This window comes from Mobula birostris, chromosome 19 (genome assembly GCF_030028105.1).
Source record: "Mobula birostris isolate sMobBir1 chromosome 19, sMobBir1.hap1, whole genome shotgun sequence".
NCBI classification, from domain to species: Eukaryota; Metazoa; Chordata; class Chondrichthyes; order Myliobatiformes; family Myliobatidae; genus Mobula; species Mobula birostris.
In genome coordinates, this window is record NC_092388.1 from 18,580,110 (window position 1) to 18,652,198 (window position 72,089).

Here is a 72,089-nt window from a genome sequence, read left to right on the forward strand (position 1 = left end):
TGAAGCTATTCATTACTCAGCTGACAGCAGGTTAGAGTTCAACCATTACTTGCACATATGGCAAAAATCTGTGTTAACTTATTTTCTGTAAGCTGGTCAGTTGAGAACATGAGTTATAGAAATGATAGTGTGAAATGTGTTTTCGTGTGTAAATTTTAGTTTTATATGCTCTATGTTTAATAATAGTAATAAATACTTTATTGATCCCAAGTGGGAAATTATGTTGTTGTAGCAGCCATATTTAAAAACACACTTAGCAATAATAATTAATAATAGTAATAAATAAATTTAAACAATTAACTTAATTAATTACAGAATAATTTATTTAAATAATTGTTTAAAACTTTATTATTGTCCCTATTTGACTAAAAAGATAGATACTATTAATATTTGATAAGTGTCTTATTATTATCACAGTGTAATTTTCTAAGAAATAAAAATTAAGGTACTTTTATCTATTTGGATGTTTTATTGTGAGACCTGGGATAAGTGAATCATAATTCCAACTGCAATTAATAAGGCTTTGCTTACCACAACAAATTGTTACATTATGTACTTATATTTTGAAATATTTATTTTCTCTCCAACACCACCCTGAGTTATGTTATTTGATTTCAGGACCACTGGAAATAGAAATACTAGTTTGTTAGGATTGTCCTAAAGGACAGTTTTAATTGTTGTTATTTGAGAAAAGTGATTACGAGGGATGTCTTAATTAGCCCTAGGGATCAATAGTGTCAACAGACTAGGAGATATGCAGGTTTGGAATGCAGCTTGTGAGGGCAAGCTTTGGGTACTAAAGCTGTGGTGTCAGCTGACTACATCGTAGGTGTACTGTTTGTCATGTGCTGCACCCAAGGGAGTATTGTGGTGAGAACATCCTGATTGAGTTGTTGGTCCATGGATGTTATACCAACGCTCCACTGCCCACAGCAATGATATAAATTGCTGTGTAGAATATACGGGGAATGTGCAAATCAGAGAACTTGTAATTAAGCTAACCTTCGTACAAATGTTGCAGTTACTGAACACAGGATTTGACTGCACAATCATGATGTGATGGAGGTTGTTTGCTATAATAGCAATTATATGTGAGATCACTCCATCAGGATTTTAAAAAGAAGCGATTATAACATATCAAACCAAGCCTAATTATTTAAACTGTAACAGCCTTAATTCAGCTCATCATGGTTCAGGGCAATGACGAAAACAATCCCTTCTCAAGAACTTGCATAGAACATCGCCGTATACAGTATAAGCCAGGATAAGTACTAATGATTATATGTAACAACAGCAAAGCTGGCTATTGTCAAACGAGGGTTTGATCCTCTGTAGAATAACAGTGTGGTATATTAAACAGTTAAATATTCTACACCAGTTTGAACAAGTGACTCACTATTCCTTGTTGTTATTATTATGATCTATTAATCTGTTTCACCATAAGAGTTTTTCAGAAATATGCGAAGCGTTGTCAAGTCAGAATCAGAGCCAGAATCAGGTTTAATATCACTGGCATATGTCATTGCAGTACATTGCAATACATAGTAATAAAAACTATAAATTACGATAAGAAGGATATATAAAAAAGACAATTAAAATAAGTAAGTAGTGAAAAAGAAAGGGGAAAAATACTGAGGTACTGTCCATGTGTTCATTGTCCACTCAGAAATCTGATGGCAGAGGGGAGGAAGCTGTTTCTGAAATGTTGAGTATGTGGCTCCAGGCTCCTGTACCACCTCCTCGATGGTAGAAATGAGAAGAGGCATGTCCTCAATGATGGGGGCCCTTAATGATGGGTGCCACCGTTTTGATTCATCGCCTTTCGAAGATGTCCTGGAAGCTGGTGCTCATGGTGGAGCTGGCTGAGTTTGCAACTTTCTGCAGCTTTTTCTGATCTTGTGCAGCGGCTCCTCCATACCAGACAGTGACGTAACCAGTCAGAATGCTCTCCACTGTTCAGCTGGAAGTTAGAATGCTCTCCATGGTATATCTTTTTTTTTGCATTCCATTTATGTTGTAAAGTAAAGGTAATGCCAGCAGGACAACAGAGCTGTTGGACTTAATATTTTGAATAGTATTTTTGTCTAGAAACCAACAACTGCTATTTTATATTTCTTGTTTTTTTTTGAATCTGCTATTTTCTTCACAGTATAACTTACTCTTATGTAGGCCAAATGGAAGGATAAGCCAGGAAATGTTACTGTATAGTGCACATGTTTGTATGTATGTATGCATATCTAACATGTGATTGTGTGTATATACATACACATATCTATCCTGATATTACTCTGAGCTTGTGAATCTGTGTCTTTGTTCATCCTTTGTTTTTCAATGTAATTATAAGATTTTCTTGCTCTGCACTTTTAATCTTGTATTACTAATTTTGTATCTACAAGTGAACATTAAATAATTTCTCTAAATTTCCAACGGTAGACTCACTGTCCAGATTTCCACAACTCAAGTTCTCGGTATTATTTTTTCTTCATTTTAACTTTTTATTATTTGCATGATTTGTCTTCTTTTACACATTTTTGTTTATGTATAGTTTTTCATAAATTCTATTGTATTTCTTTATTTTCCTGTGAATGCTTGCAAGAAAATTAATTTCAGGGTAGTATATCATGACATATAACCATATAACCATATAATAGGTACATTGATAATACATTTACCTGAAATATACTTTAATAAATAAATGATGTCCCCCATAATGATCAATTGATACAGAATGGTGTTGCTTCTTTATTTGATTTAATATAACAATGACTAAAATTCCATATGCAGATGGAATGACCTGTTTTAAATAAACTCCAGCCTGCTTTTTAATTTTTTGACTATATGATACCCACCATATATACAGCACAAACATTTACTGCATTTGACTGGCCAGCAGAGATTCTGCAGCTAAAGGTTTTTCTGTTTCGATATTTGCAGAATTAAATTCTTCTGTATATTTGACAAATTGAAAACATGAAATGGATCACACTGCACATTTCTAGATTAAATTACATATTCTGACTTTTTTTAAGTACTAAAGCCTCCTTTCATGGAGATTTATTCCACATCGACTAGAAAATTATATTCTTAAAATCATTCAAGTTTATACTAAGCTAAATTTAATGTCTAAAGTATTAAAGCTTTCAATAAAATATGTATTTAGTGGAAATGTGTGAAGAAAAAATGACCCCGAGGTCAATGAGCATCCGTTGCTTAGACTGTGTCAGCAGGACAGAAAACAGGGTCTTTCGCGCAGTGTAGTCGTAATTTTGAAGGGAGAATAAAAATCCTGGAATTAGCAATTACTGAGTGGCAGCACAACCACCGTATGACTCCTTTGCATATATGCACTCTGCTACTCACTACAGCTTACAGGGAGCATACTCAACCTGTCACACGGCGGTAGCAACACCAGTGATGGCAAGACAGCCATATATACAGTACATACATTAACATTTATATGACCGGCCAGCAGAGCTTCTGCGGCTAAAGATTTTTCCGTCTCAATTTTTGCAGAATTATACCTATTGCTGATAATTGTGATATAGATTTATTCGTGTCTACAAACAAGTAGTTCCATAAAATTCACTTTAGAATGCATTTTACATATCCAACTTAGTATCTCATTAATTGTCCTGATAACTAAGTCTAGCCAGAAAAGAAGAAAAAAAATAGATGAAAACTATCAGAAAAACAAAGTCGCCTGCCAATGATAATCCAATCATTTTATTGATTAATGATAATTACTTAAACATAATTCAAAGCTTCAGCACAAATTTATCTTCTAGTTGACATTTTTAAAGAGTTTTTTTAGATGTATTCTCCGCAAACTCGTTTTAATGATTAAACTGCTGACGGCTCTGACAGTTATGAGAAACATTATTGACAGGATTGGTCCGAAGGTAAACGCCGGCGCTGTTTGAATCATGGATTAATAGCTTGACTATATTGTATTGATCTGCCTTGTCTAAATGTCGTTGTTTCTGTCATGAATACCAAGAAAGGAGCCATTGCCGCAATTCCGTTTAACAAGTACGAGACGCACTGGTGTTTGGGCTCATGGGAGTCTGGAAGGGGGAAACGAGAATCCCACAAAGTTTCTCGTCTAGTTTTGCTACTCTGGTCAAGAAAAAAAAATAATTCTAGTGACCCTGCAGCTCTTTTGAAGGACCGGCTATGTAGGAGCATAGTTTCAATCCAGAATGTGGATTTTTTTTGAGATGGGTGAATGTTATTAAAAGGGCAATCGTGCCTCATATTCGGATCATAGGTGCTCCTCCAAAGGGATTACTTTAAGGAGAGTCAGCCAAGGAGTTGTGCTGCTCCTGTACGTCACGCTTTGACTGGAGTGTTTGTGGAGCTCGGGGCTTCAAACATTTCCCCAACTGTGAAACAGAAAGAGAGTGGGGAATGCCTATATCAGCTCTCCCTTTCTCCTGCTGCAGACACCACCGATAAGATCCGAAGACTTTGTAGGGGCCCTAACGACAACTCAATTTGCCTCCTGAAGGTGCAAGAATGCCAGTGGAAACGTACGATCTCTAAACTCTGAGGAGGGACAGGTAATCATAAACACACAACAAGCAGCCATTTATCTTGTGGCTATGCATGACTGTTCGCTGGTGTTTTTGTAAATAAGATTATTTTGCAATTAAATATCCTTAAAACTTTTCAATGTAAAAGATATTTTGCAAAACATTGTATATTTCGGGAGGAGTGTAATAATGGTTAAAATGGCATTCATAAAAATTGGATAATCCCTTTCAGTCTTGGGAGATTGTGAAATAAAATGAATGATATTTATCCTGTGTTTTTTCAGGTGCGTTCTTTTGTACCTGCATTCTGAGCTTTTTATTTGTCAAGGTAAGATATTCGTCCATCAGTGCCATTCAGCGGGTGAATTCTACATTATCAATGTCATTAAGCCTGGATTTGAGGAACGTCATCCATTTAAACAAGAATTGAGTTACAAGTAACAGAAGTTTGAATTGTGTTCGCAGGTGGTATATCAGCTTTGCAATGAATAGAGTCCGCTACCGTGCGGAACTCCTCGATTAAGGGATGCTCACCATGACGGGAAAGGAACTGAAACTGAAAAAAAAATTAAAACTGTATTAAGAGTTGTTTGTTTGTAGTGGTGTTTCAACAGAAGTGCGCTGGTGTTGAATCAAGGCTATTTAAGTTTTAAAAATCATACTGGCTTAGCTAAATCTGCGCTCAAAATGTGCAAGTTCCGTTATTTAAATGTTCCGCGTGGTTTTAAGTGGCATTATTACTCGAATGCATTTCTACTTTAGCCCGTATTGGTTACCACGCCGTGAGTAACTTAGTTCCTTCGCTCATCCCTTTGGAAAGGGGTTGTGCAATAGGCAAAAGATATCCTAGACAGGGAAAGAGTGAACGGGTGGGGATGGACACTGACGGTTCGCTTTTGCGTTCAGCTCTGTGATGCAGCCCTAAATGAACAACATGTACAGCTCACTTTACTTGTCAGCAAATGTCACATTTGCTTTAAATCTTTAACACGAGCAATGCCGACTCAATTTCAGTGGGCTCTTGCTACTCCTCTTATAGTGTAAAGACATACACTAATGTAACTAAATCTTTCATAAACCAGCCAACAACGCAATGCAAGGGGATTCAGAAAGTGTACGAGCACTTCCTCAAGTTATCTGGATGTAAGAATGTTAGGGCATCTAAACTTTTGCTTATGCATTGAATACATTTTCTTCTAGCTTGATACATTTACCTGAAATTATGCCTGGTAGTCGACCTAAAGTGGTGATTTTTTTAAAGAGTTTTTCCTCTCTTATTCGGTGTTCTGCTACAGACATGTTAATATTACAAGCAGGAGGATGTGGGAGCAATTTTCTATTTTTAATAGCAGTAAAAACCTTGACTTTCTACAGTAAACAAAAAGTTGTAAAATGTTATATATAGCTGGTAGTTGTTTAAACTTGTCCTTTAATGCATATTCAGCGTCATAAAATATCGTCCAACTCGATTTCAGAGTCGACAGTTTACAAGCATTATGGTTTTTTTGTATTAGAGTTATTCTCCTTTTATGTAGGGAGGTGTCACTAAATCCCGCCAACCCACTAATACAGTTTGATATGAAACCACTTGACACGGGTGACCTGCGCTCTGAAATGTGTGCGTGTTCCATTATCAGGATCTCGCTTGCTCATTCGTGCATTGCTAATAGATATTTAATAGGTTTGCGCGAAGTTTAGTAGCCGATCGTATCTTGGAATCTTCGCGTTTAAAGAGGCAGAGGGATATATACAAGCGGTGTGTGCTTGCAATTGCTCTTTCCATCTCGTCTCTCTCTGTCTGTCTACTTCAGAGCCTTAATGGGTGGTCTTTAACTAGGAGGAAAATCAGTCCCATCACAATTTTAATAAGCACTGATTTTGCTTTTCAAATAATATATAATCTGATCCCAGAGTGTTTGCGTTGTAATATTACCCCGCGTACAGTATTGGCAATTCCCTGCAGATATATTGGGAGGTAAAATCAACATAAAGCCTATCCAGAGCCACCAACTGCACCCTTCTGTCCCGCAACTCCCTCAGATTGAGGAGAATTCTCAAAAGCCTTGAGATGAGCACCAAGACGCCCTAATTTCACCCTACCCCAGCCCCGTCTTAACATCTGCCATGAGGAGTTGCATTCCTTTGTTAGAAGTTTGACCATTCCAATACACTCCTGTCCTGCTTGCCGAATTCTGCCTTTACTAAACCTGGGGCCGAGCATATTCTGCTGCCTAATTCCTACCTGTCCACCCATCATCACCCTGCCCTCTGGTTCCCGCTTCAGCAAAGCCTCAATTTTGAAATGATGGCTTTTGCCTCCTCGCATGGCATCCACCCCATCGCCACAATTTCCCCAAACCTCTAACCCTGCCGGGTATTAATGTTCCTCCAATCCTGGTATTTTCATCATTACTTCCGCCATTCTCTGCGTTACCTTCCGCTGCCAAGCTCTGGTATTCCTTACCGAAACCTATCAGCCTTCACAACCCCATTTTCCTTCACCAAGACCCCTTAAGACCTCTCATTGATCTAGTCTTTGCTTACCAGTACTAATAACCTCTTTAAGCAGCGTGGGGTCATATGTTACTCTGATGAACCCCGTGGCTTTGGTTTTACAACACTGGGCCACAAAATCTATAATAGTGTTGTTTCATATTATACAATTAGAATACACAGTATAAGTGGCTTATATCTAGTCACAACTATCTGGAAGAGACTTTGATGGCGAAATTCATTAAACAAACATTTAAGGAGTGTGTGTGTGTGTGTGTGTGTGTGTGTGTGTGTGTGTGTGTGTTCCCTCACATGCAATTTTACAATCCTCTGTCGACTCTAATCGTATGTAGAGTATGGGCTGAGGATATAAGATATAGGGTAATTATGTGTATACGCAAGCTGTTAATCTATCCTGTAAACATCATAAACAAGTGTGTATCTGTAGAAATATGTCCTAGTAATGAAGCAATTAAGGCATGAGAACATTAGGCTGGAGTTATGGTTTCCAAGTATGAAAGAAACTTTCCATGCACATATTTAATATTTCTTTAATTGGCTGCTTTAAGAAACTGTCATTTGCTGATTAATTTGCCTAAAGGAGAACGCTATTCTGAAAGTTTTTTAAAAAAATAATCTTCTCAGTTTCTTATAGATCACATATATCTAACTGGAAGATACGACTGTTTCAACTATTCATCCGCATGATCCTTCATACAGCATAACGGTCACGGTTTTGCCTGGATATTTTAAATGCTGGTAATTTTCATTATTTTTAAACAGTAAGATAAATATGTCACAATAGTGTTTTACAAAGAGTAACTCAATTTGAGAACACGTACTTTCATCTGTAAATAGAAGCAATTATGCAGAAGATATTATATTATGTAGACTATGGTCTCTGGATAGTCATCAATCACCCACTATCGAGCTGTCAAAGCAGGCAGATTCGTTTCTTGGAGGCAGTCTTCCAGCTGGGGAGAATACTAGAACATCATCATTAATTAGAGTGTGACCCCGCGGCTATTCACGTGTCTGAACTCATGAACATTCGAGCAAGTCTACACACCATGGGTTTGTACAGAAATCTACTACAGTACCACCAAAGCAAGACACGGTTTAAGGTGGAGGACACCTTCGTCACATTCCCCTCCAGCGGGATGGCGGGCATGTGTCTGTCCATCTGCGCTCCTAGATGCGGTCGGATAGAGAGAAAAAAAAATCCGAAGCGAGATTTAAGAGAAGATTCGCAGTTGAAGCCGAAATTTTTACAAGATAATAATGTTATAGTGTTCCAGGTATCGACAAAATCAGAATAATGTCTTGAGTTTTCTAGTGTTTATTCGCCGACTTACCACTTATACACACAGGGTAACTTTTACTTTTAATTCCGATAAAGGGGGACGTTTGGTGTTTCATAAATCACTGGCATGACAGTGTTTTGTAAAATTGTATAAATATGCCCGGTTATTTAAAGTTTCCCATAAATCTTGTGCTTCCAAAGCGATCATTTCTATTAGAGGACAGGACAGATCTTACCTATTGCAATTTTATGCTTCGATACACGTTTGAAACCTAACGCTTTACATATAAACACATGTGTGCTACGTAATATATCAAGAATTGATCTCTTCGCTTCCAGGATATCAGTCTAACTGATTAGGTACTGAGTAGCGAATGCATATAGACGGAAATACTGTGAAGCTCGCTTATGTTTGCCTGCCGACTTTCATATCCCCTGTAAATGCACTGCAATGGGGAGGAGCAGAATCTGCAGCTGATCAATAATATATTTCTAATCACATTTGTCTCTTTGCCTAACGACCAAGAACAATTATTAATCCACTAATGTTGTCCGTAATCTGAGTATCTGTTTGCACGCAGTGTTACGCGATAATAACCGTGGTTATCACTAAAACTGCTCAGTACCATACTGTGCTCAATTGATCCATTAAAAGCAACGGTATTCGCATAGAGGTTATGTTAAACTCAGGGTCCCGTTCTGATGCTCTTAAACTTGAAGCATTTGTGTTCATTTTCACACCGTGGAGTTAGACGGGGTGGGGGATCTTTTTTTAAACTGTCTTAATCTGACGTCATGCCTACTGATATTAACTAAGTTCACTCGCAGAACACTTTGTATCAGTCTTCGTATCTTGAGTGGCTATTCCGCGTTGCAAAATGATTCACTTTTCGAGACAAGTGTAACATTCAGTAGTCGTGCAGCAACGAGATACACAAATTAGTATCTAAAAGAAAAGTTTTAAGCTGTATGTAAATAAATTGAAGTGCCGTCCTGTTTCGTCCTATCAAGCATCTAGGATCCTCTGCGCTTGCCAATCAATTGGTACCGTGGAACGGAACAAGGCTGCAATAGCGTGAAGATCAGTCCTCTCTCTTTCTCTCTCTCTCTCTCTCTCTCTCTATCTATCTCTATCTCTCTCTCTCTCTTCCCCCTCTCTCCCCCTCCCTACTCCCTATCTCCCCCTTTCCCCTCCCTCTCTCTCTCCCGCCCTCTCTCTTTCCCTCCCCTTTCTCCTTCCTATCGCCCCCATTCTCTTTCACCCCTCTCTCCCTCCTCACCTTCTCTCTCCCTCCCCTCCCCCTCCTCCCTCCCTCCCTCTCTCTCTCTCTCTCTCTCTCTCTCTCTCTCTCTCTCTCTCTCTCTCTCTCTCTCTCTCTCTCTCTCTCTCTCTCTCTCTCTCTCTCTTCTGAATGTTGGGAGCCCTGGACAATGTCGTACCCGCAGTTCGGATATCCCTACACATCTGCACCTCAGGTATGTCATATCGATCCTTCAATTGCTTTAATCGCAGTCAAGGGGCTAATTGATTACTGGCGATCGTCCCAGCTTTTCAGCACCGCCTCGCCCACAGCGTGATCTTTAACTCACTTCAATACAGATAAATATGGCATGCCTTAACTTTACGGTGCGGTAATAAATGCATGCTTAATTGTATGAAGCGAAGTTATTCTGTAAAAAAAACAAAACATGCTTACAGTTTAGTAAAAAGAGAATATCCTCATTGGAAGAATATTAAGGAGTCTCAGCGCAATCCCAATCTATATATTTTATTATTATTTGTCTTTTTTAATGTATATAGTTTCTGATGACCACCAACCCCCTGACTACGTGCTGTGAGTCAAGTGGCAGAACACTGACGGATTCGGGGGCTGCAGCCTCCGCACAAACCCCTGTCTATTGTCCCGTGTACGAGAGCAGGCTGCTGGCCACGGCCAGGCATGAGCTGAACTCAGCGGCTGCCCTCGGAATGTACGGGAGCCCGTATGCCACCAGCCAGGGATATGGCAACTATGTCACCTATGGGGCAGACCCTTCAGCTTTTTATTCACTGGTAAGCACTCCTCTGATCGTTATTTTCTTGTCTGCAATTAGGGCTGGACAGATAAATCACCCTCGGTTCAACGCTAAAAGGTGTTAGTATCAGGTCAGCGTGGACTTAAGTTTCAAGGGAAATGAGTATTCGACCAAAATTCGTAAATTACAGTTAACAGTTCCGCATTAAAACATTATGGCAGAGCTAAAGTCAAGAACTTGACAAAAGTAAATTTGAGAATTCCGGAGAATCACCTTGTTTCATTTACTGTCAAGCAACATTGCCCTCTGTCACGCAATATACCATATTCACCTTACCAAAGAGGTTCAAATGTTCTAATTAATACATTTTTTCTCCATTAATATCATCAATTCCAAAATGTATGTGAGTGTGAAACCTTAGGTGATTATATCTGTGAACGTCCAGTTCGATCTTCCTAATTGAAGGGCCTATTCTTCACTAACAATGCTATGAACCTTTAAATATATATATACAGCATAAAATACACACAGTTAAGCTCGCTTTGCAACCTGGAAACCATCGTGTTCAATGTAGTTTATTCAAATTATTTTGGCAAGCAGTTTCTACAAACTTATAAATCTATCCACTTAGTAAAGCAGTTCGATTATGTGAATACAAATGCCAGATGTTGCTGGTTTATAACTGGACTAAAATAGTTCGATTTTATGTTGGGCCATTTCCCCAATACAAGAGCTCTTCTGCCATACTCAGCATTTAAACAATTTGCTTAAAGTTTCGCTGAAGTCCTAAACCAAATTGCATTATGAGAATCTGAAAGAGGCTGCTTTCCTTTTTTATTTTTCAGTATTTGGGACGTCTTGCTAAGCTTGGAATTTATTAAAATGAACGCTCGATTTATCTATGCATACATGCCAAATAACCATATTTTATGGTCACCCTCTGTGTGCAGTTATTCATATTAAATGTTCTGTGATCGAGAAGATTAGCATAAAGTTTTCAATTAAATAAGCGTGCAGGTAATAAAGTCAAAATGTGCCAACATGTCTCTTACAGAGTCCATTTGACACCAAGGATGCGGCGGGATCTGCGCATGCGGGAATCGCCCAGGCTACCGCCTATTACCCATATGATCCTAGCTTGGGACAGTATCAGTATGACAGGTGCGCAAATAGATTGCTTCTTGGTCCTTACGTCCTATCAAAGTATTTGCACTCATTATAATAATAATTTATAAATCTCTGCTGAAAATATATAGCGAATAGTTTTGTTTCTGGGGAGCTGTGCGTTTTCTGAAATTACATAACTTTTAGATACTTCACCTGTACAACATTAAATGATAACCAGATTTCTTTTTTTTCTGTGAAACTGGATAGGAAATGCATCAAAGCACGAAACTATGCCCCGTGAAACTTCGCTTGTGTTTATTTTTAATGACTTGCGACCACTGATAAATTGACTTGATAAAATGCCGCCGCACGGCGCGTGCACGTTTCCAGCGATCGTGTTCCTTATATGGAAATGGCGCATTAAGCTGTTGTTAGTTTCAAAATTGTCAAAAAAAAAAACACATTTCAGTCACGCTGGCTGGGATTGGCCTTTTACGGCTGAATTGCATAAGATATGGAAATGGATCTGAATGTCTTATTTCAACGTAACATTCTGTTCTTGCTCAGCAGGCAAGGGTTATGATTGTACAGTGAACTGTATCCAGCTAATGTGTTGCTACATTACTGAGTAGAGTAAACAGGAGCCTGATTTAGATTTAGGGAAAGTTAGACCTCGAGAAATCTAACTAAAAGAGACGATGACATAATCGTAGCCACCTTCACTTCCTTATTTACGCTCCTTGGCGTTTCCCCTTCAGCTCTGGAACACTCATTTCCCCAGATTTTTCTCAGCGGCCCTTAATATTCTATCTTCTTCATTCAATTTAGCCAGCGCCCGTTCAATCCTTTATTTTATCACATCGGGGATCAATATTATATTCCAAACATCTTTACTCCCCTGCAGTTATCGGACCTAAAGGAATTGGGGTAGTGATCTGAAAGCAAATGTGTAGTACGTAAGATATTTGCAAGTGTCATGCGAATTGCTTCAAACTCCTTGAAATTATAGGTGATGAAATATACCATTTTATAAACACGGAATAAAGGCAATATGATGACAGCGATAATGCTCCAACCAAAGCAAAAAGCCTTGGTTTACAGAGGGGGGAAAAGGTCCACACTGGTGGTACAGAGAGAAAAAAAAGATGCGCACGGTTGGTGCGTTTTGTCGTGTGTTTTAATATCTTGACCATATTTATATTTGTAGAACGAATTTCCCACCATATGCTATGTTTGTGACGTGGCAGTTCCCAGTGCAAAGCACTATGGCAATTCAAGGACTTCAAAGTTCAGAATCCATGTTAGAACCGAATCACTGAATATGGTCAGCACGTTGCCACCTTTCCTATTAATTTGGAATTATTTTAACAAATTTAGGTATGGGGCGGTGGATCCAGGAGCCAGGCGCAAAAATGCGACTCGAGAAACCACCAGCACACTGAAAGCTTGGTTGCAGGAGCACAGGAAGAACCCCTACCCCACCAAAGGGGAGAAGATCATGCTGGCCATCATCACCAAGATGACCCTGACCCAGGTCTCCACTTGGTTCGCCAACGCCAGGAGGAGGCTCAAGAAGGAGAACAAGATGACCTGGTCGCCGAGGAATAAATGCGCCGATGACAAAAAACCCTATGACGAGGAAGAAGATGGAAGTCCAAGCCGTAAGAGCCCGGAAGATAAGCACAATGATGGTTCGCTATCACTGTTTTCTCTCCGGGTAGACAAATCAGTAGACCAGGCATGAGGTGGATCTAAGAGTAACTTGCCATGTTAATTATTTGTCACTAAATTGAAAAGCCGACATTTTGGGGTGAAAAGTAAAGAACCATTTAAGAAAATGCGCAACCACTTAATGTAAAATATAGTTGCCAATAATAAAGTCACGATTAATCTGTTATGCTTAAGGGACGAATATAATACGCTAATTCAGGTCAGTTAGTACACTCTCCTAAACATTCCGTCGCATTATCTTCTCATTCCTCTAACTGTATTTCTGACAGATACCACATGCAAAGAAGACAAAGAGCTGCAGCTCAGTGACCTCGATGACTTTGATGGAATCGAGACAGAAAGTGACGAGTGCGAGCTGAAAGGCCCGTTTCAACAGATGGACAACGGTCAGATCAAGGTTTCAGAATGTCCGGCCGACCAGTGCAAGAAGGTCGCCTTAAAGATACCCTTGCCCGCACCGGGAGATGGCTATTCAGAAAAGGTCAAGAACTGTCTCAAGCGAGTGATGACAAACTCCGAGCAAGATCTAATGGCTGGAGGACAGCGGGGATGTGAATCCAAGTTTTGCTTCCAGCAGCATCAACAACACAGGCAGCAGATGCTGGACAGCAAACCCCGGATCTGGTCCCTAGCTCAGACGGCTACTTCGCTGAGCCAAGCCGAGTATCCATCTTGCATGCTGAAACGGCATCAGCAGGCTATCTCATCCTCGCCCCCTTTGGCCTCTATGCCTGCCGGCGTGGTGGACAGGCAAGATTCCCCGGTGACCACCCTAAGGAATTGGGTGGACGGGGTTTTCCACGACCCCCTATTCAGACACAGCACTTTAAATCAGGCACTTACCAACACCACCGTTTCTTGGGCTACCACCAAAGGCACTATCTTGGATACAGAGGCAATGGGGCGCTCTTTGGGAACTCCTACAAATACCATTAAAGGACAGATCCCAGGTTTACCCCAGCAAGAAAATAGTAAGGACATCACAACGTTTCCTAAAACAGGGAACAAAATGTTCTGTTCATAACAAACCAAATAATATGGACTCTTACTCCGGATCCTTGTGATGCACTAGGAAGAGGCGAGACGTTCTATTCACAATCCCAGCCCATCTTTTACTAGACTTTATATATTTCATCACTGTTTAAAACTTTTCACAAAACGGCTGAAGTTATCTTAGGCGCTCTTTAACTCGATAGTGCTGTGTAATTTATTCAAGTCCGTGTTGGAAAACTCGTCTAAACGAAATTATAGACATATCGGTAAGGTTTACAAATGCCAGCGTTTACAGAAATGGGTAGCTTAGGTTGGAATTCGCAGTCTGCTTGAAAGCATGCAAATATAATTTCCCGAAAATTTCATTTTTGCAAAGAATATTTATGCTATTACCGAGCTCTGCCAATGGATCACTTGCAACACTTGTTAGAACTTTACACCGTTGCACAGTTCTTTAGCTTTAAGAAATACAAGGATATATGTTAAACATATATGCACTGAAATAAATGTGCTCTCTTAGAGGTATCTAACGAGTGTTGTCTGGTTACATTGTGGATGGATAGAATGATTGAATAATGAGTTCAAACAATTTTCCATTTTAAAGTTATAATTCATCAGATAAAACTATATTATTCACTTTATCTATTTTTAGATACGATACTGTTGAAGTTTTCTTTAACTTTTACTTGATAGAACAGCATGCACTTACTTCACATTAAAAAAATATTTTCCAAAAATACTCCCTGCTTCTTTCCTGGGCAATTAGTTCTTAACGTTCCATAATTCCCTTTCGTCCCACTCTCGGGACGTTTCTTCGTTATACACTCGTTTGTTAGAATAATTGCATTTTGCCAGCAGGTCAACTATCTTCAAATCTAAAGTAAGAAGTATATCTTCATCGACTCTGCAAGATTGGTTTAAATCAAATATTCGTCAGTATTTATGACATGGTTCCGATTGTCAGAACTAATCAAAGTTTGAACCTCTATGTTATGAGTTCAGGTGTAGAGATCAATATGCCAGACATTTTGTTCATTCTTCTTAGTGAACCATGCTTTTTTCTCCAATTCGGAAAGGAATATTTCAAAAGAAACTCGACTTTTATGCCATAGATCTAACCTGGTGGAAGAAACATGCATGGTTTGCTATTTCAAAAAGCGTGGCAATGTTGTCCCAATGACATTAAACAATGCATAAATTTATCGTATAATTCAAAACACTTCAAGATCTACTCCACGTTTAAGCAAAAGCTATAGAACTTTTCATGTATTCAGGTGATTGTATTCAATTAATTGTAGTTTGCAGTCAATACGTGCATCTCAATACTTGGAACTAAGAGAATGCTGAACAGGAATCATTTTCTATTTTTTTTCAGGGAAAAAAACTTGCGAAATGAATTAACAAAACAAGACAGTACAATGATTTGCACCAACCCTTGATAAGTGTCGTTCTTCGTGTTCAGCAGCAGTCCTAAACCCATGCCACAATACCTCTGTAATTTCCAGTTAAATGGTATATAGAATCTGTAATTTTATAAACAAACTGAAATTTTCATTACGACTGCGAACTCTGTTGTATCAAATCTTAAGTGGTTCGTTTTGAAATTACGACTTAAGAAATGGTCTTTTATTTCTCTCTTAAATTTCAAACTTGCCGAATGTAAATATGGTACATCTGGTATTAAAAAACAGAGCGGACATTATGCACATTCTCCTTAATAAGGAAATAAATTGAATTTGGCTACTGTATTTTTAATTGTTGTTCATTGAAGTACAAGAGAGGAATGATTTGAAGCATATTGCAAATCTATTTAGTCTTCTGTAAACACCAGCTATTATATCATCTTCGGCACAAATAGTACACTGTAGAAGAAAACTCAATGCATCATTCCATAGTTATGGCGAGTGTAAACAATGTCTTTTACATATATCATGAAGCAGATCTACTACAAAAAAAAAGGTTTATGCAGTCACATCGTTGTCACTGCATTAAGCTTCGCTGCTCTCTGATGATATTGTCGAGATCACAAATGTTGCTATTTGCTAGACCCACTTGTCAAAGTCTCTGACAAGAGCCCTGGTTGCCAAAATGTGCAACAGCCAAGATAATTTGAAGTGAAATTTTCATTTTGACACTAACCCCTCAATTTCCAGAGGCTCTACGCCCTGTGATCTCCAAGGCAGGCTAAGCTTTACGGTGAGCCACGTCTTCGCTGAAAAGGGCAAAATAACTTGAATTAGTTGTAATAGATAAAAGGGCAAAAAAAAAGAGTCAAGGGTACTTGACAGTAATAGCGAAAGTCTATTCTCCAGGGGAAAGTGTACAGCTAGAGGCTGAAGTATGATGAATTTTAATGTAGCCTGGGCCAGCCAGAGCCTTTAACTGAAACCTTAGACAAATAAATAATTTTCAAATATAATGCAACTGACAAAGTCTGGATAATGTAGCCATTAGACGGCGGAGGTGGAGAGATGCAATTGTGTTGAAATTGGAATAGAAAGGTAGATTGTGCTGAGGGTGAAAAAAAAGAATCACTTTTCGCTGGGTACTCTAAATCATTCAGCCGTGGCAAATTCAAACACACAGAGGAGGGGATGCTAAATTAACAGCGCTTTTTACATAGAGCCCAAATAAAACTGTAATCACCGACGCGTTACTTTTCATTAACCGAGTTTGACAGCAGCATATTCAGCCTCGACAAGGGAACATAAGCGAGGAAATAACCGCTCTCAAACAGAGAGTCATAAGATAATTCCTTAAGCTCCATTAACAACTCTTAGCCGCAGGAAATGGGCTCCCTGAAAACATCTCAAAATCTAAAAGCTTTATCGACCTCTCAAACCCGTGCTGATGGTTCTATTTTTTAACTTAGAGGAAGATGTCCAGCCGAAGTAATAGAGTCTGACACTACACCTTCTCGTTTGTAAAAGGAGTCTTAAATGATATTTGAAAATCAACCAATTAAGTTTTTAAAATTATTGACTCGGGAGAATATTTGTGATTTACGACACTTTGATTTAATTAGTTTCAACCATTAATGTTATTGACACAGCAACAGTTAAAACAATGCATATTATACATTTTAAAAGGTAATATGGTCTAGGCAGTACAAACATGTTGGAAGATTTATGTATTGCAACAGGCCGCATGGAGCCCTCTCAAGAACAATGAAGCAAAAAGATGGCTAGCTTGCCACGAAAATGTGTCAGCTGAATACATGAATTTTCCATTTTCTACTCATCTTCCTGCGTTTTTTAAAGAACGAAGAGCAACTTTAAAACATTTTAAAGAGCAGTCAGTATTACAAAACGATTTGGTTTATTAAGTTCCTTGCATACAAATACCTACTCAAAAATGTTAAGGTGTAAACCCTTAAGATCAAGAGTAGTGAAATTCATGAGTGTGCAAGTCCTCTTCAGACTTTTTTTTGGCAAAAGCAATTATTCAACAAGCGTTGCTTTGTTCTAGTTTTAGTACTGGTGAAATCTAGTTACAGTGTGAATATGTATTGAACCATTCAGATCCACCAAGTATGGAGGCTACTTTATTTAAGACATGCCTAAATCAGTTAAAAAATCGTTTTAAGATTTAAAAAACATTTTTTCAGGATTTCTTTACTTTGTCTTTGTGTCATTAAATGCCTGTCAAAAACAAGCTGCCTGTTTCTAAACATTAGTTTTGATTTGCAGTGCACTTCAGTGATCTGAAGTGGCCTTTCACCCCTTTATTGGACTGCATCATTAATCCTCTATTAATAACACAAAGCCATCTAACAAAAGCCACACAATGTGATTATTGAAATTCTTTGTTTTTATTCTTACTTTTTAGAAACTGTACTAGACATAGAATGAGATAAGTCTACAATGTACTACAATATAGAGGGGGTAGGAGTGGACTTATTTACATGAATTGTTCCATGAAGGTATTCTGATTTTGAGGTCTTTATTCATGCAAAAAAAAAGTATAACTCTGCTCAAAATACTCAATAGTTACTGAGAAATCAAGAACGTTATATAAAATACAGATTCTTCCTCTGAGTTCACAGGCCACAAGACCTGAAATAAGAATTCCTTACATCTACCTTGGCATACTGCTGGAGTTTAACTACAGGATAATGATAAGCTTCCAATTCTTGTGTATAAGACTCCACTCACCTCTAGGATATTGTTGTGCAGAGTTACCTACATACAAATAGAGAAAGGAGTCTCAAGTATCAGTGACAGGTCCAGTCATTTCCACGTGTCTTTAGTGAGTCATAAATCTGGGTGATGATCTACAGTGCTTTGCTCTAATAACAGCTCAGAAATATAATATGAAACCTCCCCTTCTGAACGCTACATTTTAAGCAGAATATTATTGCTACAATAAGCATTTTCATCCAGAGGAAACTTACACAATGATTCCTACATTGTTCAAATCTCTAGAAGTGGATTTTGTGTTTCTAAACCTACCATTGTTTATCAAACCACACCATGCCATGATTACATAATGGCCGGAGAAGGAAAGACCCAAATTGATTTGATATTTGTTAATGAAAAGACATCTGTCATTTTCTATAAATCGAGGCAAAACTCTATGTTCTTTTCTTGCGCATATTTTTCATGTGATAAGTAAATTTTTCAGTGGTTATTCCAAAGTTTAGAAACTTTAGAATTGAAGAACATGAAATTATTCCAGCCTAAAATTTACAAAGATTAGGAATTCTCTGAACAAGCCATTCACACAATAAAAGTTAAATATTTTATCCGTGAAGCAGAAAAATAACAGCAAATTTTTATGGAGTATCTTATCCCTTACTGTTCCTTATTATGAGCTTAGATCATAGCAATATGTATATATTAATATTCATCTTCCACTACATATAATATAAGCCACAGATGTCATCCGAAGATATGTAGGAAATATAGTAGCATTAAATGCCATTCCTTTCAAAGGAGCACGAGAAAAAAATGTGCTAAAGAAAATTGAAATTTAACACAATATCATCAAGTTTTAACTCCTCCATGGATAGTCCCAAACCCGGCCACAAAAGGAGGAAAATTGGGCCTGGGGGTAGTAACCTCATTCTGTAACACTCAGAACTACAGAAACTCAAAAGCCCTCACCCCTGGGAGAGGAAGGCCCTTTGAAGATGGGCTATACCTGGGGTCATCTTGAAAGACTAGTGAGGACTCTGGTGAGATTCTGTCAGCAGCCTATGCCCCAGTAAAGGTGATGGGCTTAAGAAGATTAGTAAGTTTTATTACTCTTTACATTGAAGCACACAGTGTAATGTACTTTGAATGTAAAATCACCCAAAATGTATTTAGAGAGACATCATAATGTTTCTTCCATAACTAGTCTTACATTATTTCAATTTTAGATAGTTGACTATTATTATGATGAGAATAATTTTCACAGAAAATTTTAACTTTATTTTTATCTTTTTTCATGTTATCAAAGCACACAGTCCAGCAACCTCTTGGATCCTAAATTTTAACAGACATGCATATACTTGTGAAAATCGCTCTACACTTACTCAGATAAGGGCAATGCATGCGGCTCTGATTTCCTTAAGTGGCACAATGGTATAACTCAGTTCTGAGACCACACACACTTCTCAAGGAAAGCCATTCTAATTTTGTACACATGACAAAACAGCTTTCTCATAATGGCAGAAGGTGAGTAATATTAAGTTAAAAAAAATTAATGTACCTATATGCATGCAATGTACAGTGTATGAAGCATCCTCATTATAGACTCAAAAATTATTTTAGAAACGATTCTATTTTTAAATCCTTATATTAATTCTTTGCAGTCATTTTATCAAATTCGGGAGCACCTCAGTTTAGAAACCTGTAGAACAATTAAACGAAAGATTAATGAAAGCAAAATATATTGTGGAAAATCCAGCCAGGATGACTTTGTTTTAAATTATTGCCCTTCAATTCACATTCACGTGCCTAAAAGTTCAAAGACTAAACATCAATTGTACTTCTGAAATACAATTGAGTGACTTGTAGAATATAGTAAATACAGCAGCCATTTTGTGCAGATTAAATTCCCACTGAGTTTTTTGTGGTAAAACCAAGTAAGCTGCCTTCTTTCAGTAATGTTGATCAAGGATAAAATAATGATTCCTATCTACATTCAAAATAGTGCTCTATTTTATTTTTGATATCCATGAGTTGTTCATGTATCTGTTGAGCAACTTATCCAAAAGGCCACAATTTCAATAGTGTGGTCTTCCTTCAATACTGCACTGCATCTCCGGCCTACGTTATTGCATTCATGATTACTTGACCAAGTCTTGAACTAGCAGAGATTCAGGCTCAGAACAGGAAGTTTTCAGGAGATGGGGATGAAACAATGCCAATACTGTCACTTTAGAAGATTGACAGGAAAGCTGACTGACAGAAGAATATGTTTGTTGATAAATAGAACATTTTTGTTAATTATTATAACAAAATTAAATAGTTGTGCACAATATTAGAATAAACCAGGCTGATTGATCATTCAATTAAGCACTTTTACTGAAGTTAATGCATGACTACTCCACTGCATCACTTCCCATTCTACACAACTTAAGTATTTAGAAATTAATATGGATTGTTTTAAGGTGCAGAGTTGATAAATAATTGCTGCAATTTAAAATGATCTCCAATGCTGTATTTCCTTCTTAATCTATAATAACTCATATCTAATTTTGTGTCAAGGAATCAATTTTGAAAATCAATGTTTATAAAAAGTAATTAATTGTTTTAGTGGTTTTTTTTATAGTGAATCAAAAATTAGATTGGATGTTTGTGAAAGAGGAAGAAAAGATGGAGAGATGTGTTAAACCGTAAGTATGTTTCAACAAACTTCCTGCACATCTGGTCTGCTGGATTTGGGCATGGGTTTCTGGTCCGACTGAGCCCTTGCTGATAAATTGTTTGCACACCTTGGATGATAGATTGCTTCTCCTTCTGGACTGTTGGATTTCCTATATTGGCTGCCAGATTGCCTGTTCTGGAGTGCATTGCCTGTGTCTGGATTTCTATGCTGTCTGTGTAAGTAATCTAACCAGGCATCTAGTATGATTGTTCTGGCACGTATATGATTCTGGGAGTTCTTTGTAATTAGGAATTTTGCTCTTTTGTGAGTCTGAACTCTTCAATAACACTCGCTGCTATATTTGAGCTGAGCTACCTGTGTAACCAAACACGCAATTTTCTATGAATCTTGGAGAAACCAATTGGCTCAGAAATACATTTTTTTTCAGTTTCTGTAACTAATTGGCTCCTAGATGTTTTAGTTAAGCTGCGTGACAATATTACTCATCTGCATGCTTTATTGTTTGTTCCAAATACTTTGAACCCTTATATCTATAGGCCCATGGATTCCTTAATGTTACAGGCTAATCTCTGAACTGTTTATGTTCTTTACACAACCATGATTCTAGACTTGGGCATCTGTAGTGATTTTGTACTAAGATCATTAAATTGGCTGCTTTGCAGGATAGTGTTTCTCCATCCTCGAAACGTGTTAGTGTATCTTTTGAAATATTTAGAAGATTCCACCTGCTTTCCTGTCATTTTACTGATGGCATTTATTTTAGGACTGTAGTTCTCAAAATACCATGGTCTGGTGCAATTTCAGATGTGCTAATTACTGCTCCTACAATTATTCTACCACGCATTTCCATGTTAATGATATTTCATAGCTTGTTTCTATTTTGGAATGTGGATGCTTGGAAGGTCTGCCCATCTGGAGTGTTGAATTTACTTCAGTATTGGATATTGTCTGAATATTTGGGAGGCTGTATATCTTATACTCTAGGCCTGCCTATGTGTATCAATAATTCTATTGCCTGTTGAGCTATGATGTTGAATTGACTCACATCAGGAATATGGCATCTATATATCTATTGATGTCTAGCTGTATTCTAGATTCCCTTTACATTTATAATGCTGGGTGTCTAAATTTGAGGTGAATCCAGAATATTAACTGAATTGCTGTGTATATAGAATTCCAGATACACAGCCAGTTCAACATCCCCGATATGCAAGATCATATGTACTGGACTGACTGTTTCACTGGAATAGCAAATAATATGATTACCTGGAAAGCCAGCTTGTTTTTCTGTCTTGTTACTACTTTATACTTATACATTCAGTGGCCAATTTATTAGGTACGCCTGTACACCTATTCATTAATGCAAATATCAAATCAGCCAATCATGTGGCAGCAACTCAATATACAAAAGCCTGGAGACATGGTCAAGATGTTCAGTTGCTGGTCAGACTAAACATCAGAATGGAGGAAATGTGAACTAAGTTACTTTGACTGTGGAATGATTGTTGGTGCCAGATGGGGTGGTTTGAGTATCTCAGAAACTGCTGAACTACTGGGATTTTCATACACATTCTAAAATTTACAGAGAATGGTGTAAAAACACACCCAGTGAGTGGCAGTTCTGTGGCTGAAAATGCCTTGTAAGCGGAACAAGTGCTACACCTGCCCTTACACTTCCTCCCTCACCACTATTCAGGGCCCCAGACAGTCCTTCCAGGTGAGGCGACACTTCACCTGTGAGTCAGCTGGTGTGATATACTGTGTCCAGTGCTTGCGGAGTGGCCTTCTATATATTGGTGAGACCCGACACAGATTGGGAGAGCACTTTGCTGAATACCTACGCTCTGTCCGCCAGAGGAAGCAGGATCCCCCAGTGGCCACACATTTTAATTCCATGTCCCATTCCCATTCCTATATGTCAATCCATGGCCTCCTCTACTGTCAAGATGAAGCCACACTCAGGTTGGAGGAACAACACCTTATATTCCGTCAAGGGTAGCCTCCAACCTGATGGCATGAACATTGACTTCTCAAACTTCCGTTAATGCCCCTCCTCCCCTTCTTACCCCATAATTTTTATTTTTTTTCTCTCTCTCTTTCCCTTTCACAATAACCCCTTGCCTGCTCTCCATCTTCCTCTGGTGCTCCCCTCCTCCTTTCTTTCTCCCTAGGCCTTCCGTCCTATGATCCTCTCCTTTCTCCAACCTTGTATCCCTTTTGCCAATCAACTGTCCAGCTCTTGGCTCCATCCCTTCCCCTCCCGTCTTCTCCTATCATTTCGGGTCTCCCCCTTCCCCTCCCACTTTCAAATCTTTTACTATCTCTTCTTTCAGTCAGTCCTGACGAAGGGCCTCGACCCGAAACGTCGACTGTACCTCTTCCGAGAGATGCTGCCTGGCCTGCTGCGATCAACAGCATTTTGTGTGTGTTGCTTGAATTTCGGGCTTCTGCAAATTTTCTCGTGTTTACGAAATACACTCAGTGCCACTTCATTAGATACAGCAGGTAGCTACTAACGTGGCCTCTGAGTGTATGCCGGAATGACTTGTCTCCCTGTAGTTGCAGGTTACGTAATTATCTGGAAAGCCAGCTTGCTTGTTTGTCTTGTTACTACATTGCATTCGAATGTGGAAAGCTGGGTCGCCTGTGGACGTGGGATACTGGGTTGTCTGCGTACGGGATATTAGATTGATTGTGTCCAGTTTGAGGGACTGCCTCGGGAGGCCCTGGACCACCTGTGTGTCTGGTCTATGCCTTGTCCCTGTGTCCGTGACGCTGGATTAAGTGTGTGATTGATTGTCTCTGCCTTGGATTTGATCCAACTGTACCCATTTCCCCGCGGCGGAAAGTCCTCTGTGTGCAACATCGCCATAGAATTTTGCTTCTCATTCTGTGTTCTTCCAGATCAAACAGTAAAAAGAAATTTTGATTGCTTTTGATTTTTTAAGTCCCTTGATATATCTTTCATGATATTTTACACGGACAAATATCTAGCTTGCAGAACAGAAATTTAGTTCATAAATTCGCCTGGCAAACACCACTGCTGCTTATTATACAGAAACTATAATGTTATTTCACCACTGTCACTTGTTAAAAAGGTTGGTTTCAAATATACTCTTATATTATATACCCAAGCCTGGTAAATTGGGAGACGCATATTCTGTACATGACCTCTGGAGCTATTTGCTGTGATAAAACAGCTTTACCAAGAGACAGTCATTTTAAGTATTCATCATTTTGGAGAATCTGTGAGAAGTTTGTATGGTCTTAAATATGCCTGACTTGAATAATGAAAAACAATGAGGCATGAGCTCAACTGAGATTTTATTTTATTTTTATCCCATATTATAAATAAGTAAAAGATTGAATAATAAATAATAATGACAATTTGCGTCTTACTTTTCATTGTTAATCTTAGAGCAGTGAATCAAAGGCATATTTCCGGAAAACACGGGGCGCCTCTGGAGTAAGTAAATTCACGTGCAACTCAACTTGCTTACTGTATTCTGCGTAAACATCCTCATTCGTAGACGAGGGATGGGGTCTACACAGGGTCATGGGTAGTGCTGAATGTGGGCTGTTTTTACCTGGCTATTCTTCCAGTTTATTTAATAGAATGCAGTGTTTCCCTGTCTCTTTTAAGGAGGCAAAAGAATACATATGAAGTTAAATATTTGAGATTTTCTGTAACCTAAAGCAGTTCTGCCTCTATTTTCTGTTTCTTCTCCTCAGAATTACTTCAGGTTATGTATTGATATCAGGACTGTAGACTTAAAGCCCAACCCTATCTCAATTCTAGCCGAGGGGAAAGACTAAGTAAGAAATGTATGCTATGAATAATCATGGGTATTCAATTTCAGCAGGAGATCATTTTTATGCTGGAATCTGAGAACACAAGAATTAAAAATTCTAACAGTGTTTACGTTTGACAAGTTATGTCGAAAGTTAAAAGCTATACCACATTAAAAAGCATATCAACTTTTAAAACACTTGCTTTTCTTACCTTTACATGGTTTGTTTTTATTGTGGGCAATCACCTTCTCAGAATATATTTTAATAATGCAGCAAATGCATAATTAAAGCGTCCGAAGAAACATTAAGGATGTCCTTTTCGAACAAAGATGAGGAGAAATGTATTTAGCAAGAGGGTGGTGAATGTGTAGAATTCATTTCCATGGACGACTATGGAGGCCAAGTCGTTGGGTAGGCTTAAAGCGGAGGTTGATAGGTGTTTTATTAATCAGGGCGTCAAAGGTTACGTGGAGAAGGCAAAAGAATGGAGTTGAGTGGGATAATAAATCAGTCATGATGGAATGGCGGAACAGACTCTATGGACCGAATGGCCTAATTCTGCTCCTATTTCTAGTGTGGAGTATTCAGGCAAATTCACGTAAGTAAAAAGAAAACTTTATTGTCGAAGTTAGTAAAACATTGCACTTTCCCTTCTGCCGCCATACATTATATTCAATTCAATATTTATTCAGTATTTTCTAAAGCGTGCGTTTGCATTCAATGAAAGTTACCTGTTTTGAATGAAGTATAATTGATTTTCATGATAAGGTTCTTGGAGTGAGTCTCTTACTACCAGTGAATAATTCCTATAAACATATCCGGTTTGAAGAGGCGGATGCCGAATTCTATTTCAGATTAAAGTACAAGTTATGTCTGTACTCTGGCGTGCCGCAACTTCGTGTCGAACCGGTTGATACTTTTGGATCTTCCAAATTTATATGGGCTTATGATTAATGTGATCTCCCCAGCACAGTATTTGAAGCAACAGCGGATTCAGTTAGTGGAGGTAGCTGATTTTGATTATGTGACATTTTCCAGGCATCCTGACTGATCCTGGCATCAAGTGCACAAGTTTGGCAGCAATTGAAACTTTTCGCGCCCTTGAACGATGGCTGCGATATTGGAACTTCGTGCAAGGTCCAAGAAAATATAACATTATCCGACCCGCATCGTCCATTCGTGAAAATCAAGTACAATGGGAAATCATACGGCATGCTGTTAAAGAGAAAATAAAGCTGTAAGCTAACTTTCTTCTGCGTTAGCATTCGTAACTTTTAAATGTGAATGATTATGTTGGTGCAGATAAATCATTCTTTTTTTTCAACAAACTGAAATCCAATTCATCACGAAAACATTAAGTAGGAACGTGAACAACTGCTTTCCTTTAACACACCGTACGGCAAAAAGCTTGGCGTCACCTCTAATCCATGTTGCATTTTATAATGTAGCTGGGAAATCAATGGAATAATGCAAGTAATTAAAATAGGCAACCCGCAAATTTCATGGATAGAACACGAAATGTATTTCCCATTAAATCTGCTTTTATTTGGATTGTCATCCCCAAATAATTATATTTGACAGACGACGTGTAGTTATTGTGGGGCCCAATTGTCCAAACTTCTAACATCAATTTGACTCTCCTCCTGAATAAAGGTACTGTACCAGTCTGAGAGGATTAAATTGCATTCCTCGAAACATGGTTTCTCGTACGTTTACAACTTTCATGCCATTTTACACAGTGTAATTTTGGAGATTCAAGTCTAGGAGCTGGAAATCTGTCTTCATCACTTCGTATCAATGTGCCTCTCGGCACCAGAGTACGTTTTATCAGTTCTCTTCCGTGTAAACGTAGAAACAAATGAACTTAAGGGTGTCACGTGGGTTATCGAACATTCCTCGTGTTGCCCGATATAGATTCATTAAAAAAAAATATGGTCCGTATCTTGCTGACAAAAGTAGCAAGTCGGTTTTCCGGAACTTCCCAACCATCAAGAAGTGACGGGAGTTCACCGCTGCGTTGATCTGACGGAGACTAGTGTGGAAAGTAAATCTGCTCTATCTTCACGAAGTTCTTGCTGTGACACTCTCTCACCGCTAGATGGCTCTCTGCCTGCGATGACCTCCAAGATGCATTTGAGTGTCAAAGCAGTGCCACAAAATTCTCCACAAAGGTCATATGAAGAAAACTCCCAGAGCTTTTGGCTAGTCCCCAAATACTAAGTACTAAGATTCTTGTTTTTAATCTACTTTGGTTTGCATGCCAACTTCCTCAAACATATTCGAAGTGTTTATGATAAAGGGTGTAAAGTACAAACATAGTCACAGATTTTGTAATTCATGCAACGCACTGTTTCTGTTTCTAATCGCACTTTAAAAATGCTGTTTTTTTCCCCTCTCAAAGTGCTCCGACGTAATAACTTTGCCATTATCTTATCTCGAGGTGATAATAGCACCTAATGCATCCGGATGCAGTGAGCTGACTAGGAATTATTGATTAGATAGAGTGCAGTCCTCCTCTAGGAGTGAAATTTACAGAATCCTTCCGAATCCTTCTGCGTAGAATTTCATCCAAGCAACGGATTATTATTACAACCCAGCTTTCTTGCGAAAATTGGTTGAGATCTAATTCCGTCATCTTGTCTCGAACCAGCAGATACCGTGATGGGGAAATGCGTGTAATATTGTGCCAACGTACCAATATAATCGTGAATGCCTGACATTAAAATCGTTGAAAAGAAATAGTGTACTTGTTTTTCAAAAGTTTATTTCACTAATGAAATATTAGTTAATGTTTTAACACTGATTCGGTTATGCGTAAGCAGCGAAGCTGTACTAAACTGAAATATTGAGTGAATGCATTGTCACAATCCAACGGCCATTGATGAGCAGTTAGAAGGACTAAGCGTGATGGTTTATCTAGATATTTAATACTAAATGCTCCGAATGTGTGATTTTGCCGTGATTGTGTGGCGGGGGTTAGACGCAATGTTCATTTGTAAAAGTTTAACATTGTACTAGTCCAGATAATGTGCAAGAGAGTGAAGGGGACGAGCAGATGACCAGTTGCATTCCTCTGGCGCGCAACCCGTATTTTAACCCTTTGTGGAGTCCTTAACTGTTCAATCACCCTTATAATTCCACACGTTAAACCACGAACGAGGAGCGTGTGAGTGAAGGTGGATATTCTAAAGATAAACAAGACTGTAAGCAAGACGGTAGATAAGCCTGTTAAAACTGCAAGTAAAACTAAAAGACACTCATATAAGATTAATAATTCTTAATTCATTTGTGGTGAGCAAACATTTTTGGAGTATATATACATAAGGAGGTGAGCCCTGTAAAACAAAAACACGAGAAACTCGGCATGTACTGGAAATCCAAAGCAACACACACAAAATTCTGGAGGAACTCAGCAAGTCAGGCAGCACCTCTGGAGTCATTATATACCACTTTGAGATTCGTTTTCTTGCAGGCATTTACAAAGAAACTAAGAATTACAATAGAATTTAGGAAAAGCTATACATAACAAAGACAGACAAATTACTTTGTAATTGGAGCTGGAGGGTTATAGGGAGATGGCAGGAGATTGGGACTGAGAGGGAAATGGATCAGCTGTGATGAAATGACAGAGCAGACTCGATGGGCCAAACGGCCTAATTTTGCTTCTATACCTTATGGTCTTATATGTATATATTTAGAGATACAGCATGGAATAGGCCCTCCCTGCCCTTTAAGCCACACTGCCAGGAACCCACCAATTTAATGCAAACTTAGTCACAGGTCAATTTACAATGACCAATTAACTTACTAACTTTTACATCTTTGGACTGTGGGAGGAAACTGGGGTGCCCGGATGAAACCATATGTATAATATTATATATAAAAATCTTAATGGTTAATGAATATATTAAAACATGGTTACAAATAAGGCCAAAAGTCATGAATGAATAATAAAAATGGTGATTGAGTGGAATTTCTGAGATACATAAATATAATACCGGGAAAGTGTAGGATATCATTTCAGTTTTTTTCACTTTGTCAGTAAGAATCTTAGAAGGAAAATACTAACGAAAATCAGCTGAAGAGATTCCAAAACAAACAGTAGATGAAAAAAAAACTTGACAAGTCAAAAGGCATTTCAGGCTCACTACAACATTACAGCACAAAAGGTGGAGAATGCCATCCAAATTATCCATCCAATTGCACGAAAGCACACTTAAAAGGAAATCCATCAAATGAGCAAAAGAAATAAAAAGTCAATCAAACTTCGGAGAAATGTCCTCATTTACAATACTTCTTCCATGTGTTATGGAATTTTGGATAGCCAACTCAACTCTTCATCAACGTGTGTCATGTTTTGCATATTTTACTACAGGAAAATTAGAAGAGGTACTTGCACTGCAGATTTTATACATTTTAACTTTGGAACATCAATTTCACTGTGCTTCATTCTAACAATTTGTAAACACCAAGAATCCAAAAATGTCAAAGAGCTGTTTTCGTCCACCTGCTGACACAGATTCACAGAGACCCGTATAAAAAACTTGGATGCTCAGATGCAATTTGTTTTCCATCAAAATGACTTATTTTTAAGTTGGATTTTTTTCATCTCACAGTTTCCGAGACCAACCTTAACTTGACCCAGACTATTCCAAAGAGAAACGTTAATCTATGTCAAACTGTTTAATTACTTTGGTTCAGTGCCTTCGGATATCTGTAAAACAGAAACATTTCAATTAAAAATAAATAAATGTTGCAAACTTGGCAGCTTCCTAATCTAAAATGGTTTTGAAGTTATAGCTAGGCTTTCAAAATAGACAAAATTGCAAGGCAGGACTGCAGTTGATCTCTCAACATAGCAAAACCGACATTTCAGAAAGTTAGGTGACCATCTTCATTCTTTTCAAAATCGGATTAACCTAATTCATTCTGCCCAAGGTACCACACTCCTGCAAAATGGGAAGTACAACCAGGTCTTTTAATATAATTCATTGACTTCTTCATTTTTTTTCCTGAATAAAAAAAAAGAGCCTTCTACTCATTCAGAAGTTAAAGTTCTGCAGACACTGTCACTGAAATAGGTATCCTATCATAATTCACCTAAAGTGAAAAGGATTACAACTACTTCCATCCACTGTCACCAATATACAGGGACCCACACCTTAAAAAATGACTAAATTATTTCTAAAACCCACATGCATAGCAATATTACAAATACAAGATGCTTCCTGGCCTGCTGAGTTCCTCCAGCACTTTGTGTATGATGCATAGCAGTAGGCTCTTTGCATCCTAGAATGAAACCAACATTTATTGTTACAGAAAGTAGCAAAATCCTAAGAAGGGGCAAGCTTCGTCCCTTTCCCATTAAAACTAACAGTACCCAACTGCCAATCTCTCACAGAGGAACACAATGCAAACATATACAATTGATCATATAGGCCAGTCCTGGTGAAGGGTCTCAAGCCTGAAACATCAACTCTTTATTTATTTCCATAGTCCGGGGTTCCCAATTTTTTTTATGCCATGGACCCCTACCATTAACCAAGTGGCCCATGGGCCCAAGGTTGGGGACCCCTGCCCAAGATGTTGCCTGGCCTGTTGATTTCCTCCAGAAGTGTGTGTGTGTGTGTGTGTGTGTGTGTGTGTGTGTGTGTCTGGATTTCCAGCATCTGCAGAATCGCTTGTGTTTATTTTATAGAATTGAATATGCCTTGCATTAAATTATATGTATAGATGTCATAGACTGACTTGTTTTGGAATGGGCTTTGGAACTTGATACTGAGCACATTAGAGGCAGGCTATTCAGCTGTGAAATCAGAAAGCACTTCTCCTCACAAAAGGTAATGGAACACTGGATTTACACTCACGCATTCCTACCCACACCCTCCTCCTCCATCCCCCACACACACTCACACCTGAACTCACACCCAAAAAGGCTTTTAATAATCTTTCAATCTCTTTAAAAGAAAAGATTTTTTTGACAGATTGACAATAGTAGAGACTATGGAAGAAATATTGCCGCACACAGACTAGCTACAGGTCAGCTATGGCCTAATTGAATGACAGACTTGAAGGACCAAATGGCCCATGGTGGCATATGAATATTGGACAGAAAGGTTATCTTTGCTGGAAATGAAAGGGGATGCAGGTAGTTTGTATGAACGCACAATGTAAGGCCTCCAAAGAACACAAACAGTGGTGTGATGGATTTGAACACTTTTCAAATAATCAAAACTTTTGCATTCTATTTTTGATTAAAAGGCTTTTTAAAATGCCTCAAATGTTAAATCTGCACCTTGTGTTTAGAGTTCATATGGGAAATATTTACACTCGGACTTAATGCTTTCTGCACATGTTGAAAGGTAAGAAAAAATGAAATATCACCTGACTACAACTCACCTAAAATTAAAAAGGAGCCAATATTGCAGTTGAACTCAATTCCATGCTGCCTGTAACACAAACAGTTTCATTAACATTTGAGACGCTTTTAGCTTTTGGAAAGTAATAAATGCAAGAATGTTTAATTATATGAAAAGTATTCAAATCAATGACATTACCGTTAGGGACATACATAGTGCTTTCTAACCAATTACCTGCATTTCCACCAACTTATTGCAAATGTGACCTTTCTTTCCAATTTGATTGCAAGTTCTGGGTGTGTATGCTATCTCTGTGTCTTGGAGCTGGTCATTCTCTTCCCATGTGATGGCTGCTATTAATGTTAATACACTCTGACGGTTGGAGCCTAAATAAGTGTTTCTGACATAATACAGAAGCTTTTGGAGGTGGATAAACGGGCAGACGGTTTAATGAGACGAGTTCAGCCAGCCGAGGCCAAGCGCCTGACAGCCAGGCAACTTCACTCAAAAGGATTGCACTAACACCGTGAGATCCCTCATCTTTTGTAGCCACATACATCATTGAATGAGATTAGAAAGCCGAAATGATTATTCAAAAACAGTTTATAGTGATATATTGCTGAATGTTAATGCAATTTAGGAACTTAAACCTTATGTTTAATTCACACAAGATAGATGCATCTTAATTTTTTTGGGAACAGGAATAAAAATGTTCAAAGTTTAAAATGCTTCTCATTGGTGTCAACATGTAGCTTGCAATAATCTGCAACCCGCCTGTTGTCTTGAAGCACATCCATCAGTTATTTCTTTAAACTGGTAAATCCATATACAGTATATATTGCATGTAAATGATTGGATTTCCCTACTCCTGCAGGGTGATGGAATTCCTCCACAGCTACACTACCCACTCCTCAACCAGGCGGAAGCTGCACAAATGCAACACATCAACTTAGATTAACATATGAAACAGAGGTGTTGGAAATAATGCTGTGCATCAGAGTTTGCTCCTGAATAATTACTTACAGAAGCAAGATGGTGAATTTCTAGATTTCAGTAAAATAAATATCTCCTAAAAGAATAAACTGCATTTATTGAAACCTACCTCAAGTAACTCATAAGGGAAATGCATTCCACTACTGCCTTTAAGCCAGTAATATAATTTATTATTCTATTTCTGGCATCATCCCCTTTCCTTTTCAGTCCTGTAGAAAGGTCTCAGCCCAAAGCGTCGACTGTTTATTCATTTCCATGGATGCTGCCTGGCCTGCTGAGTTCCTCCAGCATTTTGTGAGTGTTGCCTTGGATTTCTAGCATCTGCAGATTTTCTCCTGTAATAGAATTTATTTCTCATTTGTTGTACATGATTTACATTTTTACAATAATATATTTTTTTGTAAATTCTTCAAATTCAACTAAAAGCCAGCGTCCCACGACTACACTGCTTCACGGGCTTTCAAAGCTTTATTTTACAATTTCGTAATTTTAGATACGCCATAAGCAAATAATTAATCTAAACTGAGAGGTGGCTTTTGTAGATTGTGTAATTAATAAATGTGATTTTTTTTTTGCTCTGTTCAATTTTGCAAGTAGATGAGAAAGAGACGCAGATACGTGTGGAGGAAATATATTTTGTTAGCACAGCCAACAATGTGACTTCGTGATATCTGAGAGCTAGAAAATAAGTCACTAATAATTAATCGTTTACTTATAAAACTGAAATTTACATAAGCACGATTATACGGGATCCATTTAATGACATGTAAAACACGTCATTACATCTTTTATCTCAAAGCTGTTCATCTAAAGAAAACAACTAATTGAGGGCTTTGGAATAGCTGCGTTTCCATCTATGGTATATTCAGGCATCCTAACACAACTAATAACCAGACTGCCAAAACAAAGGATCCACCGCGTGTATCGAAATGTACATCCCGACATGAGCAAAATATTTAGAGGAAAGGTTCCTAAGGATAACCGGCAACAGATACAGGCGGAGAGGCAAGTAGGTAGATTTAAAAAGTCGGCAGACCAGGAATCCGATAAGTAGGTTTTAAAACAACATTGAAGAATTACTAATTCTTAAACTCAAGGAGCCATAGCTACGTTTCCTAGGCCAAGAGCGCCCTCTGTCTGCCACGGCGTTTTCTTTTACGCCAAAGAGGCTACGAAAGGGTTTTTCGGTTTGTACGTGCAGTGGTTGCTGGGTGAGAATTTGCAAGTTGTGCGGCGTTCCTGGAAATTCAAAGCATGATGCGCGATTTTGACAAATAACTAAAGAAATAAATTTTAAAAAGCGGCCCTTTTTAATCAATGTTAATCCTAATCCACCCCTCTGCTTGCGGTTTCGTTCTCTTCTGTTCCCCCGTTTACAACTGAACCCGTGGGCTTGGTCGGTTAGTATTTGACGGGGGGAAACCGGGGCGCTGCACTCACTGGCCATTACCAGGAAGGGGTTGGTCATCGATCAAGATTGGCACGAAGTTCCTGGACGAACATGTTGAATATATGAATATGAATACATAACACAAATCTACCTATTAGACATGCACTTGTCCACAGCATCACTGATAGCTGTCCATAGTATGATGGTTGTCGAAGGTTAAGCATTGCTGCCCTAGGCATGCTTAACGAGACATGGCTTTTTGAACGATCTATCATAATGTCGGATGTTAACTGGTAATCACAGAATGCACAATTGGATCGCAACTTCTCAGGAAATGTACTATTCCATGTAGTATTCCACTAAGGACAGTATTCGTCCACAGGGGTAAGAAACAGTCACATCACACAATTGCCATCTCCTTGTGGACTCATAATGACATTAAGATCAGTAAACAGCTCACCAACAGTTTGGGGGAGGCGTAACAATTGACCTGAAACTAAACTGTACCCGTATATAAATCATATTCTTCATAGGCGAATCCTTGTGGTCCAGAGTGACTCGCTTCCACTCAAGCTCCGTAGATTGCGAATGATGAATGTGGGATTCTCTCTGACATGGACCGGGCAGAAGTACTTAAGACAAGAGCATGCTGTATGTAGGAGCAGGAGGTCATTTGAATCCTGGACTTACTCTGACTTTCAGCAGGGTTATGGGTGATCTTCTACTCGCACTGCATTTTCCTGCTCTATCCTAATATCTCAAGCCCTTTAAGATCTAGAAATTAATCACCATTTGAATTGGATTGAATTCATTTCTTACATCCTTCACATACATGAGTAAAAATTCTTGTTACATCTCCATCTAAATATGCAACGTGTAATTTATAATAAATAGTATGTACAACAGGACAGTCAATATAGAAATACAATTGCCTCGGCGTGATGGCATGGAGCCCGTTGGTGCTGGCTTTTATGCTGCGGTAGCGTTTCCCGGGTGGTAGTAGCTGCAACAGTTTGTGGTTGGGGTGATTCGGGTCCCCAGTGATCCTTCAGGCCCTTTTTATGCACCAGTCTCTGTTATTGTCCTGAATCATGGGAAGTTCACATCTACAGATGCGCTGGGCAGTCCGCACCACTCTCTGCAGAGTCCTGCGATTGAGGGAAGTACCATTCTTAAAATGGAATCAATTACTAAGTCTTCAAAGTACTTACTAGAGAATTACAAAGAATGCTTTGAATGAATAATTTTTGAATCACCTTTTGAATTAATAATTTTATTGCAGTCCTAAATAAACTCTCCTTCTGGTGAATGCCACAATTTTAGACTCTTTAGCCAAGTTAAATATCTTCCCCACATCTACTCTATCAAATATTCAAAGCTCCAGAAACTTGAATAAAACCACAAAATGCCTGAAATTTAAATAGGCATCTCACTTATTTAATACTTCCTCAAATCAGACTCCCCATATCAAGAACACAAGAAAATCTGCAGATGCTGGAAATCCAAGGCAAAACACATAAAATGCCGGAGGAACTCAGCAGGTCAGGCAGCATCTATGGAATGAATAAGCAGTCGACATTTCGGGCCGAGACCCTTCACAAGGACTCACCACCATATCGAGAACCAATCTGGTAAAGCATCATTGCTCTTCTTCTTGGGTAAGGAGACCAAGATTGTACACAATACTACAGGTGTGGAATCCATTGCACATTCTTAAAGAAATATTCCTCGTAAGTGTCATGACATCGCATTCTTTATTGATTCCAAAACTTCCCCACTATAATGTCAACATCAGATGAATTTTATTTTGGTAATTCCCAGCTTTCTCTCTCCCTCCATTGGGGGGGGGGGGGAGGGAGTCACACTTGCTTTCGTCCAATGTGCAGGAAAAAAAGATCAAGAAAATTTAAGAATGTGGAATATCATAACCAGAACAACCACTGACCCTTAAGTATTTCTTTTGGAACACTAAGGAATACCTCATCAGGTCTCTGACGTTACAACAAGTCTCCCAAACTTCCACCACAAAGGACCAAGATAGCAGGTGCATGGTCACATGACCACCTGCAGGCACCAATCTGACCTGTTAGCAAATTGCACTTCCTTCATTGCAGATGCGTCTAAATCTAATAGCTTCACCAACAGGGCTAAATCAATTCAAAACAGCTCACCACCACTTCCTCAAAGACAGGCAGAGATGGGGATTAAAGGCTGGCCTTCCAACAATACCCCATTTTATAAAAATATTATTTTCAATAGCAAGAAAGGTATTGATAACACAATATCAGTATTATTATAGGTCAGTTATTTCCTATTATTATAGGAAATTACAAGCCAGTTAGCCTAACCTCAGTGGTGGGGGAAGTGTTGGGAGTCATCATTAAGGAGGAGGTTTCGGGGTACTTGGAGACGAATGGCAAAATAAGTCAAAGTCAGCATGGTTTCCTTAAAGGGAAATCTTGCCTGACAAATCAGTTAGGAGTTCTTCGAGGAAGTAACAAGCAAGGTGGGCAAAGGAGAGGCAGTGGATGTCATTTACTAGGATTTTCAAAAGGCATTTGATAATGTGCCACACGAGGCTGCTTAACAAGATAAAATCCTGTGGCGTTACAGGAAAGATACTGGCATGGATAATGGAATGGCTGACAGGCCAGTGTCAGTGAGTGAAAATAAAAGGGGCCTTTTCTGGTTGGCTGCCGGTGACTGGTGGTGTTTCTCAGTGGCCAGTATTGGGACCGCTACTTTTTACATTGTTTGTCAATGATTTGCGTAATGGAATTGATGACTTTGTGGCAAAGTTTGCAGATGATAGAAAGATAGGTGGAGGGGTAGTGCTGAGGAAGCAATGCAATTGTGGCAGGACTTAAACCATTGGGAGAACGGGCAAAAATGTGGCAGATGGAATAGTGTTGGGAAATGTGTGATAATGCATTTTTGGTAAAAGGAAAAATAGTTCCACTATTATCTAAATGAGGAGAAGGGTCAAACATCAGAGGTGCAGAGGGAAGACCCCCAGAGGGTTAATTTACAGGTTGAGTGTGTGGTAAAGGCAAATGCAATATTGGCATTTATTTCATGGGGAATAGAATATAGAGGAGATAATGCTAAGCCTTTATAAGACACTAGTCAGACCACACGGAGTATTGTCAACAGTATTGGGCCCCATATCTCAGAAAAGACGTGTTGTCATTGGAGTCTAGAGGAGGTTCATGAGGATGATTCTGGGAATGAAGGGGTTAACACAAGAGGAGCATTTGACAGCTTCGGGTGGGGTAGGTTTGACGGCAGAATCATGCTGAAGATGCAGAGAATGATGTGCTGCATGCAGAGACTCATGGGGGGTAGGGAAGGATAAGAGGAACTCTCCCCGTTAAGGCAGCGGGAAGATGCGGTGAGGGTAGATGCTTGGGAAATGCAGAAGATGCAGCTGAGGGTAACATCAGTGGTGGAGGAAGGGAAACCCTGTTCCTGGAAGAAGAAACCGAGAAGAAGGAATGGCATCTTACAAGAGATAGGGTGGGAAATGGTATTGCCTAAATAGTTGTGGTTGTCGGTAGATTTATTATGGCTATCGGTACCCAGTTTGTGGATTCAGCACCTGGAGAATCTCTTGTGTTTATTATTGTTAAGGTAGCCACTTCAGTGAAATGGAAATACAAACATTGAACATTCCAGTAATCAAGTAAATATTCACATTTCTTTTTAGATTAGGATCCTTGAATCAGTTTTAGACAATCTAGATGTTTCACATGAAGGTAAGCTGCTATATAATACTAACACCTAGAAGTTTAAAACCATCATCAATGGGCCAGATCTTACTGGCACAATTCCCCACTGGAAATTGTATTCTGGTGTCCTGTGCATCTGTACATACCCTATCTGGATGCAAGGACACCAACTCAGCAGTCATCCACATGTAGAGTCCAGTGGCAAAGCTTCAAGTGCAGTAGGTGAGTTTTATTTAAAATCATACCATTGACAACTTCTGACATACAGCAAAGCCCCATCCACACTTCAAAATAAAAATACTATAGATACTGGCTGGAAAAGGATGAAAATAATTTGAAGTTTTAACAAATAATGTGCATTAACAATGTAGAAATTATGCAAAAGCAGTAAGAGACAGTAAATGCAAAGTACTTATTTAATATCTTTATTGCATCCCATATGCTTACCACATAACACTTCCCAAAGTTAATGAGGTTTGGATCCAGATTCAAGTATATCTGGTGCAGAATCAAATGAAACATTCCTCACAATTCTAGCAAAACTAGGTTCTGCTGCTTGTTTTCATGGCAGTCTAGTCCAATAGCAAAGAGGCCTAACCTACTTTCAACATCAGTAAGCCTCAGTCTTCTGCATTTGATCACTGATGACCACCTTGTATTGCAGTTACAATGACTAAAAGCTGGTATTTGCAAACAGAACATCTGGCAATTACTACAAATAAAGCTTCCACTGTTTTAAACATTTCAGCTGAAGCTTGAATTTAAATATTCTGATTGCTCAGGGTAATTACAAAGCATAAAGGACTTTGGAAAAGACTGAAGATTACCAGAATAATGTTGTATCAACGAATATCATGGATATTTAGTTGAATTCACCATAGTCAATATTCATCAGAAGAACGTGGGGAATTTAGACCCTTCAATGAAAATTATATATTTAATATTTCTGTGTCAATAAAGTATAACAACATTATTTTTACCTTAACCTGCACAAAATCAAAAATATTAAGGGTGAGATAGAATGATCCCCATAGAATAGTTCCAAGATAACAGCAACTCTGACGTCTTTTACATGTCCTCTCATAAACGTGGAAGAAACATGTAGCCACATTCTATCTCTTGTCAGGATAGGTTCTGCAATCCAAAAATCGTGCAATCAACTGCTCTTAAAGTGAAAAATACTTTTTCAGCTTCAGTGTAATTCTATCAAATGTGAAATAAAGGCAAAATGTGAAAAACAAAGACAATATAAAACTCATTATGTACATGTAAAAATAAAAAACATTTAAAACAATAAATGACATGTTTCCCCTGTACATTAAACACTATAAGAAAATGTTAGACTTTTAAACGTGAAATATCAATGGTAAGGTGTAATCGTGTTACTTGTAAGCTAGAAAGTGCATCAGACTGTTCCAGCCTGATTGTTTTAACACCAATCATAATTATTTTAAGATACAGGAGATCTTTAGTCTCATTAAATCTATGCTGACTTTCAGAGCCATACCATTAATTCTATTCCTTCTCTTCCCCCCGCCGCCCCCAAGAACTATGACATTTCACAGCCGCTAACCAAATTCACACAAACAGCATCAAAGTATAGGATTGAATCTGAATTCCTGGAGCTATGAGTCAGCAACAATACCTGCTATGTTAGTATGTTATCCATTATTTAGCGAAAAAAACTTACATTCCTTCATTCTTGTCCAGAATTTACTCTATGGACATTTAAAAGTGTTTGCAATTATTAAAGCAGCAATTCTGCCCCCATAATCTATTATTCTAACTCCTGCTTCCCTTTCTATTTGTTGACCACTTTGATTTTAATGTATCACTGCTTTGCTCTTTCTTCCCCAATATTTCAATTATTGGGACAGGCTAGCCCTATCACGTTCCCTTGTCACTTCATTAGTACCCAATCTTTCAAATTACCAAGGCAAAACATTTCAGAGGCGAAGAGATAAGCTTTACTACATGCAAAACAGTGCAAGTAGCCTCACCCCTGCAAACTCTGGGCCATAACGCAACAATTCAAAAGGCAAGTTATCTTTGTTAAATATATCAGGATCTGGATTTCAAATCAGACTAAAAAAAACTTCTTTTATCACATTTCCAGCAAACTTGCCAGTTACATAAGGCTTTAGAGTAGAATAATTTGAAGTTAGGGTCACTGGCACCCTACATCTTTATAATCGTCCTTGATTACGCTCTGCGACAAGCTACCAAAGATCATGACAAGCTTGGTTTTACCATGAAACCAGGACGAACCAAAAGGGTCAGACCAGTTACACTCACAGATCTCAATTTTGCAGACGACATAGTCCTGCTCTCTGACCAGATGGAGGAAGCACAGCAGCTACTGACAAAAGTGGAAATTGAGTGCAATAAAGTTGGACTTCACCTAAACGCTAAAAAGACAGAGTACATGGAGTTTAACTGCGACGAAGGTACTCTCAAGACCATAAAGAATGATACTATTAAGAAAGTCTTTGACTACAAGTCCCTCAGGTCAAGAATGATGAGTTCGGAGAAGGACACAAAGATACGGAAGGCGCTGGCGTGGAGGGCTATGAGCGACATGAAGGAAATCTGGAAGTCAAACCTGACCAGAGGGCTTAAAAAGAGGATTTTCATAGCAGTCATAGGGTCCATCCTCAAATACGGATGCGAGACGTGGACACTCACCAAGACTATGTGAAAGTCTCTAGATGGTTGCTATACACGAATGCTCCGGATGGCTCTTGACGTGTGTTGGCAACAGCACATGACGAACGTCAAGTTCTATGACGACCTACTGATGCCAACCACTAAAATCGAGGCGAGAAGACTGCAACTAGCAGGGCACTGTCTACGCCACCCCGAGCTACCTGCCAGCCTGGTCATCATATGGGAGCCCAAGCACGGGAGGATGAACCCTGGGCGCCCTCCCAAGACTATGGTCAACACGCTCCTAGAAGACAGCGGCGCGGCTAATGTAGATGAACTGAACACACTGATGAGGGAGAGGGAGAAGTGGAGAGTCCGTCATCGTGCCCGACGCCAGCCCCCTAGGCCTGAGTTGACGTAGTAGTAGTAGACACATTCAAAACAGTGGAGGCTAGTTTAATGAACGTTAATCTGAGGAACTGCTTTTCAGATGGAAATTAGACTCTGAAATTCTATTAATTAGCCACATTTGTCTCATTAGAGACTATCTTTATTCTAACTTCATTTTAAACTCAGCAACAACCAAATACAAAGTTTAATTAACTCATTTTCAAAGCTTTCTTTGCAGTCATACAGTGGGGCAAGTGAATCTGTTCTAAATGACTTAATTTCAATGGTGATGCTTTTGTTTAAAACGAAGTCCACAATAACCACATGTTCCAACTTTTGTTTCTTTATCCTAAAAAACACAAAAAGGTTATTCTAGCTTTCAGATGCACAAAAGTATTATAAACTATTACTCACTAAATATAAAGTAGTATTCACTTTGCATTCATACAGAACTTTCAGTCAAAATCACCCTTCCTTATCAAACCTAAGTGATAATCAATTTTATTTTTTGATTAATATTGAATATAATTTTATAAAGAAAATTTGTAAAAATTATCAATATAAATTACCTTAGAGAATATACTAATGAAAATTGGTTTTAAAAGGCATACTGCTCATGTTTTGAAAAATCTGTACAATGTAAGTATAGTATGGCTGCCGCATATAACTTATGCTTTCACAATTATGTTGTATGCAGGCAAGTCAATATTTTTCATTTGCTTAAGTCCATACACAGCATCAAGTAAATTTATGACCAATTGCTACTTTTTGAAATACGCCTCATGCAAGTTGTTATGGTAAAATAAACACTTACCAAGTTTATGTACACCTTAGGATGCCCACGAGCTCCACCACCGCCATCACACGAAACCACTCTGTCTGTTACTTCAGTTATTGGTTCCTCGGCAACTAAGTCAATAGCAAAATTTTCATTTACCTACCAAAATATAATTGGAAAGCAAAGGAATTGGGATTTAACTTTGATTGTAATGAATGTTATACCTAGCAGAATATACGTGTTTTGCAAGATATGCACTTGGATTTGCTCTGGTACCATTTATTAAGAATTTACATAAGTATCTCAATAACAGCCAATGTGACCAGGGCAAGTAATGATGCGTGCCCTTAACTAGACTAAAGAATTGCTACATGAGCCATTCTAGGAGAAGATAAACCAGGAAAAGTTGGCGGCACGATGGCAGCGCGCGCGGCCACTTCGGTGGTGACATCTGTTATCTGTCAAGTAGGGGACCATGCACAATTCTGATCTGATGGAGACAGACGTGAGAGTGCGGAGGAACATCTGGAAAACTTCTGAAATGGACGCTTCGCTGCCGCTGCTACTGTGTGGTAACCGGAATCTCCAGAGCAGAAGGCCCCGAAATCCTCGGCTTTGCGTGTTTCAGTGGCCGGGGTGAGGTCAAAGGCGCTCGGCAGAGGATGGCGTATTGGAGAGGCTGGTGGGAAGCTCGAAGTTTTTGGACGGATGGACTCAGTGTCGGCTGTGGTCGGCTGCTTCCAAGGCATCGTAAAGTTGACGGTGCCTGGAGGTTTATGGCAGGGAGTTTCTCCCTTTTGCTGCCTGCTATCGGGGACTCGGGAGTCGATCAACTCGGGGAGTTTTTTTTTGTAATATAATTTTTATTGAATTTTCAAAAAGAATACATGAAAAAATAGAATCTACCCTCCCCCCCCCCCCCATATATAGTCCTACCTAAAAAGAAAGAAAGAAAAAAGAAAAAGAACCGCCTGGGTATTGGAAGGTTTCCACATGCTCCATGGGATTCAAAATAAATTTGGTATAATTATTCATTACTTTCCCCAAGTGACCAAAGTCTTTATCGGAGCACTTAAATATGCCATCCTATCTTTTGTAAATAAGGGCGCCAAATATTCAAAAATGTTACATATTTGTCTCTTAAATTATAAGTAATTTTTTCGAGTGGAATAGAACTAGCCATTTCATTATTCCAACGATCCATACTTAAATATGAATCAGATTTCCAAGTAACTGCTATAGTCTTCTTAGCTACTGCCAATGCAATTTTTATAAATTCTTTCTGATATTTATTCAATTTAAGTTTCGGTTTTATCCCTTCAATATCACCTAATAGAAATAATACAGGATTATGTGGAAGTTAAGTTCCAGTAATTTGTTCCAATAAGATTCTTAAATTTATCCAAAAGGGTTGAATTTTAAAACAAGACCAAGTAGAATGTAAAAAAGTACCAATTTCTTGATTACACCGAAAACATTTATCAGATAGATTTGAATTTAATCTATTTATTTTTTGCGGTGTAATATATAATTGGTGTAAAAAATTATATTGTACTAATCTAAGTCGAACATTTATTGTATTTGTCATACTGTCAAGACAAAGTCTTGACCAATTTATTTCATCAATATTAACATTCAGATCTGTTTCCCATTTTTGCTTTGACTTATGGGCTCCTTGTTTAATTGTCTGTTCTTGAATCAAATTATACATACAAGAAATAAATTTTTTAATTTTCCCTTTTTGTATTAAAATTTCAATTTCATTAGGTTTTGGCAAAAACATTGTTTGACCCAGATTACCCTTTAAGTAAGCCCTTAATTGAAAGTAACAAAAGAAAGTATTATTAGATATTTTATATTTATCCTTTAATTGTTCAAATGACATCAATATACCTCGTTCAAAACAATCTCCTATAAATTTAATCCCTTTTTGGTACCAATTATATAAAAGTTAATTGTCCATTGTAAAAGGAATAAGTCTGTTTTGGAACAAAGGTCTCCTTGCTAATAGAGATTTCTGTGTTTCATTATCAACATTTATCTTATTCCATAGATCAATCAAATGTGTTAATATAGGAGATTCTTTCTTTTCCCGTATCAATTTAGATTCCCATTTATATATAAAATCTTCAGGTCTATTTTCTCCTATCTTGTCTAGTTCTATTTTAATCCATGCTGGGTTTCGATCATCGAAGAAAGATGCAATAAATCTAAGTTGATTTGCTTTATAATAGTTTTTAAAGTTTGGAAGTTGTAACCCTCCTAACCCAAATTTACATGTCAATTTTTCCAATGATATTCTTGACATTTTACCTTTCCAAAGAAATTTTCTCACACATCTATTTAACTCTTGAAAAAATTTCTGTGGCAATTGTATTGGTAATGTTTGAAACAAATACTGTAATCTAGGAAATATATTCATTTTTACAACATTGACTCTACCTACTAATGTTATTGGTAATATCATCCATTTGTCAAGATCTTCTTGAATTTTTTTCAATAGTGGTAAATAATTAAATTTATATAAATTCTTTACATCATTATCAAGTCTTATACCTAAATACTTTATACCATTTACCGGCCATCTAAATTGGGTTACTAATCGACATTGACTATAGTCTCCTTTAGTAAAAGGTAAAATTTCACTTTTGTCCCAATTTATTTTGTAACCTGATACCTTCCCATATTCATCCAATCTAGAAGATAATTTATGTAACGAATGTTGTGGGTTTGTTAAATAGATCAAAACATCATCGGCAAAAAGATTAATTTTATATTCCTCCTGATTAACTCCAAAACCCATAATATCTGGATCAATTCTAATTAGTTCTGCTAATGGCTCCATCGCCAATACAAATAAAGCAGGTGATAGTGGACAACCTTGTCTAGTTGACCTTTTTAACTGGAATGGTGTTGAAATTTGAGAGTTTGTCACTACTTTAGCTTTAGGGTTAGAATTTAAAGTTTTAATCCAATTTATAAAAGATGTTCCTAACCCATATTTTTCTAGTACTTTAAATAAAAAATCCCATTCTAATCTATCAAATGCTTTTTCTACATCCAAAGCTACTACTATACTCTTCTCATCCCTTTTTTGTGCCAAATGAATTATACTGAGTAGCCGGGTTACATTATCTGCCAATTGTCTATTTTTAATAAATCCTGTTTGATCCATATGTATTAATTTTGGTAAATATTTAGATAATCTATTCGATAAAATTTTTGCTATTATTTTATAATCCGTATTCAATAAAGAAATAGGCCTGTATGATGCTGGTTTCATAGGATCTCTGTCTTTTTTTGGCAATACTATTACAATCGCTGTTGAAAAAGATTCTGGAAGTTTATGTATTTTTTCTGCTTGACGTATTAGTTCCATAAAAAGAGGAAATAATAAATCTTTAAATTTTTTATAAAATTCAGGTGGAAAACCATCTTCTCCTGGAGATTTATTACTTTGGAGTGATCCTAAATCTTCTTCAACTTCTTTTAATGTAAAAGGCATATCTAATCCCTTCTGTTCTTCCAAATTCAATTTTGGAAGAGAAACTTGTGATAAAAACCTTTCTATCTCATTAACATCATTTTGGGATTCTGATTGATATAATTCAGAATAGAAATTTTTAAAGGTTTCATTTATTTCAAGAGGTTTATGAGATATTTTATTTGCCCTTGTTCTAATTGCATTTATTGTTTTGGAAGCTTGTTCTGTTTTCAACTGCCAGGCAAGAATTTTATGTGCTCTCTCACCTAACTCATAATACCTTTGTTTAGTTCTTATAATTGCTTTTTCCGTTCTATATGTCTGAAGCGTATTATATTGTAACTTCTTATTGACAAGTTGTTTTCGTTTTTCTTCTGACATATATCTTTGAGATTCTTTTTCTATTTTTGTAATCTCTTTTTCCAATTGATCTAGTTCTGCCATATATTCTTTCTTAATTTTAGACGTATAACTTATTATCTGGCCCCTAAGATATGCTTTCATCGCATCCCATAATATAAATTTATCATCCACTGAATGAAAATTTGTATCCAAAGAAAATTGAATCTGTTTTTTCATAAAATCACAAAAATCTTGACGTTTTAATAATGTTGAATTAAATCTCCATCTATAAGCCACTTCTTCCTTATCAGCCATTATTATTGTCATTAATAAAGGGGAATGATCTGATAATATTCTTGCTTTATATTCCATATTTTTCACTCTGTGTTGAATATGCATTGATAATAGAAACAAATCTATCCTTGAGAAAGTTTTATGTCTATGGGAGTAGAACGAATAGTCTCTTTCTTTAGGATTGATTCTTCTCCATATATCGATCAGATTTAAATCCTTCATCAATGATAAAGTTAAATTTACTACCTTCGATTTTATAACAGCCTTGGTTGATCTATCTAAGACTGGGTCTAAGCAAAAATTAAAGTCTCCTCCAATTAATATTTTTTCATGCGCATCCGCCAAATTCAGAAAAGCTTCTTGTATGAATTTTGCATCATTTTTGTTTGGTGCATTCTTAAAAGTCCATAGTTCAGAAAAAAGTTGACAATGTATAATAACATATCTTCCCGCAGAATCAGTTATTACATTTTGTATTCTAACTGGTAACGTTTTATTGATCGAAATTGCTACTCCCCTCGCTTTTGAATTAAATGAAGCCGCAACAACACTACCCACCCAATCTCTCTTTAGTTTCTGATGTTCTGTTTCCGTTAGGTGCGTTTCCTGTAAAAAAGCTAAATCTATCTTCATTTTTTTAATATGTGTTAAGATTCTTTTTCTTTTCACTGGTCCATTAAGCCCGTTAACATTAAAACTCAAAAAATTCAATAAATTAGTCATTATTCTTAACAAAGTTACTCCAATCTAAAACATTATTTATCTTCTCAACTCTCATAGTTCCTTAGGGAATCTCTTTAAACTTCACCATGTTGCTATGTGTCTCCCTCCTAACCTTCCAGGCAGAAAGAAAAAAGAAGATAGAAAAAAAACAAAAAAAGAAAAAAACAAAATACCCCCCCACTAATGTTGTGAATGAAAAGATACACAACACTACCCCCCTCCATTTTACGGGTCGTGGCAAAAGCCACGCTTGCACACATGACTAGCGTAGCAATCGATCAGTGCTTCTTCCAGCTCCCCCGCAACAAAAAAAAACATTATACATATATATAGACAAAATTAGTATTACTATTCCCAACTAATATTCCTCTAGTTTTAACCTTTCTTACCCCCCTCGTATAATTAATAATATATTTATACATTCATCCAGCTTCAAAAATCCAACAAGTCCATTCTTTAACCCAATCTTCATCTTCAATCTATCTCGCTGTCCTGGGTTTGTTCTTGTATCTGGTGAATATTCAGAGAATCTCACACAAACTGCTCTGCTTTCTGGTAGTCATCAAAAAATCTTTTTTCTCCACCAGGCAAAAAAATCTTCAAGGTTGCAGGATAACACAGTGTAAATTGATAACCATGATCCCATAGGGTTTTTTTTACTGGATTAAATTTCTTCCTTCTCTTCAAAAGTTCGTAACTTATATCAGGGTAGAAAAAAACTTTGTTCCCTTTAATTATCAATGGCCCTTTTCTATCTTTGGCAGCTCGAGCAGCTGCCTGTAGAATCCTTTCCTTGTCTTGAAATCTTAAGAATTTTATTAAAATCGATCGTGGATATTGGTCATCTTTTGGTTTTGGTCTTAAAGCTCTATGTGCCCGCTCAATTTCAATTGGTCGAACCTCCTCTTCCATTTACAAAACATCCGGGATCCACCTTTGAAAAAATTCTATTGGTTTATCTCCCTCCGTACCTTCTTTAAGACCAACAATTTTAATATTATTACGTCTACTAAAATTTTCCAACATGTCCACTTTCTCCAAGTCGGTTTCTTTCCGAATTCCAGACAAGCAGATCATTTTCTGTTTTTTCCACTCTATCATTCATATGCCCCATTGCTCTTTCCATCTTCTGAAGCTTCTTATCCATTTTGTCCTGTCTTGCCATAACTTTATCATAGCACATCTTCGTATCTCTAAGCTCTTCTCTTACTTTTCTTAATTCAGCTGTTAATTGCAATATAGCCTCTCTCATGTCTCTATCATCTCCTTTAATTCCAATTGCTTCCAATTCTTCCTCCTCTTCTTCATCTGTGTTCTCTGCAGAATCCAATTCTGACTCTGAGTCATTTTCAATTGCAGTGACTGTCGGTTCTTGTAGTTTGCGTTGTGTCGATTTGCGCATGCACTCTTCTTTGCGCATGCGCATTTCCGGTGTCTTCTTCGAAGAAGCCGTTACCACCGCCATTGCTCCCTGTTCTACCGAAGGAGATCCAACCTGAGTCCGAGGCTCCATCTTTGCAGTAGGCCCTTTTTTCTTCCCGTCTCGCGGCTGCTTCGCAACAGCAGACTTCTTTTGTTGCTGTTTAGGAGGCATATCGTAAAGTAGTCTTACAAAGTTTATAAGTAGTTTTCAGAAAATATTTACTAACTTTGTTTTGTTTAAACGGTACTTTACTGATTTGTTGCGGGAGAGCTGGATTTACACATCTCAATCCCACGTCATCACGTGACGCCCCCCCCCCCAGGGACTTTTGAGACTTTATTTACCGTGCCCATGGTTTGTTCGTCATCAAGTATTGCTTTGCACTGCTGTAACTATATGTTATAATTATGTGGTTCTGTCAGTGTTAGTCTTTGGTTTGTCCTGTTTTCTGTGATATCACTCCGGAGAAACATTGTATCATTTCTTAACGCATGTATGCATTTCTAAATGATAATAAAACAGGACTGAGTGTTCTCATAATCTAAATAGATCTAAAAAGTAATTTGCTAAATTTAATTTTGGGTCAAAACAGGCATAGAAATAAAGAAAAGATGGGTGGGCAGGGGAAGAAGAAAACACCATGGAATGAAATATATACAAATAAGAACAAATGAACAAAAAAACAATATTTTGTTTTGCACATCTCAAATGATAAAAATAGAACTTATGAAATAAAGACAGCAAATGCTGGAACCATTCAGCTCAAGCAGAATCTGTAGAGAGAGAAACACTGAATAAAACGACAGAAGTTTAAATAAATATTAAAATTGCATAAAGAGCTGACAAATAGAACCAAAGTCAGGAGATACCAGGACAGTTGAACACTAATCTTGTTTTAGATTTTGAACTTTAAAATAAAACTTGTTTAGTATTAAGGTTGATTTACCATGTAAAATTAGTACTATTTTACATATTTTAGTGCATGAACTGAAATAAGCGAGTGGATAGTCCCCTGACCTCCCAGTGCAGTCACAATATGCAAAAACTTACTTCTTTTTGTCGACCAACAAACCTGATTCTTCTATAATCATCCTCATCATAAACCTGAAGCAAACAAGAAAAAAACTGCGTGTTATGAATACTTAGTGCCAATTCCATTGATGCCAATCATAAATACCATACAATCCCAACAAGGGTATTTGATCACATTAATTTCTTAGAATGAGAACTGCAACTTTAACTGAAATACAGCGTTTTTTAAAAATTTGTACTATGTATAAAAGTAGATGTATTGAAAGTAGGTTTTGAATCTCACGCAGAAAAAATGCTGGACAAACTTGACAGGAACATCAGCATCTGTGGAGAATACGTTAACCTTAAGATGTTCATCAAGAAATGGTGTGCTTGATGAAATGGCAGGATCTGTACCATCAATAGAATATAATGACAGAAAACCCAATTAAAACTCACCTTTCAGTCATAATTCAAGCAAACACTGCAAAGGACCCAGTTCCTCAACGCAAACACTGGAGTACTTGTACCAAGCTTTATCATCAAGCAACAGCCCGGCCAGCAATCGTGCTCAGTGTCATAGCCTTTATTCAATGTCCCAGTCTTCTGTGTATGTCCTGCCCCTCTAGCAGGACAGACCAAACAAGGGTGATGTTATGGAATAGAGGTTAACACTGGCCGGCCGGTGGTATAGACCACCCGCATCGGACTTCAAGTTAAGGGGTCCCGGACTCAAATCTGGCCGGCTTCTAGCACACTTTCCATTCATCATAAAAACAGATAAAAATACTAAAGAAATTGCAAGCTTGCGACCTTATGTGCCACAAGGTGCAAAAAGGAACAACACACAACTGGTAGCTTATAGGGCCAAGTAATCCAATGTAATGATTGGACAACGTGAAGTCTCACCTCAGGCCAAACAAAAGCAAAGGAAACATGCGCCTGGCTTTCCTCAATTAATGGATCACTATTCTTCTAACAGAACTTCAATATCGATCACAAGAATGGCTTAGCAGCACCACAACTTTCTGAGTAGGTCAAGTCCTGAAGGAAGTAGCAGCCCGAATACAGATACATGTACGTGGTTGGTGGTGAGGGGAAACTTCTTCATCAGAGGGTCGTGAGAGCGTGGAATGAGCTGCCAGCACAACTGGTGCATGCCGGCTTGATTTCAACTTTTAAGTGAAGTTTAGATGGGTACATGTATGGTGGGGGTATGGAGGGTGGTGGTTCCTATGCAGGTCAGTGGGAGTAGTCAATGGTTCACACAGACTAGGTATGCTGGAGCCTATTTCTATGACTCCACAACCCAATAGTTGGGAAATGATCACGTTTTCACACTTCTCTGATCATGTGCTGGACAGGCACCAGTCCATTATTGTGTTAGGGGGGACACTGAGGAAAATGTTCTGTCTTTACACCAAGGAACTTGCATTTGTGTGTTGTGGCAGTACAACTGAACTGAAATAGGACAGATGCAAAACAAGAGTAGCTAAATTGTGCTCCGTTATAATCTGTAGTCATAAAACATGGAAACATCTTTGCCTTATCAAGTAATCAAACAGCCGTTTACACTAATCCAACACAATTACCATTTTATTTGTCCTGCGCTTCTACAGACCTGCACAAACGAAGAGCAATTTATAGTGGCCAATTAATAGTCAGGTATGTGACTCAACCTACCACTACCAATCAACCAGGGGACCAAACCTTACTCAATGACATAACCGCGGAGGTGGATGCCAGGAGCTTCACTACAAACATCTAAACAAGTACCAACTTACTAATCCTGCAAAAAACTTTGCGCAATCAATGAAAGCAGAACATTCCAAATAGGGCTAAGATATCCCTACAGTCGATTGATCGAATAACATCTTTGCAGTTCTGACATATCCAGTAATGAACGGTGTACAGTGAAACAGCTAACAGAAATGGTCCCTTGATCGTCCCCATCCTAAATGATGTTCCCAGAAGTAGTATGAGGAGGTTTGGTTTGTCACCTAAAACACTCGAAAACTTGTACAGGTGTACCATGGAAAACATTCTGACCGGATGCATCACTGTCTGGTATGGGGGGGGGGGGGGGGGGAGGGGGGAGGGGTGCTAATGTGCAGGATTGAAAGAAGCTACACAAAGTTGTAAAATTAGTCAGCGCCATCTTAGATACTAGCCTCTGTAGTATCCAAGACAACTTCAAGGAGCAGTGCCTATGAAAGGTGGCATCCTTTATTAAGGAACCCCTCACCCAAGACATGCCCTCTTCTCATTTTTATCGTCAGGAAGGAGGTACAGATGCCTGAAGGTACACACACAGCGATTCAGGAAGAGCTTCTTCCCCTCTGCCGTCCAATTCCTAAATGGACATTGTACCCATGAACACTATTTCACTTATATTATTTATGTTTTTGCACTATTTTTAATTTATTTAATATATATATACAGTGGCATGCAAAAGTTTGGGTACCCCTGGTCAAAATTTCTGTTACTGTGAATAGCTAAGCGAGTAAAAGATGAACTGATTTCCAAAAGGCATAAAGTTAAAGATGACACATTTCTCTAATATTTTAAGCAAGAAAACTTTCTATTCAAAAGTTCTACTCAAAAGGTTCAAAGGAACATCTAAACATTCCTGAACTGATGAAGTTAGACTAGAACCTTTTGGCCGCAATGAGCAAAGGTATGTTTGGAGAAAAAAAGCATGCAGAATTTCATGAAAAGAACCGCTTTCCAACTGTTAAGCACAGGGGTGGATCGACCATGCTTTGGGCTTGTGTTGCAGCCAGTGGCACGGGGAACATTTACTGGTAGAGAGAAGAATGAATTCAATTAAATACCAGCAAATTCTGGAAGCAAACAGCACACCATCCGTAAAATTTGAAGATGAAAAGAGGATGGCTTCTACAACAGGATAATGATCCTAAACACACTTCAAAATCCACAATGGACTACCTCAAGAGGTGCAAGCTGAAGGTTTTGCCATGGTCCTCACTGTCCCCTGACCTAAACATCATCGAGAATCTGTGGATAGACCTCAAAAGAGCAGTGCATGCAAGACGGCCAAAGAATCTCACAGAACTTCTTCTTTTGCAAGGAAGAATGTGCAAAAATCCCCCAAACAAGAATTGAAAGACTCTTAGCTGGCTACAAAAAGCGTTTACAAGCTGCGATACTTGCCAAAGGAGGTGTTACTAAGTACTGCCATGCAGGGTGCCCAATCTTTTGCTTCGGGCCCTTTTCCTTTTTTGTTATTTTGAAGCTGTAAAAGATGGGAATAAAAACGTTTTCTTGCTTAAAATATTAAAGAAATGAGTCATCTTTAACTTTATGCCTTTTGGAAATCAGCTCATCTTTTAATCGCCTAGCTATTCACAGTAACAGAAATTTTGACCGGGGTGCCCAAACTTTTGCACGCCACTGTACATACTTGAAAGTAATTGATTTACTTTTTTTATATTATCATGTATTGCATTGTACTGCTGCCGCTAATTTAACAAATTTCACGACATATGCCGGTAATATTAAACCTGATTCTGAAGTACAAAACATCCCTGAAGTTGGTGCAACTGTGTCCAGTTAGGCAGAGTCAAGGCCCTGTCGCCTCCTCCAGAGTTCTGCATCATCACGGGTATACACTGCCACGGCAAAGCCTAAAGGCCCCAAGTAAAATCCCAGATGCAATGCTGAAGGCTTGCTTTTAGCCCAGTTGTTCTAAAAATGCTGAACACTTGCATAGCTATTACTTATCCTCAAGAAGCAGTACCACTAATATTCCATTAATCAGCTTCCTCTCTTGAATCAACAGAGATGAAAAGTAAGTGACAGGTTCTGAACCTGTACTTACAGCTCCTCCCTCACCATCATTCATGGCTTCAAACAGTCATTCCAGGTGAGAAGACACTTCACCTGCGAGTCTGTTGGCGTCATTTATTAAAACCAGTGCTCCCAGCGGAGTCTCATTTACATCGGTGAGATCCAATGCAGGTGGGGCACCAATTTACTGAGCACCATTGCAGAGTCCCCAGGTGGCCACCCATATCAATTTGACTACACACCACGATTCTGAAAGAGTTAGCAGAAGAGATTGTGGAGGCACTAGTAATGATCTTTCAAGAATCAATAGATGGTTCCAGAGGACTGGAAAATTACAAATGTCACTCCACTCTTCAAGAAGGGAGGGAGGCAGAAGAATGGAAATTATAGGCCAGTAGCCTGACCTCAGTGCCTGGGAAGATGTTGGAGTTGATTGTTAAGAATGTGGCTCCAGGATATTTGGAGGTGCGTGATAAAATAGGCCAAAGACAGCATGGTTTCCTCTAGGGAAAATCCTGCTTGACAAATCTGTTGGAATTCTTTAAGGAAATAACAAGCAGGACAGTCAAAGGAGAATTGGTGGATGTTGTATACTTGGATTTTCAGAAGACCTTAGACAAGGTGTTGCACATGAGGCTGCTTAGCAAGATAAGACCCCATGGTATTAAAGGAAAGATACTAGCATGGATAGAGCATAGGCTGATTGGCAGGAAGCAAAGAGTGGGAACAAAGGGAGTCTTTTCTTATTGGTTGCTGATGACTGGCAATGTTCTACAAGGATCTGTATTGGGACTACATCTTCTTATGTTGTATGTCAATGATTAGGATGACAAAATTGATGGTTTCTGGGGCCAAGTTTGTGGACCATATGAAGGTAGGTGCAGGGGCAAATAATGTTAAGAAAACAGGGAGGCTGCAGAAGCACTTAGACAGAGTAGGAGAACGGGCAAAGAAGTGGCAGATGGAATATAGTGTCGGGAAGTGTATCGTCCTGCACTTTGGTAATAGAAATAAAAAGGTACACTGTTTTCTAAAAGGGGAGAAAATTTAAAAATCCAAGGTGCAAAGGGACTTGGGAGTCCTCATGCAGGTTAAGTTGCAGGTTGAGCTGGTGGTGAGGAAGACAAAAGCAATGTTAGCATTCATTTCAAGAGGACTAGAATATAAAAGCAAGGAGATAATTTTGAGACTTTATAAGGCACTGGTGAGGCCTCACTTGGAGTATTGTGAGCAGTTCTGGGGCCCTTATCTAAGCAAGGACGTGCTGACATTGGAGAGGGTTCACAGGAGGTTCATGAAAATGGTTCCATGAAATGAGGAGCATTTGCTGCCTCTGGGCCAGTACCCGCCGGAATTTATAAGAATGATGGGTACAATGTCATTGAAACCTATCAAATGCCTAGAATAGATGAGAAGAGGATGTTTCCTTTTCTCGCAACCCCACACCTTCTCCAGGTCTCTCCATTTACACCCCCTTGGCCATCAAACTCCGCAATGTACGCCGTTTCCCGGTCGTACCCTCACCCCGTCCCCACCTCTCAACAGCTTCACCCATACCCAGTACCTGTACTTTCCCCGCTGCCCCCCTCAGCCCACCTGTCCGGTGTGTGTGACTCGCTCCGCTGTCTGCAAGACGGCGGCCGGGGTGCTGCTGACCAGCCTCGCACCCGCACCCGGGCTGCCGGTGAGCAGCCTTGTGCCCACACGCAGAACCGCCGAGGAACAGACCCGGCGACCCACCACGGCCGCCATGTTGAATCGGTCACCTTCAGGGAAGCGGGCGGCGACCTGTGCTCCGCCGGGTCCTACTACACGGCTCAGGCTGTCCAATCAAATTTTGAGCATAGTACGCACAAACACTTTGAATTCAAACGGAGCATAATTTAGCTGCTCCAAATTATGACGAACCTGAGTTTAATCTTTCAAAAAGCAGGATATTTCATAAATAAAGCATTGAAGAATTAGTCTTGACTATTTATTTCAAATGGAAGCGCGACTTTTTGACAACACGAACAAAATAGCAACTCTGAAATTTGTATACCAAGTGACAGTAACATTTATCAATATTCTCTTGATATCTAGAAATGTTTCAAAACACTTAGAAGTAATTTTGTTTCTTAATGACTAGATTTTAACGCGTCCTCCTTTGAGTCTCTATTACAACTGAACGTATTACGGTTTTATTTCCAACATAGTTTCCATTCGATCATGAAATGTGAAGGACTGAACCATGAGCATGTAACATTACGGTCCTAAGGACCCAGCAGAGCTCGTCGCAAGGAGCCCGGAAGCAATGGTTGGTCTTTTCCCGACATCCATCCGAGGGGCGACTGACTGAGCAGACGCGGCCCGCGGTGTGAGAGGATCGGATCGGGGCCGGGGTCAGGGTCAGGTCGGTGAGAGCGGTTACTGGCGGTTCCGTGATGGCCCAATGTTCCGATGGGGCCCGCGGCGGTTCGGTTCGATTCGAGTTCTGTTTGTAGCCTGGGCCGGCTCGGTTCTGCTTGGAGTCTGGCAATTGGGACCCAGGCCCCGGGCGGTTCGTATTGTGGGCCGGAGTGGATCGGGGCAGGGGGACGACTCAGATTACCAGTGGGAGTTTAGGCTGCAGTGTAGGGGTGTAGGTGGATTTAGGTTTTTAAAAGACAGCAGGGAAAGATTAAGCCCTAGTTTGAGGGTAGGGCTCGGAAGATTCGAGTGAGATTGCTGTGTGTGGTGGGTGGAACTGGTATTTCGGGCATTTGATGTTACCAGAATATGTAAATCAAAAGACAGAAAATGCATTAAGAACTTATAGACTAGGCAGCGCCCTTGGTCAACACCCCTTATGGGAATCAGAATCAGGTTTATTATCACCGGCGTGTGACGTGAAATTTGTAAACTTAGCAGCAGCAGCAGTTCAATGCAATACATAATCTAGAAGAAAAAAAATAAACAAATCAATTATAGTATACATATATTAAATATATTTTTTAAAACGTGCAAAAACAGAAATATTGTATATTAAAAAAGTGAATTAGTGTCCAAGGGTTCAATGTCCACTTAGGAATCGGATGGCAGAGGGGAAGAAGCTGTTCCTGAATCGCTGAGTGTGTGCTTTCAGGCTTCTGTATCTCCTACCTGATGGTGAGAAAAAGGACATGCCCTGGCTGCTGGGGGTCCTTAATAATGGACACTGTCTTTCTGAGACGCTGCTCCCTGAAGATGGCCCGGGTACTTTGTAGGCTAGTACCCAAGATGGAGCTGACTAAATTTACAACTCTCTGCAGCTTCTTTCAGTCCTGTGCAGTAGCCTTCCGTACCAGACAGTGATGCAGCCTGTCAGAATGCTCTCCATGGTACAACTATAAAAGTTCTTGAATGTATTTGTTGACATGCCAAAACTCTTCAAGTTCCTGATGAAGTACAGCCACTGTCTTGCCTTCTTTATAACTACATCGATATGTTGGGATCAGGGTAGATCCTCAGAGATCTTGACACCCAGGAACTTGAAACTGCTCACTCTCTCCACTTCTGATCCCTCTAAGAGGATTGATATGTGTTCCTTCGTCTTACCCTTCCTGAAGTCCACAATCAGTTCTTTCGTCTTACTGACATTGAGTACCAGGTTGTTGCTGTGGCACCATTCCACTAGTTGGCATATCTCACTCCTGTACACCCTCTCGTCACCACCTGAGATTCTACCAACAATGGTTGTATCATCATCAAAATTATAGACGGTATTTGAGCTATTCCTAGCCATACAGTCATGTGTTTGGAAAGCAGTGGATTTAACATATACCCCTGAGGTGCGCCAGTGTTGATCGTCAGTGAGGAGGCTATGTTATCACCAATCCACACAGATTGTGGTCTTCTGGTTAGGAAGTTGAGGATCCAATTACAGAGGGAGGTACAGAGGCCCAGGTTCTGCAACTTCTCAATCAGGATTGTGGGAATGATGGTATTAAATGCTGAGCTATAGTTGATGAACAGCATCCTGACGTAGGTGCTTGCATTGTCCAGGTGGTCTAAAGCCATGTGGAGAACCATTGACATTGCGTCTGCCGTTGACCTATTGTGGCGATAGGCAAATTGCAATGGGTCCAGGTCCTTGCTGAGGCAGGAGTTCAGTCTAGTCATAACCAACCTCTCAAAGAATTTCATCACTCTCGATGTGAGTGCTACCGGGCGATAGTCGTTAAGACAGCCCACATTGTTTTTCTTAGGCACTGGTATAATTGTTGCCTTTTTGAAGCAAGTGGGAACTTCTGCCCATAGCAGTGAGAGGTTGAAAATGTCCTTAACTACACTAGTTGGTTGGCCCAGGTTTTCAGAGCCTTACCATGTACTCCATCGGGACCTTCTGCCTTGAGAGGGATCACTCTCTTTAAAGACAGCCTAACATCGGCCTCTGAGACGGAGATCACAGGGTCATCAGGTGCAGCAGGGATCTTCACAGCTCTAGTTGTGTTCTCCCTTTCAAACCGTGCATATAAGGCGTTGAGTTCATCTGGTAACAAAGCATCGCTGCCATTCATGCGATTGGGTTTCGCTTTGTAGGAGGTAGTGTCTTGCAAACCGTGCCAGAGTTGTCGTGTATCCCATGTCACCTCCAACCTCATTCAAAATTGTCTCTTTGAGACAACATCCAGCATTTTCTGGCTTTGTAGGTGCTGTAAATTTAGATGGTTTTAGTTCTACTTCCTGGAACCTATGTTGGAAATGCTATATTTGAACGAGATATTAATCTGCCAGGAATAAATCATGGTCTTGGGTAGACCGTGATTGCCTACGTCATGCCACACAGTACATATTGAACGATTAATCTGACCTTGCATTAAATCAACATTTAAGAGTGTCAGTCAATTTTTTCATTAACTTGCCTTTGGGATGAAGCCATCGCTAGTCAAATCTGTAGTTAGCACCTCTGGGCTATCCTGAGAAGGTGGTTGTGGGCCCAGTATATTGATATAAATAGTTTGGTGGACTTGAGTTGGAATCAGTTATGTCACCGTGAGGCCTGCCGGTAATGTTCCATCATGCCTACACCAACAACCAACCTGATTATTCTCCCCACATTTCCATCAACACTCTTGAGATTTTACCAGTCTCCTGTGTACCTGGGGCAATAGAGGCGAACAAACACAAGTAACTGCAGACTGACGCAGAGTTTGGTCCTTAAACATGAGTTAATTTTACCCATCCCTCCCTTCCCCTCCCCACACACACCTTTGTTGCTCTACCTGCTGAGTTCCTCCAACAGATTGTTTATTGCACCAAGTATCTAACCCTCGTGATTTTGGGACTGTGAGGAATGCGTGTGCTCATGGGGAGAATGTATAAATTTTACACATGCTTTACCTGCTGTTAGGATTGCACCCAGGTTTCTGGAGCAGTGAGATGCCTGCTTTACTAACTTGCTACTGCGATATATAAAAAAATACAGCTGGAAATCTTAAATACACTCATTAGATAGTTGTTATAACAATTGGAACAGTTTATATTTCTAAAAAAACAAATCACAGAGTTGGAAGCCCAGCCAGTATATCAGTGTATGTGGAAAGAGAAACAGTTTACGTTTCAGATTGAAGGCCTTTCAGCAGAACCAGGTAAATTTAATTTAATTGAGATAATGCGGAATCTGCCCTTCCAGCCCTTTGAGCCACGCCACCCAGCAATCCCCCTATTTAATGCTGGCCTAATCACAGGACAATTTACGATGACCAATTAACCTACAACTGGTACGTCCTTGGACTGTGGGAGGAAACCGGAGCACCCAGAAGAAACCCACGCGGTCATGGGGAGAACGTACAAACCCCTTACCAGCAGTGGCAGGAATTGAACCTGGGTCGCCTGTACTGTAAAGCGTTGTGCTAACCACTACGTAACCATGCTGCCCCACTGTAATGTTAAAATTTCTGATCATCTGTTAAAGTTAATAATTAGTGTTGGACAGTTCATTTGTCATTTCTTTCAATGTGTCAGTGAAAATTGATTTAAATAGTAAAATAGTTTATTATTGTCAAACAAATCGAGGTACAGTGGAAACACTTTATTTTGCCTGCCATCCATACAGATAATTTTATTACAACAGATCACTGGGGTAGTTCAAGGGAAGATTAACAATGCAGAATAACGCATTACACAGAAGTCCTGTGCAGGCAGACAGTAAGATGCAGGGCAATACTGAGGTAAATTCTAAGGTCAAGTGTCCATCTTATCATACTAGCTGACTAATAATATTCACAAATTTGTCCTCATCACTCTGGTCCATTTGGATCCTGATAGAAGTAAGTCCATAGCATTGTTCAGGGTTCAAGATTGTTTAAGGTCATTTCCAGTTCACAAGCAGAAAGGAGAACGTCGTGGTTAGCACAACATTTTACAGAACCAGCAACCCGAGTACAACTTCCACTGCTGTCTGAGGAGTTTGTATGTTCTCCCCGTGACCGCGTGGATTTCCTCTGGGTGCTCTGGTTTCCTCCCACAGTCCAAAGACGTATCGGTTTGCAGGTTAATTGGTCATTGTAAATTATCTGTGATTAGACTGGTGTTAAATTGGGGGTTGCTGGGCAGTGCAGCTCGAAGGGCTGGAAGGGCCTATTCTGTGCTGTATCTCAATAAAAAGAATTGTTACTCCAAATCCGATGCAGCAAAAAAACCACAATAATAAAAAATCCATAATAAATATAAATACATAAGATAGCTTATATAGATTGATGACAGATAACCAGATAATTAATGACAGTAACCAATTCAAACATGAGAATGTATCACAATTAGACTTACGCTATTGCCCAAAATCCGTACCAATGGGCTTCTAGTGCTGACCTTTGGATGGCAGTAAGAAACTGGACAGGAAAACAAACAGCTGGAGGAACTCAGTGGGTTGAGCAGTCATTGTCGAGGGAAAGGAATTGTTAACATTTTGACATTTGCATCAAAAGATAACCAACTTCCTAATATTGTAAGTAATGGAAAAATAAAAAGGTGTGCATTTAATGAATTACTTTGAGGTAACATACATCAAAGTTGCTGGTGAACGCAGCAGGCCAGACAGCATCTCTAGGAAGAGGTACGGTCGACGTTTCAGGCTGAGACCCTTCGTCAGGACTAACTGAAGGAAGAGCTAGTAAGAGATTTGAAAGTGGGAGGGGGAGGGGGAGACCCAAAATGATAGGAGAAGACAGGAGGGGGAGGGATGGATCCAAGAGCTGGACAGGTGATTGGCAAAGGAGATATGAGAGGATCATGGGACAGGAGGTCCGGACAGAAGGACAAAGGGAAAGCCAGAGGATGGGCAAGGGGTATAGTCAGAGGGACAGAGGGAGAAAAAGGAGAGAGAGAGAGAAAGAATGTGTGTATAAAAATAAGTAACAGATGGGGTACGAGGGGGAGGTGGGGCATTAGCGGAAGTTAGAGAAGTCAATGTTTATGCCATCAGGTTGGAGGCTACCCAGAGGGAATATAAGGTGTTGTTCCTCCAACCTGAGTGTGGCTTCATCTTTACAGTAGAGGAGGCCGTGGATAAACATGTCAGAATGGGAATGGGATGTGGAATTAAAATGTGTGGCCACTGGGAGATCCTGCTTTCTCTGGCGGACAGAGCGTAGGTGTTCAGTAAAGCGGTCTCCCAGTCTGCGTCTTCTATGTTGGCGAGCCGATATAGTGCCCCATCCATTATTTATTTATATATACACATTCTTTCTCTCTCTCTCTCTCTCTCTCTCCTTTTTCTCCCTCTGTCCCTCTGACTATACCCCTTGACCATCCTCTGGGTTCCCCCCCTTGTCTTTCTCCCCAGACCTCCTGTCCCATGATCCTTTCATATCCTCTTTGCCAATCATCTGTCCAGCTCTTGGCTCCATCCCTCCCCCTCCTGTCTTCTCCTATCATTTTGGATCTCCCCCTCCCCCTCCCACTTTCAAATCTCTTACTAGCTCTTCTTTCAGTTAGTCCTGACGAAGGGTCTCACCCGGAAACGTCGACTGTACCTCTTCCTAGAGATGCTGCCTGGCCTGCTGCGTTCACCAGCAACTTTGATGTGTGTTGCTTGAATTTTCAGCATCTGCAGAATTCCTGTTGTTTACTTTGAGGTGTAGTGTTTGCTATGTAAGCAGATGTAAAACCTTTAAATAGATTTGATTCATTTCAACCTCATTCATTTGTATTAATGTCAGAAGATCACAAGGAGAAAATTAATTTCCATTATTGCTCTATACTAAATCATGTATTTTCCATTACAGATGCCAACAAAATGGCTTTACTTGTCAAGAATCTTTTCCAAGTGGTCAACAAGCCTTTTTTGCAATGGAGTAGGTGCTCAGTGCTTTGGACGTCAGTCAGCGCTGTGATGCAGAAGCATTTGATTATTCCTGCTGCAATGAAGCCCATGGTTTGGCCAGATCAATACAAAGCAATGATACCGATGGCCATGCCGTTTCTTGAACCACATCAGCTGCACGGCATACAGAGCTGTGCTGGAATGAAAACGAAGACTGCTCTGAAGAAGCGCTGCAAGGACTGCTTCTTTGTGCGTCGACGGGGTCGCTTGTACGTGTATTGCAAGACTCATCCTCGGCACAAACAAAGGCAAGGTTAACCTGGAGACAAAGTCCAATGGTTAATAAACTGCAAATCAGAACTTAAACATGTATTAAATAATTCTGTAATTTTATTAATGCTCACCAGTTTTGAACAATATTTTGTGAAAATCAAAACTTTGTTGTACATTTTAGTTTGCATTGTTGTTAGGAAGAATTAAGTTTGAATTATATGTAAAAGTGTTGAGCGGCTCAAATATAGTCAATGAAACATAATTATTTTATACAAAGTAAGTGACTTGCATTGAAATTTTCATTATCTGACAGTACCCCAAAGGTGTTGCTGGAGCAAATAAAATGCTTTTGAAGATGGTCACTAACGAACTTGCAAAAGAAAGCACTTTTGCATGCTGGAAGTTTCTAAAATCTCCAAAACTTTTACCAAGCTTTGCACTGATCATTTTTTATTTTTATTCAAATTATTTTCACATGTACATCAAAATATAAAGTGAAATATGTCATTTGCATTAACAACCAATACAACCTCAGGATGTGCTGGGGGGCAGCCAGCAAGTGTCATACATTCTGACATGAACATCGCATGCCCGCAATGTTCAGAACACCCAGAACACAACATGCAACAAAACAATAACAGCAAAACACCCTTCCTCCTTCCCATCTCCACAAAAGGAAAATTCTCCAACCACAGGATGGGCCTCCGGTCTACAGGATTTGGCCATCACTTATTGATTTTTCAGGATCTGAGCAATGCCACCAGGGTTCAAAGTAAATTTAATATTAAAGTACATATATGTCATCATTTGCAACCCTGAGATTTGTTTTCTTGCGGGCATACTCAATAAACCCAGTAACCATATTAGAATCAATGAAAGATTGCACACGACAGGGTGGACAGCCAGTGTGCAAAAGTCAACAAACTGCAAATACAAAATAAATAATCAACATTGAGAACATGAGATAATGAGTCAATAGATTGTAGGAACAGTTCAGTGACGGGACAAGTGAAGTTACCCTTTCTGATTCAAGAGCCTCACAGTTGAGGGGTAGTAGTTCTTGAACCCAGCTGTGTAGGTCCTGAGGCTCCTATTCTTCCTGGTATCAGCAGCGAGAGGACAGCATACGCTGGGTGGTCTGATGATGGATGCTTTCCTGCGCCAGTGCTCCGTGTAGATGTGCTTAGTGGTGGGGAGAGCTGTATACACTACTTTTTGTAGGATTCTGTGTTAAAGGACATTGGTGTTTTCATGCCAGGTGGTGATGCAGCCAGTCAATATACTCTCCACCTCTTCCCATTCTGACATGTCTATCCACGGCCTCCTCTACTGTAAAGATGAAGCCACACTCAGGTTGGAGGAACAACATCTTCTATCCTGTCTGGGTAGCCCCAACCTGATGGCATGAACATTGACTTCTCAAACTTCCGCTAATGCCCCACCTCCTCCTCGTACCCCATCCGTTATTTATATACACACACATTCTTTTTCTCCCTCTGTCCCCCTCACTATACCCCTTGCCCATCCTCTGGGTTCCTCCCCCCGCCTTTTCTTTCTCCCTAAGCCTCGTGTCCCATGATCCTCTCATATCCCTTTTGCCAATCAACTGTCCAGCTCTCGGCTCCATCCCTCTCCTTCTCCCTCCCACTTTCAAATCTCTTACTAGCTCTTCTTTCAGTTAGTCCTGACGAAGAGTCTCGGCCCGAAACGTCGACTGCACCTCTTCCTAAAGATGCTACATTCACCAGCAACTTTTATGTGTGTTACTTATCTATAGAAGTTTGTCAAAGTTTTAGATGTCATGCTGAATCTTCACAAGTTTCTATGGAAGTAGGGGAGCTGCCATGCTTTCATTGTAATTGCAGTTACGTACTGGCCCTGGAAAGGCTCTCCCAAGTAATAACACTAAGGAATATAAAGTTGCTGACCATCTCCACCTGTGATCCCCTGATGAGGACCGGCTCATGGACTTCCAATTTCCTCCCCCTGAAGTTAATAATCAGCTCCTTGGTCTTGCAGACTTCGAGTGAGAGGTGACTGGTGAGGCAGATTTTCAATTTCCCTCTGTAACCAGCATTTATTACCTTTCTTGTAAACTCCCTCCTAGTGTTATTGGATGGGGAGTTGAACCAGATGAACATGACAATATATTTATAAATCAAAGTAACATGGCTGAGAGAAACCTGCAACCAGAACTGTGCTTGCACACCTCCTGTCCTTGTCCTTACCGAAAGAGGTCACAAGTTTGTGTAGCCTAGGTGAGTAATCACAGTGCTATTTGAAGATGATGCACAGTACAGACACTATCAGTGAGGGATTCAAAATTCAGAATGATTGTATCCGGGGCAGTGTTGAGCTGTTTGAGTTGATGGACCTGGACTCTGGGGTAAATATAGAGTGTTTTATTATGTTCCTGCCTTTGCTTCGTGGATGATGGAAAGGGTTTGTCAGAAGGCAAGCCTGTGTCTCAGTGTTTTCATTTGCTGAGAAGTTTCAAATGGATTTGAATATTGTGCCATTATCAGTAAACGTCACTATTTCTGACTTTGTGATTAAGTGAAAGTGGTTAAAAAAATGAAGATAGTTGGCTCCTGAATGGTAGTTGCTCCTGTAGTGATGTCCTGGAGCTGGGACAATTAACTTTCAAACACAACTATTTTCAGAATCAGGTTTATTATCACACTTATGCTGTGAAATTTGTTGTTTTGTGGCAGCAGTACAGTACAAGACAAAAAAATTACTATCAACTGCAATAGTAAAGAAATAGCAAAAGAGGAATAACAAGGACCATTCAGTTTACATACCACCTGCGGCCAACTGTAATCAAGCACTTGAGATACTACATGATGCCATCTCCAAAGGAGAAACAGTCCATTCTGCCACATTTCAGATCATGATCAGAGACTTCAACCAGGCTTGTTTGAAGAAAACCCTGCCCAATTACCATCAGCATATAACCTGAAGCGCCCAAGATCCCAACACTAGACCACTAAGATAAGGAATGTCTACTGTTCCATGCCCAGACTGCATTTCCGTAAATCGATCACTTTGCTGTCCTCCTATCTGCATACAGGCAGAGGCTAGAGAGCAAAGCTCCAGAGATTAAGGTAACAAAGAGGTGGTCGCAGGAGGCAGAGGAGCAGCTATGGAATTGCTTCAAATCAGTGGACTGGGCCGTGTTCAAGGACTCATCTGTGGATCTGAATGAATACACCATGGTTGTCTCAGCCTTTTTAAAAACAGTTGTAGATGAGTGTCCCCACAAAATCATTCAGTTTCTTTCCCAATCAGAACCCCTTGAAGAACCATGAGATCTTCAATCTGTAGAAAGTCAGATCAGAGACATTCAAGTCTGGTGACCAAAAAAGTTGCAAGAGGGCCAGGTACGATCTCCGGAAAGCATTCTCATGGGCGAAGTGGCAATTCCAGATTAATTGAGTAGTTGAAGGCTTGAATACTACTACCTCTTATAAAATTAAATCAAGGGACATAGACAACAGCAGGGCTTCAGTTTCAAATGAGCTCAATGCCTCTAAGGTGGCTTTGACCATCAAAACATGGAGGAGCCATCGGGAACTCCCACAGCCCCCACTGATCCTCTTATTTCAGTCTCTTGAGGTCGATGTGCACACAGCCATCAGGAAGATGAACCCACAAAAAGCATCCGGTCCAGATGGGATACCTGGCCAAGTATTAAAGATCCGTGCTGATCAACTGTCTAGAGTGTTCACTGAGGTCTTTAACCTCTCACTTTGGCAGTCTAAGGTACCTACCTGCTTCAAGCAGGTTTTAATTATGCCAGTGCCTAAGAAGAACGTGGTGACTTGCTTCAATGACTGGTAGCACTTACATCCACAGTGATGAAGTGTCTTGAGAGGCTGGAGATGAAACTTACCAACTCCTGCCTGAGAAGTGACTTAGATCCACTCCGTTTTGCCTACTGGAGCAACACAGCAGATGCCATTTCTTTGGCTCTTTACTCAAACTGGAATGTCAGTACAGCATACATCAGGATGCTTTTTATTGACTACAGCTCTGTATTCAATACCATCATCCCCTCAAAACTAATCAATAAGCTCCAAGACCTTAAGCTCAAAGCCTCCTTGTGCATCTGGATCCTCAATTTCTTCACTTGCAGACTCCAGTCGGTGCAGATTGGCAACAACATCTCCACAATCTCAATCACTACAGGTGCACCATAAGGGGGTGTGCTTAACCCGCAGTTCTACTCACTTTACATTTATGACTGTGTGGCTAAGCACAGCTCCAATGCTGAATCAAAGGTGGTGATGAATCACCATATAGGAGGGAGATTGTAATCCTGGCTGTGTGGTGCTATACCAACAACCTCTTAATGCCAGCAAGACCAAGGAACTGATTATTGCCTTCAGAAGAAGGAAACCAGAGGTCCATAAGCCAGTCCTCATTGGAAGAGCAGAGATGGAGAGGGTCAGCAACTTTACATTCCTTGGAGTTATTATTTCAGAGGACCTGTCCTGGGCCCAGGGCGTAAGTGCATTTACAAAGAAAGAACACCAGCACCTTTAATTCCTTAGCAGTTTGTGAATATTCGGCATAACATCTAAAACCTTGACAAACTTCTGCAGATGTGTAATGGCGAGTATATTGACTGGCTGCATCACAGCCTCGTATGGAAGTACCAATGCCCTTGAATGAAAAATCCCACAAGAAGTTGTGGATATGGCTGAGTTCATCATGGGTAAAGACTTCACCACCATTAAGCACATCTACACAAAATGTTGTTGCAGGGAAACAGCATCCATCATCAGGGACCCCTACCACTCAGGAGATGGTCTCTTCTTGCTGCTGCCACCAGAAAGAAGGTACAAAAACCTAGGGACTCATGCCACCAGGTTCAGAAACAGTTATTACTCCTCAACCATCGGGGTTTTGAACCAGAGGGGATAATTTCACCCAGCTTCACTTGCCCCATCACTGAACTGTTCCCACAACCCATGGACTCACTTAGAAGGACCCTGCGTGTCATGTTCTTGATATTTATTGCTTATTTGTTTATTATTTATTTATTTGCTGGTAAAACCTGAGGTACAGGCATAGCCAATCACACTCATTCGTCAATTGCTAGGAACTTTCAGAGTATTCTAATGGTGTTTAGTATTGTGATTTCTGAAGATTTACATAGATATGACTGTGTAGCCCTAATTGTTTAATGCTATTGTGTAGTGCCTTTGGGATGACACCAGTTGCAGATATTACTATCGGGACAATGTATACCTTGTTCAAATTCCAAAGTTTTTCAATTTCCTCTTTTAATTCAGCACATTTCTGGTGTTTTTCACTTATTGACTTCTGTAAGCTACGTGTATTTGGAATAGCTATATCTATTAAATAGGTTGTTCTTGCTTGTTTATCCTGTATTATTATATCTGGACTGTTCTATTATTATTATTCTCTTTCTTTCTGTATTTGCACAGTTTGTTATCTTTTGCACACTGGTTGAATGCCCAAGTTGGTGTGGTCTTTTTTTAAAATTCTATTATGGTTATTATTCTATTATGGATTTGTTGAGTATGCCTGCAGGAAAATGAGTCTCAGGGTTGAAGTGATGGTTTGTGGACTTTGTATCAATGTTCTTTCTGGCTTCTGCTGTTGCTTGCATGTTGGGGAGGGTTGGTGCTCTTGCTGACGTGGGTGGGGGGGTGAGGGTTCTTGCTTTTGCTGCTGTTTGTGCAAAGGGAGGAGTGGGGGGGGGCTCCGGGGCTTCAGTGTTTCTATCATTCATTCTATGTGTTTTTTTGGTTTATGGATGTCTGTGAAGAGTACAAATTGCAGGTTGTATATCGTATCCATACCCTGATGTTAAAATGAGCCTTTGAACCTTTCAACATGGTGACGTATATGTACTTGATAATAAATTTACTTCGAACTTTGAATTTTAATATTTGTTATCCCAACCTTTTTCTGCCTTCAAATTATGTCAAGATTAATCTACACCTCAACTCCATTTTAATACCACAGCATCATATCCATTGATCCTTAGTATAAAAATATGTCCAAGGTGCCTTAAAACAGAAATACATGCCAGCTATTCTTAATAAACTTAATTCTAATGAAGTTATTAAAACTTCTTTTTTTTAGCTTACTCATGGCTACAGGTCTGTATCTACAGTACATCTGTGTAATAATCCACAGATGCCTTCAGTAGGAGTCAGTGATTCTTTAATGTGAATATATATATATAAAATTAAAAACCACAGCACAAAATATATGAATATAGTTATAAATATGAATAAATATACAATATATATTTTAATTGGCACATGTTGAAGAAATTCTATGATCCTTTGGAGCATGGATTGAAATTACTGTTCATTTGCAAAGCTAATTTTATTTCAAATTGTAAATTTACATGAATTCGTACTCAGAATGCACAGTATTACAAAGAATACACTATACGTAAACTTCATGTTAGCATACCATAATGCCACAATTATTTTGCAAAAAACTTTAAAACTTAGGTTATGACTGTTGAAGTTATCATCTGGCATTTCATTTTATTGATTAGGTTGTGAGCTGAGGATTTGAGGATTCAATCTTGACATTTTCACACATGTAACTGGTCAGGTTGTTTACTAATTGAATGATCTTCCATATAAACAACTAATATTCATATTTGAATTTCTGTCAATGACAAAACATTCAAATTGTTTTTATATTTGCATTTTCCTTTTCAGTACCAATGCCAACTGTAAGTACACCCAGCAACCTTTTTAAACAGGCATGAAATAAAATATATTTATATAATGCAATGATCCATGAAGGTTACCATAACATCAAAGTGCAATATTAACCGCTTGAATGAAATTCATTAGAAATGAACTGCCGCTTAAATTAATTTTCCCACAGTCATGACTCTGTAATGCTGGGAAAAGGGGCTGTTCATCTGCTCAATCTGACAGGCAAGCCTTCACTGATTTTATTTATTGGTGCCTACACTAACCCATGGATTAGTCTTCCTGTGTTATACTTTGAGGTTTTGCACACTGTATGGTGCAGGCTGGTGAACAGATTCTCTAATTAATGTCTAACCCAATTTTGTGTTTATTCAAATATGACAGAAAAACATCTAAAATGAAAAATTAAGTTTAAAGAAAATGCTTTACAACTTTAATCTTTACTCACTATTTCTATAAAAAACAAAATAGCAACCTCCTTCATAATATTACAAGATGAAGGGTTAATAATATACTTCATCAGACCTGTCTTTTTACATTAAAATACTGTAATTGATATTGACTATGACTGAAGGTGTTTATAGGAAGTGCATATTTTCTTCAGAGATACACCTATACATATGTTCACCTCAATCCAATTGATGACAACAGGTCTCCATCAAAGTGGCAAATCTTTACCATGAGCCCAAGAAGTGCTAAGATACCACTTAAGAAGGTAGTATATCATAGAAAACCTCTGGCATTTCTGTTCCTACATCCACATATATACATCTTACTTACTTATCTAAGATCATCAACACTATTGGGATAAAGGTCGATGACAATAGCTCGCCAGAGTTCTCTGTCTTGGCCAGTCTTTCATTTCTGGGCGAAGATCCTTCCTCTCCCAGGGATGAGGTCTTTGGAACTTCTGTTGGAGGTTTTGTAGCTCTGGGTTTTATGGGATGGGGTTGCTGTCCCCATGCTCAACCCTCTTCCTTTCGCAACCTGCCTTGGCATTACTTTAAAGTGATTGGAAGAATGTATAGGAAGGATGTAGGAGGCCAGCCATGGTGGAATTACATGTGGACATCCCTCACAAGAAGTAATTAGATAGTGAACAAAATCAGTAGTTGGCTGAACTGCTCCACTGCTTGCCATTGAAGGTCACTGAGGCAAATTACGTTACTCTTTCTACTGCCCCTTGGATGAGTTTAGCTAGTTTTGAACTGTAATGGCAAATTTTGTGACTGGAGAAATACACTCAGTGGCCACTTTATCTTTCTTTCTTTTTCCAATATTTTTATTAAATGTATTAAATTTTATATACATAAATACAGAATTCATAGGGATACTTATCATAAATCAAAATAAGGTAGCACATAATGCACTTTATATAAATCACACTGATACAGTCACTGTATCCCATATTCATGATCAAATAAAATAAATTGAATTTTGAAATACAATAGTATGGTTAATTGTATTATTAAAAAAATCTACACCCACTACCAAGACAAAGCTGGTTGGTAAAAAAAAACAAAAAAAAAGTACTTTACCATATTGTGTTCTATAATAATAGCCCAGAGCCACTTTTTTAGGTGCATCTGTACACCTGTTTTTTAATGCAAATACCTAATCAGCCAATCATGCAGCAGCAACTCAATATATAAAAGCATGCAGATATGGTCAAGAGATTCAGTTGTCATTCAGAGCAAACAGTAGAATGGGGAAGAAATGTGACTCTGACAATGGAATGATTGTTGGTGCCAGGTGGGGTGATTTGAGTATCTCAGAAAATGCTGATCTCATGGGATTTTCACGTATAACAGTCCCTAGAGTTTTCAGAGAATTGTGTGAAAAATAAACAAAAAAATCCAGTGAGTGGCTGTTCTGTGGGGGAAAAAAATGCCTTGTTAATGAGTGTCAGAGGAGAATGGTTCAATCTAACAGGAAGGCAATAGTAACCACGCATTACAAGAGTGATGTGCAGAAGAGCATCTCTGAATCCACAGCACATCGAGCCTTGAAGCGGATGGGTTACAGCAGCAGAAGACCATAAACGTATTGCACATTTAGTGGCCACTTTATTAGGTACCTCCAATTTAGATTAGATTTAGATTCAGATTATGAGGAAATGCATGCATTGAAAATGATACAATGTTCCTTCAGAAAGATATCACAGAAACACAGGACAAGCCAAGACTAAAACTGACAAAACCACGTAATTATAACATATAGTTACAACAGTGCAAGGCAATACCGTAATTTGATAAAGAGCAGACCATGGGCACGGTAAAAAAAGTCTCAAGTCCCGATAGCCCATCATCTCAGGCAGACAGTAGAAGGGAGAAACTCTCCCTGCCATGAACCTCCAAGTGCTGCAAAACTTGCCGATGCATTGGAAGCACCCGACTGCAGTGGACTCTGAGTCCGTCCGAAAATTTTGAGCCTCCGACCAGCCCTCCGATACCGAGCACCAAGCACCATCTTTGCCGAGCGCTTTGACCCCGCCCCGGCCGCCAAGCAACAAGCAAAGCTGAGGACTCGGGGCCTTCCCTTCCGGAGATTCTGGATCACACAGTAACAGCGGCAGTGAAACAGGCATTTCAGAAGTTTCACCAGATTTTCCTCCGTGCTCTCACGTCTGTCTCTATCAAATCAAGATTGTGCACGGCACCCTACTTGACAGATAACAGATATCATTCACCAGAGTGGCTGCTGCAAGCTGTGTTGTGCTGCCATCTTCTCCTCCTCTTTACTAAATGTTGTGCTTCTCAATATAGAAGCAAAATTCAAGGAAGAAATGGATTGCATATCCAAGGTCAATTCATTCTGAATAAGTTAGGATACCAACACACTGTCATACCACCCTTTGCAATACTCCTTCCATATTCAAAGTTTATACTCTATGCTATTAGAAATCCCAGTGAATCCTAGCTTCCCACTTATTGGTAGGTAGAAGACCACTAAAACTGAATACTGGCTTCAGGTTGACGAGACATTGAGCCAAACCAAGGTAGGAAACATCAACTCATCGGAATATTGCAGAATCTGTGAGAATTCTTTGTGTTCAGACCATGTATGAATCATGTATGTCTGTGCACAGACCACAGGCACACACACACACACACACACAATTCAGTCACTGCACCAAATATTCGCACAGAATCTGACATATTTAGGATAATCCATTGACTTTTCTTTTTTGTATTTCTCATATTCTCAACCTTCCAAGGTGCAAATCCATGGTCTCATGAGACTAACGGATGACTATATATATAGTGAGGGTACATTTTGGAAGTTATGTCTCCAGTTTTGGAGATTTTGGTGGGATTTCTGAATAAAAGTAATAAATTATGACTGACTTGGCATGCTGTTCACATGAGAATTGATGTGACATTGGGAGAGATAGAGTATAGAACACAGAACATTGCAGCACAGTACAGGCCCTTCGGCTCACAATGTTATGCAGACCTTTTAACCTACTCTAAGATTAATCTAACCCTTCCTTCCCACATAGCCCTCCATTTTTCTATCATCTAAGATTCTCTTATTGGTCCCTACTGTATCTGCCTCTACCATGGCCCTGGCAGCATAATCCACAAATTCACCACTCTCTGTGTGGAAAACCTACCTCTTACATCCTTCCTATACATTCTTCCAATCACTTTTAAACAATGCCTCCTCGTATTAGTCATTTCCACCCTGGGAGAAAGTGCCTGGCTTTCCACTCAGTGTATGCTGCTTAGCATGCTCTACACCTCCATCTAGTCACCTCTCAATGTCCTGATGAAACTTAGCAATTCACAGTTCTAATACTGTGAGAATTTTTAGAATCACACAAGAAGTTTGAATTTGTTCAGCCATGAGGAGTTCTTGAGATCGCAATCTATTATTGACCATGAAGGAAGATGAACAGTTTGGATGAGAAAATGAAATAATCTCGAAATCTCTACATCTCAACATCTGCAGCATATTATTTGTTTATCATCAAAATGCGAACCTACCTGAAGAAAACTAGAGTAAAATGTATATTTTAACTCAGCCAGTATTATGATGTTTAATCAATGCAATACTCCTCTTTACATCAATCTTTTAAGACAGTAACAAGAAAAAGCACTTACATTTTTAAGAGTTATACTCTAGGTACTATTAAAAATAATTAAAACACATAATCAGAAGACATTACATGAAATTGTTCTCCAGTAAAAGGAAATACTTGCTAAAAAAATTGAGCCCCAGTGTGCTCACCTTTTGTCCTTTGAGGACAAATAACAAGTATGTTTTTGATAAGTCTAACATTAGTGATTTCTCCTTTAGCCCAGGGCTATATGGTATTTCTGACTGAAAAGTGTGGACAAAAGAAAACAGTTTCACATTAAAAAAAACATTGCATGGGTTAATCATAACCATGCAGAGATCGCAAGGCTGCTAGTAAAGAAAGAGACTGCTCATGCCAAGGGAACTGCATAGTTTATAGTAAATGAACTGCAGGGATTATACACTCCCTCTGCATGCAGTAAAGTATTTCAAGCATGTGCTTCCCAATTAATTATTTACAAGCTTAAGCAGGAGGCTTTGGTTTAGGTAAGGAATAATAAAAAGTGCTAAATATTTAAATTGTAAAACATGTCTTACTTTGGAAGGTGTGGAAAAATCCTACAGTCATTTGATTCTTGTTCAAGATTCAGACAAAGTATT

At 39.2% G+C, this 72,089-nt stretch overlaps 2 protein-coding genes and 2 long non-coding RNA genes across 5 annotated transcripts; 2 read left to right on the forward strand and 2 right to left on the reverse strand.

Moving 5' to 3' along the window:
• The first annotated feature begins 9,676 nt into the window (after positions 1 to 9,676).
• Positions 9,677 to 15,911, forward strand: LOC140212322 (iroquois-class homeodomain protein irx-4-like). Of its 2 annotated transcripts, XM_072283022.1 has the most exons (5): positions 9,677 to 9,804; positions 10,130 to 10,381; positions 11,399 to 11,505; positions 12,829 to 13,142; positions 13,452 to 15,911. In XM_072283022.1, exons 1-5 carry the CDS (start codon positions 9,760 to 9,762, stop codon positions 14,204 to 14,206), a joined length of 1,473 nt encoding a protein of 490 aa, XP_072139123.1. In that variant the 5' UTR covers positions 9,677 to 9,759; the 3' UTR covers positions 14,207 to 15,911. The 2 variants fall into 2 exon arrangements, with proteins under 2 accessions (XP_072139123.1, XP_072139124.1); XM_072283023.1 differs by lacking the exon at positions 10,130 to 10,381.
• Positions 15,912 to 19,737: 3,826 nt separating this feature from the next.
• On the forward strand, positions 19,738 to 26,164 carry LOC140212323 (uncharacterized). The gene is made up of 3 exons (XR_011889695.1): positions 19,738 to 19,835; positions 20,935 to 20,998; positions 25,822 to 26,164. It is a non-coding gene; the product is annotated as an uncharacterized lncRNA (long non-coding RNA).
• A 1,961-nt stretch (positions 26,165 to 28,125) lies between these two features.
• LOC140212325 (uncharacterized) lies at positions 28,126 to 32,464 on the reverse strand. The gene is made up of 3 exons (XR_011889696.1): positions 32,245 to 32,464; positions 31,183 to 31,232; positions 28,126 to 29,497 (listed from the first exon to the last, which is right to left on the reverse strand). It is a non-coding gene; the product is annotated as an uncharacterized lncRNA (long non-coding RNA).
• Positions 32,465 to 40,409: 7,945 nt separating this feature from the next.
• ndufs6 (NADH:ubiquinone oxidoreductase subunit S6) lies at positions 40,410 to 53,950 on the reverse strand. Its single transcript, XM_072283024.1, has 4 exons — positions 53,751 to 53,950; positions 48,384 to 48,437; positions 41,104 to 41,226; positions 40,410 to 40,638 (listed from the first exon to the last, which is right to left on the reverse strand). The coding sequence occupies exons 1-4, from the start codon at positions 53,904 to 53,906 to the stop codon at positions 40,570 to 40,572; spliced, it is 402 nt and encodes a 133-aa protein (XP_072139125.1). The 5' UTR covers positions 53,907 to 53,950; the 3' UTR covers positions 40,410 to 40,569.
• Positions 53,951 to 72,089: the final 18,139 nt, after the last annotated feature.

Excerpts from the sequence above, each read along its gene's own strand:
- LOC140212322 (XM_072283022.1), top strand. The coding sequence starts at position 9,760 with ATGTCGTACCCGCAGTTCGGATATCCCTACACATCTGCACCTCAG. Across the intron at positions 10,382-11,398 it reads CTTCAGCTTTTTATTCACTG|AGTCCATTTGACACCAAGGA; the intron begins GTAAGCACTCCT and ends TGTCTCTTACAG. Across the intron at positions 13,143-13,451 it reads GGAAGATAAGCACAATGATG|ATACCACATGCAAAGAAGAC; the intron begins GTTCGCTATCAC and ends TATTTCTGACAG.
- ndufs6 (XM_072283024.1), bottom strand. The coding sequence starts at position 53,906 with ATGGCGGCCGTGGTGGGTCGCCGGGTCTGTTCCTCGGCGGTTCTGCGT. Across the intron at positions 41,227-48,383 it reads TTGTTGGTCGACAAAAAGAA|GTAAATGAAAATTTTGCTAT; the intron begins GTAAGTTTTTGC and ends ATATTTTGGTAG. Across the intron at positions 40,639-41,103 it reads CTAAGGTGTACATAAACTTG|GATAAAGAAACAAAAGTTGG; the intron begins GTAAGTGTTTAT and ends TGTGTTTTTTAG.